Source organism: Tachypleus tridentatus, chromosome 4 (assembly GCF_004210375.1).
Source record: "Tachypleus tridentatus isolate NWPU-2018 chromosome 4, ASM421037v1, whole genome shotgun sequence".
NCBI classification, from domain to species: domain Eukaryota; kingdom Metazoa; phylum Arthropoda; class Merostomata; order Xiphosura; family Limulidae; genus Tachypleus; species Tachypleus tridentatus.
Window position 1 is genome coordinate 47,356,005 of NC_134828.1, and position 72,089 is coordinate 47,428,093.

Here is a 72,089-nt window from a genome sequence, read left to right on the forward strand (position 1 = left end):
CATTCATTTGGAACCGTTAAGTGTAACGTCAGTTTGTTGAAACGGAACGGACTTTCTTGTGCAATATTGCTTAACATTACGAAATTCCCGGAATTCTCCATATCTTTAAATACTGCGACGGTGCTAGCGGCTTCTCAAGTTAGCGTTTTTCCATTTTCAATGAAACATCATTTCTCAATACTCAGCGTATAAATAATCACACGTTAATTAATAATAATCGAACAAAACATATGGTGTGTAAATGACGAATATTTTGTGAAACTGTGTTGGCACACAGTCTTGTTGTGAATTCTATGCGTCGCAAATTCTGCATTTATCTGAGATTCACCTAAATTATAAAACATGTGGCAGTTGTTTCATGTTAAATTGGTAACAAACGCTTTTGCCTTGTTCTCCTTGTCACATCAAAATTATTCTCCTTCGAAATATTTTACCCACATTTCTTGTTCATCTGACAAGTGGCATAATAAAGAAAGAATGGCAGCGATAGGGTTCGAACCCACGCCTTTCAGACTGGTGCCTTAAACAAGCGCCTTAGTCCGGTCGACCACACTACCATTTTGGTGTATATATATATAGTTTCTACACATTTGAAAAAATGACTTCCTTTACTCCGTGTGTTGACTGTTGATCGCACCTCCGTTGTGATCAATTGATCTTTTTTTTCATGTCGCAATCTCAAAGATATGACACTGTTTTGTGTAAAGAATGATGACGAGTAAAATACGGATTGAAATATTTTTTTGTGGGAGACAACCTGAATGAATGTGTAGGATAGCCGAACACGGTCACAGAGTGGTATGAAAAGCTGTGATCGTGTCAAAGCGTTGCTGACAGAAAGGATATGAACCACAATCATAAAGAAATGATGCGAGACATCAGTGTCAATAATTTAAGAAAAGATTAATCCCTTTCAATACGTGTTTCTAATTTAACACCTAAAACCAGTGGTTTCTTTTATTCTTTATTACAAGTGTGTTTCCTAACAGAATACAGTATGTTGAATGTGGAAATTAAGTGAATATTGAGATATATATATATAAAAAGGTTTTCAACTTGCAAAGCAACTCATTACTCAAATGTGTAGAAAATGTATATACACGGTAGTGTGGCCGAACGGTCTAGGCGATGTTTTTGGCACCATCTAAAACGGCTTTTGTTTGAATCCCACCATATGAACAAGAAGAGTGGTTAATAATATTTTGAGGAGGATATTTTGGTGGACCAAGCCGAATAAGCCAAAAGCGATTTTACCATTTAAACATGAAACAACTACAACATATTTAATGGTTTATGTATATGTGAGCTAAACGCAGATAGTTGCGACACATAGAAATAACAACAAGACTGTGTGCCAACACAGTTTGACAAAATATTCGTTACTTACAACACCCTACGTTTTTTTTAATTATTATTAATTAACGTGTCATTATTTATACACTGAGTATTGAGAAATGATGTTTCATTGAGAATGGGAAAACGCTGATTGAGAAGCCTCTAATTCCATCTCAGAATTTAATGATATAGAGAATTCTGTGAATATCGTGATGTTAAGCAATATTGCACAAGAAAATCCGTTCCGTTTCAACAAAGTGCCGTTTATACTTAACGGTTCCAAATGAATGTGACGTATTTAAATAAACAACTATTTCTATTCACACCTTACACTAAGAACGTAAATTCTCCTGATAGTATTTATTTTGTGAAGTTTGAAATGTGGTTAACGCCAATCATCTTGAAGTTATTTCTTGAAGCTAAATTAGCAGTGTATTTAGCAATATAAGGTTAGAGGGAAGGCAGCTAGTCATCGCCACCCACCGCGAACTCTTTTGCTAATCCTTTACCAAAGACTGACCATCACATTATAATGCCTCCACGGTTAAAAGGCAATCCTGTTTATTGTAACGGGGATATGAACCCGCTGTACAATCGTGCTGTTGAACGGGATACTGGAAACCCATTGTACAGAGGAATTGTTGAAAACTTACTTGAAGTTTTGTTTCTTTGTTTGCTTTTGAATTTCACGCAAAGTTATACAAACTCTACCTGTGCTCACCGTCCATAATTTTGCAAGTGTAAGACTAAAGGGAAGACAGCTAGTCAGCACTACCCAACTCCAACTCTTGGACGAATAGTGGATTTATAGTAACATTATAACGCCCTCATGGTTGAAAGGGCAAACATATTGGTGCGACCACGATTCGAACCCGCGACCCAAGATTACTACTCCAGCACCTTAACCAACTGGCGATATTTGCAGGAAGTAGAGGAATATTTTGATAAGACAGCTTCACCCCAGAGTCATCTGAAGTTGAAATTTCGATACAGTGCTACATTAAGAAGTCCATGAGTGGGAATAGCAACATGGACTATGATGTGGGAGGGTCCAAAGCCGTTTTAGTATAATGTACTCAACCCTTGATTATTGCTGGTTAATCAATTTACCAATTTATAGCCTCAAGATCGTTGGAATAACTGATTCTTATTTCAAGTTATGTTCATTGTTAAATATCATCTCCTAATGATGTACACATTGTAATTCTCCTCTGTTTATTGGAAGACATTGATTTAGTTTTACATAGAATTAAGTTTTTATTTAGCCAAGCAAGTTATTTTCTATGTGAGTAGCAGGGTTTTTTCATGAAAATAGTTGATATTCAAAGACACAGTTTATTTGTCTTGAAATATCAAGTCAACATGTTGTGCAGCCTTTTAGAGCTACGACAAATTGTTTTTCGATTATTAATGACAATACCTGCCACAATATATAAATTAAACTAAAACATCTTTTTCATTAACTAATTACTTCGTCAAATCGATATTTTTTTATTTTCCCAACAATGACAAAATTTTTTCAAGATTTCTTTGAAGAGAAACCACGAACAATAACTGCTTTATGCTAACAACTGAAAGAATTTCAATGTTATTTAATTATAATTGTTAAAATGTATTGAGTGGATAAAGTGAAAATATATTTGCGTAATTTTGGTTTTCACTACGAGACGGCGCTATACTAATATATTTCCTTATGTTGATTTCTATGCTGTGTAAAATCTATACACAGTAATATCCCTTTTGACTTGCCTCTGTCTTCGAGTGACTAAGCAAACAAATGACTCACGATAAATTAAGAATAAAAATATTTTACTTTATTGGATACATAATACGCACGAATAAAATAATTTAACTTATAAAGCAGGTATAAATCGAGATAATTGGGACCTATAAGGTAACTGTTTGATCGAAACATAATATAACCAGCGAACACCTCTGACGCTATAACACTTCAACAATACAATTAACCTTCCTTTGTATAAACTAATACTTCAGTTTCCAATACGTTTATTACCTGGATAGAAGAGCAAAAATATTTGAAATTCACGGATTAATGAATATATGATTATTAAAAAGTTTAAAGCTAACCTATAAACACTTTAATTAAAATAATGTACTTTTCGTTTTAGTTTGTGAAAGCGATTCTACAAATTCCACATTTGTAAACCTTACATTCCAGTAAGCACCAAATTTATATAAACAAACGCAAAATCAAAGAAGCCTTTATACCCATACCAATTAATAACCTAACATCCACCTGCAACGCCCCCTAGAATTCCGTACTCCTTTATAATATTGTCCCTCAGACATGTGTCCGTCAACGGTCACATTTAATCTCTCTCTTTCTTAACCTGAAGATGACCTAGGAAGGTAGAAACTTATTTCTTCTTATCAATAAAAGTGTTAATACTCACACCAACCGTTCTGAGATACATTTTTTTTCAAGTGGGTTTCTCATCATCAAGAATAACGTGGTGTTAATTTTGTCGACAGTTACAGTAACAAGTTTACACTAGCCTAGTGTTCATAATGTCGACAATAACCAATCTGCACGCGGCCTGACATGGCCAGGAGGTTAAAGCGCTCGACCTCGTAATTCGAGGGTCACGGATCTCGAATTCACGTCACACTAAACATGCTAATAATGTTATAATGAAACAGTCAGCCCCACTATTCGTTGACAAAATAGTAGTCCAAGAGTTAGCGGCGAGTGGTGATGAATAGCTGCCTTCCCTCTAGTCTTACACTTCTAAACTCTGGATGGCTAGCGCAGATAACCCTCAAGTAGCTTTGCGCGAAATTGAAAAGAAACCAAACCAATCTTCACTCGCCTGGTATTTATTATTTTGACAGATAAAGTAACTAATTTGCATTAGTCTGGTCGCCAGTTAGAGTGTCCAATTTATACACAAGTCTGGTGTTAATTTTGTTGACAGCTACATTCACCAATCTAAATGAGCCTGGTGTTGATTTACACTAGCTCGTTGTTCACTATGTCGACAACTACAATAACTAGTTTGTATTATTCTAGTGTTTACTATTTCGACAAATAGAGAGTCAAATTTGTACACTAGCCTGGTGGTGATTATGTAGTCAGCTTGAGTGACCAATCTACATTAACTTGGAATTGACTATGCTAACAGTTTAAGTAGCAATCTACACTAGCTTGGTGATGATTATGTTCATAATTAGAATGACCAATTTAAACTAGTCTGGTGTTCAGTATGTTGATATATATTGTGAAAATCTGCACTAGCCTGGTGATGATTATGTTGACAGCTAGAATGATCAATCTTCATTAGTTTGATGTTGAAAATTTGGACAGCTAGAGTGACCAATCTACACTAGCCTGATGTTGACTGTGCCAACAGCTAGAATGACTAATCTACAACTAAACTGGTGTCCTTACACAGGCTGTGTATCCTTCATGAGACTCAAGGCAAGCTCAGCCCAGGTTCCCAAACCAGTTTACATAACTAAAGCTGATCGACGCAGCCCAAATCCTCGATGGCATTGACAATAAATCGAACACTAGCTGAAGATGAAATGTGAATATTTAGTGAACATGGTATATGATTTGTGAAGTATTTATGAGGTTTCATAATTGTTTCGCGAAAATTTTGAATCGGGTTTTACTCTAAATCTGTCTCTTGCATTACTCTCTTCTGGATGAAAATAGAACTACGCGAAGGCATAGCAAGATTCAAGTAATCTTTTCGTAATAACCGGATGTATCTAATCAGGTAATGCTGAGCAACTTGTAAAATGTATTATAAGTGAGAAATATTTATTTGAATTTTATAACAGTCGTTTACTCAATGTTGTCAGTACTCTGAATTATAAGTAGACTTTGGACGTGTATTGATATTTTGAATTATTGTGTTTAAAGAGAACTATTGTTTAGTTACTAGTTCTCAAGAAAAGATAAGATACCAAGATTTGTCCAACTTTAAAAACGTGATTAATCGCACTTTCACCGTTCGAGCACCCCAACCGTTTGTTTTGTTTTTGTTTTTGGAATTTCGCACAAAGATACTCGAGGGCTATCTGTGCTAGCCGTCTCTAATTTAGCAGTGTAAGACTAGAGGGAAGGCAGCTAGTCATCACCGCCCACCGCCAATTCTTGGGCTACTCTTTTACCAACGAATAGTGGGATTGACCGTAACATTATAACGCCCCCACGGCTGGGAGGTCGAGCATGTTTGGCGCGACGCGGTATGCGAACCCGCGACCCACAGATTACGAGTCGTACGCACGCCTTAACGCGCTTGGCCATGCCGGGCCGCACCCTAACCGATACAAACACAAGGTCCATTTCGTCTTTATACACTATTATTTTGGTCAAAAGTTTATTAAAGGCTTAACTAAAATACATGAGGTATCTGAAGGAAAATACGAGCAATATGGAAACCCAAGTCTCATTAAAGTGAAAAAATAATGCTATTAATTCTTTCGGTGTCACGTCAGGTAGGAAGAATGAGTGACGAGTATAATTGACTCTTATAATACATTAGAGTTTGGACTAAGATAACTCGTCGTCCAGAGCATGTTGCTGAGTTTCTGTTTTGTAAATAGAAATAATCTACATACATATATAATGTGTAATAATTGAAATGTTACTGTATTTTACCAAATATTAGTCTTATAAAGCACAGCGAAGATAGGTCACTTTATAGAGACTAAAGGTCAGTTTTATATTATTGAATAGGGTAATATTAGTGCAGTGTGTTACGTCAATGCAGGTTGTGCCATGTTAGCCAGGCACGAATGGAAGGTCAATATCATAAAAATGATGAATATATATATAACTGTATAATGTTGTAACGTCAAAGCTACTTAGATTAAACTTTTACATTTTCGTGTTAATATCTGAGTCATTCTGGAACGAAAAAGGATAATTTACATACATTTATTTACTAATTTTTGTGATGGTTATGAGGTAAGTCAAATTGACAAACCCCATATGAAAATGATAGAGAAAATAACAGACAAAATATAAAGTTGTATGAAAAGAAACATTTGAAATGCATTTTGGAGGTTTTATAGATTACACAAATAATATTTGAAATTTTTGAAGAATTGTATTTCATTCATAATATTAAAATCATTTCGCTCTGGCACTAGTAGCAAAATATCCCCGATATTTTCACCAACAAATATTTAGTAAACGTACTTCATTAAATAGTCTGATTTTTGGGTACAAAAAATAAACAAACTTGTAAGCTTTACTGAAAATTTGCCAAATATTGTGAAGGTGCACAGACTGCATCAAAAGGTATGGTATAAATATTTAACTCAGATAAAATATACCGAGCCCGTCGCGAAAGCGTTAAGAGCTGTTTACCATTACAGTTATGAAGCAAAATCAACTACTGCATTAGCGTTAAGTCTATTTCATAATTTAGGTTCTTCCTCTAGAGGAACTTATCTTATATTGCACTATTTTCTGGTTTGTTAGTCGCCATTTGTACGGAATGTTTGTACATGGTATCAATTTTGTTTTAAGTCTTTTTTAGAGTTAACATAGTTAGAAGGTGTCTGTAATGCCTCTAAAATTTAAAGCGTTAATTTTAACACTGTATTAATAAAGTGTTTCTCATCTGTTGATAATTGTTTGTTCTTAGTGCTAAGATATGTAATAACCTCCCTACACTTTGTCCACTGTAGGGAATCGAACATTCGATTTTAGCCTTTTAACCATAATTATGATTTCACTCCGAATTCTATGCAGTAGGTAAAATTAGAGGAAACCGAGCACTGTATTTATTTATAAATAGCTATTTGTGTTTTCCCTCATTGCTGGCCTCCCGCTAGTATATAATTATTCTGTGACACTAGTAGTATTATTTGTTCACGCTGCATCTTCAATGCATGTGAGGTTTCAGTTTGTAGGATAAGAAAGAACAGTTTACACTTGAAATATATTCCTTTCATTAGATTTTGAAACAACGTATGAGTAACATTAATTTTTTTTCATTTAATGTTTATATGAATTGTCAGTTACAAATCAGTGTTCTAGAATTTACTTATATAAAACTCACGCTTCATTACAGCCCAATATATTCTATGGAGATATTAATATATGTAAGGAAATTTTCAGACTTAACAAGTATCACACATACTGAAATATTTGTTAACAAAACTTCAAGACACATTAATATACTGTTTAGGAAAACATTTTAGTTTTATAAAATACTCACATTTACACACCTAGGTTAGTTTCATGATAAATTACACCTCATGAATATCAAGTCCTAACAGTTATGTCTGAATAACTAATACAAGTTTCCACTTGCATATATTATATAAAACTGTTTAATCATAGCCCAATATACTATCATTGATAGTATATTGCAAGTAAAATTACAGAGTTAATTAGTATTACATATTTTGGAAAAAATTACTTAAAACCTTCAAAGTATATAAAATATACTATTTACAAAACATCTTAGTTTATAAAATAATGACCAATACCCTTGTGTAATAACACCTAATTATATTTTTATTCTCTTTGGAACATTTCCAAAAGTCGTTTGAGCTATTATGATCGTGGACAGTTTCTTCGTTTGGAAAATATAGCCGTCTTGCTGGACACTAGACCTTTTAACCCTTATAATATTTCTTCTGTGTCGTTTAAGATTGACGTGTTTCACCTTCGCCTAATATGCTATCATCAATATATGTATGTAAAATCTAAACTTGACAAGCATCACACATACTGAAAACACTTATTACCAAAACTTAAGTTAGACTGTTTCTTTATAACAAATTCACATCAGGCTATCTGCTGAATCCAGCGAGTGGACTCTAACCCCTGATTTTAGTATTATAAACCGTAGACTTACCGCTGTACCAGCGGGTGACGACTTAAGTTAGAAAAAGTGAATTTATCCAAGATTCATCATGCATAATGTGCATACATTCTGCTTTTAAAGCTTTGATGAGCAAAACCTGTAAAAAATTCTTGACAAAATATTTCAACTTTGTTAAGCCTTACAATGAAAGATATAGCCTGCAAATAAAGACGATTTTCCCACATTTTATAAATACATAACGTATACTTTTATCACTAGAAAATAACTTTATATCCATAATAAGTTATAAATAAGTATAACTTCGAAGAATACAACCCAAATTCTAAAATGGATGGTACTGATATTTCATTTTGTGTCTAAACAATTACATTCTGAAGAAGTTAGATTATGTATAGATCTTGGCAAATTAAATTTGTAAACAACAGTAGTTTTAAAAACAAACATGTGAGTTCTAAATCGAAAACAGAAAATAAATTTCTAATATACTCTAAAATTTTGAAAATTTATGAATATACATTTCTACTTTTTTATCATTATGTAAAGTGGAAGAATAAATAAATTTATTTTAATTGACTTTAAGTTCAGTGACATAATAATGAAGAAATGATTTTGGTTGTGTTTTAAACTTATATTAACGAAAAATTGCGACGCCAACTCGATATCCTTTGATATTTTGGAATAAGAAAACTGAAATATGTATGAATTATAAAATAAGACTGCCAAGATTATCTTAACTTTCATACAAGTCGAGTGTATTTCAGTTACAATACATGACTTAATGACATGTGTTCACTAGTCATATGCCAGTCAATAACCTCAACTCGAGAATTAACCTGTTCTATTTGTCGTGCAATATTTGAACATAATGAAGACAGGTATTAATATATTTCTCTCGCATATAAGCACAAACAGCAGTTACTTTAACTGTGAGAATTGTATTCTGTTGATCAGTCAGAAAACGGTCTAAATGCTGTGATGTTACGTCACTCAATCATTGGAACATTTAGTATTTTTAATATAATAGTAGATGTTTTCAATAGAGTGATATATTTGTAAGTTCTGAGATCTTATGACTCGATTCGTAATCTGAGGGTCAAGAGTTCGAATTTCCTTCATACCAAATATGCTCGAACTTTCAGCTATGGGGCATTATAATGTCACAACTAATCCCACTATTCGTTTGTAAAAGAGTTGTCCAAGAGTTGGCGGTGGGTGGTGATGACTAGCTTATTTCCTTCTAGTTTAACGCTGTTAAATTAGAGACGGCTAGAGCAGATAGCCTTTGTGTAGCTTTGAGCAAAATTCAACGAAACAAACAAATAAATAATGATCAAATACCGAGATTATTCTGATTAAGTTATTATTATTTCTGCCATATAACATAATAATGGAATTTTAATTTTATATTTTAAAATGTAACACTCTTATAAGATTTAAGAAAATTAGTAAAGTTCATTGTAGTAAGATAAAAGCCATAACACATTATTACATAACAGTTCCGTTACTGTCATAAAAAATCATGTTCTCATATTACAGACGGAACAGTGTCTAGTAGGAATGATACGAATGTTACACATTTTTTATACTAATTTTGTGATAATCAATAAAACTTAGTAAATAGGTGTATAAAGTGGAGCTAATTGCTAATGCTTGAGACCACTGGCAGTCTTCCTTCTCCCCTATTTTGTGTGACGAAGGTGACATGTAAAATACGGCCTGAAACATTTCCTTATGGGAGACAACCTAAATGATTATGCAGGGAAGCCGAACATGGTCACACAGTGGTACGAAAAACTGTGATCGTGTCAGCAGCGTTGCAATAGAAAGGATAAGAACCATAATCATAAAGAAATGATGCGAGACATCAATATCAATAAGTTAAGAAAAGGATTAATCCCTTTCAATACGTGTTTCTAATTTAACACATAAAAGCAGTGCTTTCTTTTATACTTTATTACAAGTGAGTTTCGTAACAGAATGCAGCATGTTGAATGTGGAAATTAAGTGATTATCGAGACATATATATATATATAAAGGAACTCTTTTTTTCAAATGTGTAGAAATTAAAAATACACGACAGCATAGTCGAGCGGTCTAAGTAGCTGATTTAAAGCACCAATCCGAAAGAACGTGGGCTCGAATCCTACCGCTGCCATTCTTTCTTCATTATGCCACTTGTTAGATGAACAAGAAATGTGGGTGATAAATTTCGAAATAAGATATTTTTTGGTGAGCCCAGTGGAAAAAGACTGTAAACTTTGTCGCCAAATAAACATAAAACAATTACCACATATCTAATGGTTTAGGTAAATCTCATCTGGACGCATAACAAAGTGTTTCAATCCGTATTTTACTCGTCATCCTTCTTTACACAAAACAGTGTCATATCTTGGAGATTGCGATATGAAAAAAAAGATCAATTCATCACAACAGTGGTACTGACAGTAAATATGTGCGTTTTTCTTATAGAAAAGCCACATCAGACTGTCTGCTGACCGTACGTCTTTGTTGGAATAAATTGGCATGCAATCTTATAAATCTATCTGTATAATCGAACTTTCACGAAACCTACCTTCAAAAAATTTGTTCCATGTGTAGAAGAATCACAAGAAGGCAGTTACAGCCACATTCTGTACACCACAAGTTTATTTTCTGTGCCCAGATTTTTAATGAAAGTGTAAAGATCAGTGAGTTAGGAAGGTACTAGAAACATTATCCAGTGTTTAGCAGAATTACTGCAAGAAAATCTCGCTCTTATTCTTACTCTCAAGGTTTTCTTAATCTCAACTTTATTTGGAACCAATAAGTGTAATATCACAATATTCCCGGAATTCTCCATGTCTTTAAATACTGCGACGGTATTAGCGGCTTCTAAATCCGCGTTTTCCAATTTCCAATGAAACATTATTCTTCTATACTCAGTGTATAAATAATGACACGTTAATTAATAATAATGGAACAAAACGTAGGGTGTTGTAAATAACGAATATTTTGTCAAACTGTGTTGGCACACAGTCTGGTTGTGAATTCTACATGTTCCAGTTTTCTGCGTTTAGCTCACATTTACATAAACCTTTAGATATGTGGTAGTTGTCTCGTGTTTAATTGGCGACAATCGCTTGTAGCCTTGTTTTCCTGGCCCACCAAATATATTCTCCATCGTAATATTATAAACCACACTTCTTGTTCATCTGATTACTAGCATAATAAAGAAAAAATGGCAGCGGTGGGATTCGAACCTAGCCCTTTCGGATTGGTGCCTAAGACCAGCTTTTTTTTTTCTTTTTATTCATCTCACCTCAACGAGGGCGTATACACAGAAATACAACAAATAAAACACATGTTAATGAATTAGCATGTAATAATAACTCAAGAGATCATCATGCTGAAAATTACCAAAATTTAATAAAATTAGGTAAAAAATAAAAAAGGTAATTGTGAACAGCAGGTTATCCACCAAATAGTACGGTGAACATTAACAAAACAAGAAACCAATGGATCTGGCATTGGCGACAAAAGTATAAAGATAATGCAAATAAAAAAATAAAAACTTATCTTAAAAAATCATATAAGAAATAACCTTCTGCAACTTGGGTTACCAAGATACCAGCATAAGAATACGCAGAATAAAGAAGCATTTAATGAGTTATGTAACAAAAATCTATGATAATGGAGATAGATATGTTTATGTACACGTACTTTAAACATGGAAATTAAATGAATTTCGCGATGACTGGCCAAATGAACTGAACGAGCAGAACATATAACTTGTCGTGCCAAACTAGTAAGCAAACAGAAGATGTTCCAGCATCTCCTAGGTAACGAAGGATGAGATCCCACTAATTGGCATCTCCTCCAAACCCAGTTAGATATAGGACAACCAAAATAAAACGCCAATATTGCATATACATAGGACCACAAAGGCGTACAAAGGGACATAGGAAATACAGATGGTCAATGGTTTCCCTCGCCTGTGAACAGAAAGTGCACAACCCTGTGGGATGTCTGTCCATATGAACCAGCTTGACATTAGTGGTTATCGCCTACAACCACAGTAAATAATCCAAAACACATACATGAAAACCCACAAAAGAAGAATAAGTGATTTTCCGAATGAGTTTCTAATCTCCAGAAGGAACAATATCCCCTCAATAGAATGGAGCAGGGACATGAGTAAGAAGTAAACTCTTTAAATAACCCACCAACTGCTTCAGGGATAACCCCTAAAATGAACCCGGTTAGCAGAGTGGCCCAGAAAATACAGGTCAACTACACGTGTGGTCGGTGGTAGAGGAGCCGGCTGGGTGGACAAAAACGCCAACCAGTCCACAGGCAACGCCTCCTTAAGCATATTAAAATGTGAAAAAATTGTGCGGACATTGGCCAACGTGTCAGCGTTCGTACACATTTCAATGACCGCCTTCACTGGAAGAAAACCTGGGAGCACCTCGTACAACAAATGTCGGACCTAAACCAAGCCTGCGTTAATAATTTCAGGAAAATAAAATGTTCGGTTCCGAACATCGATTGAAAAACAGAGGTTCATCAAAACATGTGGGGAAAGAGGAGCTGGGACAAGCCCTTTATCCCCAAGAAGAACCTTCCATGCATGAAACATTTCCTGAATATACAAAGGCAACAACCTCACAAAACGTGGCAACATCCGGCACTGAAGAACCCAAAGAGATACATTGATCGCTAAATGATACATAAACATCTCGAATACCTAAATATGTTCCTTCCATACAATAGCGCTTTTGACCTCACAAGCAAAATCCTTAAGTTTATTCAGTATAATATCATCATCAATATATTCCGGGACATCCATAAATGACACAGTAATAGTTCGTTTAGTTACACCATTAGCAGAACAATGTACCCCATTGACAACAAGACCAGCATCGATACCCTGGTCCACATCAGCAGGGAGAACAAAAAGTTACCTCATAACCTTCCGGTCTTGGAACAACAGCAGTAACCGATGCAGCACCAAACGTAGTAACAACAGCATGGATCACGTCCCCATGGCTTGAATTTGACGTTTCCACAAACACCGTGCGATGCATAACTTCTATAACCTTCTGGGTGGATGAAGACATGTTCAAACAAATGGCAAAAAGCACAAAAACTAGCAAAAAAATAACAACACGCGCACTAGGCTTAGCTAAGAAACACACACTAAGTCAAACAGTAGCTCGAAAAACCACGTCTGCACTCGATAACGAGAACCAGTGCTTTCCAAAATATTTCTTCCATAAATGAAGAATAGCAGCGGTGGGATTCGAACCCACGCCCTTTTGGACTGGTGCCTAACACCAGCGCCTTAGATCGCGCGGCCACGTTACCGTGTATTTTTGGTTTCTACACTTTTTCAAAAAGAGTTCATTTACAAGTAAAAACCTTTGTATATATATCTATGTATATCAATATCCATTTAATTTCCATATTCACCATAGTATATTCTGCGATGAAACACACTTGTAATAACGTATAAAAGAAACCGCTGGTTTTATGTGTTGAAATTATTAATGGCGAGGTTCAATTTTAGAAGAAAATTTAAGTTTTTCCTATTTCTCTGATTGTTCAGACCGCAAGTTGAACCTGCAAATCGTCAAAGAAAAGTCTATTTTCCTATGATAAAAGATTTTAAAGTAAAGTAGAAAATGCCATAAAACTTTTTATGCTCTCTTTCTTGAGAGATTCAATTCTTTTTTTTCCAATGTAACATACGAGTAGGGGTTATTTTATATCATGACCTCGAATTTTAGGCGTTCCTTCTTTAGAAATGCTAATTTGAGAAAGTAAGTTCAACAAGCGTCATCTGACCTACTGCCTTTATTAAAACAAAGAAATCAACAGTTATTAGTATAAAACACTCACAGATGATAATTTAATTTTAGCCTTTACCCTAACGAAGCCCGCATGACCTGAATAATATAACTGGTCTACTGAAAAGAACTACGGACATTATTACTGAAAGCCGATGCTGTCGAAACTAAACTTGTACTTGAATAAACCTGAAAAATTAAACATTCATTTGGAACCGTTAAGTGTAACGTCAGTTTGTTGAAACGGAACGGACTTTCTTGTGCAATATGGCTTAACATTACGAAATTCCCGTAATTCTCCATATCTTTAAATACTGCGACGGTGCTAGCGGCTTCTCATTTAGCGTTTTTCCATTTTCAATGAAACATCATTTCTCAATACTCAGTGTATAAATAATCACACGTTAATTAATAATAATCGAACAAAACGTATGGTGTTGTATATAACGAATATTTTCTGAAACTGTGTTAGCACACAGTCTTGTTGTGAATTCTATGCGTCGCAAATTCTGCGTTTATCTGAGATTCACCTAAATTATAAAACATGTGGCAGTTTTTTCATGTTAAATTGGTAACAAACGCTTTTGCCTTGTTCTTCTTGTCCCACCAAAAGATTCTCCTTCGAAATATTTTACCCACATTTCTTGTTCATCTGATATGTGGCATAATAAAGAAAGAATGGCAGCGGTGGGATTCGAACCCACGCCCTTTCGGACTGGTGCCTTAAACCAGCGCCTTAGACCGCTCGGCCACATTACCTTGTATATATTTTTCTACACATTTGAAAAAAGAGTTTTTTACAAGTTGAAAACCTTTTCATATGTTTATATCTCGATATTCACTTAATTTCCACATTCAACATACTGTATTCTGTTAAGAAACACACTTGTAATAAAGTATAAAAGAAACCACTGCTTTTAGGTGTTAAATTAGAAACACGTATTGAAAGGGATTAATCCTTTTTATCTTATTGACACTGATGTCTCGCATCATTTCTTTATGATTGTGGTTCATATCCTTTCCGTCGCAACGCTGCTGACACGATCACAGCTTTTCATACCACTCTGTGACCGTGTTCGGCTATCCTACGCATTCATTTTGGTTGTCTCCCACAACAAAATCTTTTAATCCGTATTTTACTCGTCATCCTTCTTTACACAAAACACTGTCATATCTTGGAGATTGCGATATGAAAAAAATATCAATTCATCACAACAGTTGTGCTGACAGTATATATGTGTGATTTTTTATAGCAAAGCCACATCAGTCTATATGCTGACCGTACGTCTTTGTTGGAACAAATTGTTAAGCAATCTTTTAAATCTATCCCTAGAATCCAACTTTCACGAAACCTAGCTTCAAAAAATGTATTCCATGTATTGAAGAATCACGAGAAGGCAGTTACAGCCACATTCTGTACACCACAATTTCATTTTCTATGCCCATATTCTAAATGGAAGTGTAAAGATCAGTGATTTGGGAAGGTACTAGAAACATTATTCAGTGTTTAGTAGAATTACTGCAGGAAAACCTAGCTCTTATACTTACTCTAAAAAATTTCTGGAGAATCTCAACTAAAGATTGGCACGGGAAGAATATTTACAATAACATTTAATCTACTTACATCAGTATAAGAGTCGATAAGGTTTTCTTTTTTTTATTGACGGTAGACAGAAATACATCTTTAGATTTTATCGTGCTAGTTATCCGAAAGCAAAATAATGAGAACACGTCTTCATTTGCATTTCAGCGGGAGATATAAAACTTTTAAATATTATTCTAAAGAAAACAGAAACAATACGTTAACACTTCATCTTGACAAAAGAAATTTATGAATGCAGTCAATACGTGCAGTGAAAGACTTCAAGTGTCTCGAAGTAAGTTGAGGATGATAAATGCTTATTTGGGTCTGGAATTAATTTGAAAATTTTTTCATATATTTGAAAATCTACTATATTACTTCAGTTCCATGATTGCAATTAAACATTTTTATCAAATGCAAATGATGCATATACTGCAGATTTGCACCCCAACTTCTGTTTGTATTTCAGATGAATATTATAGAGAGTGTAAGCACGTGATTTGGTTTCCAGGAAAGTCGGTAATTTGTTTATCTCATATTTCAATTCGTAGTTCCAGAAACTTTTAACGAGAAATCCTCTGATAATATGTATCTAAAACAACAATGTCTAAGGCGTAACTTGTCATAAATTAGTTAGAGACTTCCATAGCGCTCGAGATCAACTGTCGCATATCGCGAATTACGATGTTTGTTCAGCATATTTAAATTTTAACGATACACCGTTTTACGTGATAGCAAATTTGCTATCGTAACCCATTTCTTAATAAACTGAGTTATGCTCACGCTAATTTCACAAATTGTTTTTTTGCTGAATTATTGTGATATAGTTTCAAGATCAATGGAGTTAACCGCATTTTATACTTCACAAACTAAATACTAACAGGAATATTTATGTTGTTTGTGTAAGGATGAATAGAAATGTTTGTTTAGTTAACACACGTAACATCTGGCATTATATAAAATAAACGCTCCTATTTCTTGAAATTATTAATGGCGAGGTTCAATTTTAGAAGAAAATTTAAGTTTTTCCTATTTCTCTGATTGTACAGACAGCAAGTTGAACCTGCAAATCGTCAAAGAAAAATCTATTTTCCTATGAAAAAGATTTTAAAGTAAAGTTGAAAATGCCATAAAACTTTTTATGATCTCTTTCTTGAGAGATTCAATTCCATTATTTCCAATGTAACATACGAGTTGGGGTTATTTTATATCATGACACCGATTTTTAGGCGTTCCTACTTTAGAAATGCTAATTTGAGAAAGTAAGTTCAACAAGCGTCATCTGACCTACTGCCTTTATTAAAACAAAGAAATCAACAGTTATTAGTATAAAACACTCACAGATGATAATTTAATTTTAGCCTTTACCCTAACGAAGCCCGCATGACCTGAATAATATAACTGGTCTACTGAAAAGGACTACGGACATTATTACTGAAAGACGATGCTGTCGAAACTAAACTTGTACTTGAATAAACCTGAAAAATTAAACATTCATTTGGAACCGTTAAGTGTAACGTCAGTTTGTTGAAACGGAACGGACTTTCTTGTGCAATATGGCTTAACATTACGAAATTCCCGGAATTCTCCATATCTTTAAATACTTTGACGGTGCTAGCGGCTTCTCATTTAGCGTTTTTCCATTTTCAATGAAACATCATTTCTCAATACTCAGTGTATAAATAATCACACGTTAATTAATAATAATCGAACAAAACGTATGGTGTTGTAAATAACGAATATTTTCTGAAACTGTGTTGGCACACAGTCTTGTTGTGAATTCTATGCGTCGCAAATTCTGCGTTTATCTGAGATTCACCTAAATTATAAAACATGTGGCAGTTTTTTCATGTTAAATTGGTAACAAACGCTTTTGCCTTGTTCTCCTTGTCCCACCAAAAAGATTCTCCTTCGAAATATTTTACCCACATTTCTTGTTCATCTGATATGTGGCATAATAAAGAAAGAATGGCAGCGGTGGGATTCGAACCCACGCCCTTTCGGACTGGTGCCTTAAACCAGCGCCTTAGACCGCTCGGCCACACTACCTTGTATATATTTTTCTACACATTTGAAAAAGAGTTTTTTTACAAGTTGAAAACCTTTTCATATGTTTATATCTCGATATTCACTTAATTTCCACATTCAACATACTGTATTCTGTTAAGAAACACACTTGTAATAAAGTATAAAAGAAACCACTGCTTTTAGGTGTTAAATTAGAAACACGTATTGAAAGGGATTAATCCTTTTTTATCTTATTGACACTGATGTCTCGCATCATTTCTTTATGATTGTGGTTCATATCCTTTCCGTCGCAACGCTGCTGACACGATCACAGCTTTTCATACCACTCTGTGACCGTGTTCGGCTATCCTACACATTCATTTAGGTTGTCTCCCACAACAAAATCTTTTAATCCGTATTTTACTCGTCATCCTTCTTTACACAAAACACTGTCATATCTTGGAGATTGCGATATGAAAAAAATATCAATTCATCACAACAGTTGTGCTGACAGTATATATGTGTGATTTTTTTATAGCAAAGCCACATCAGTCTATATGCTGACCGTACGTCTTTGTTGGAACAAATTGTTAAGCAATCTTTTAAATCTATCCCTAGAATCCAACTTTCACGAAACCTAGCTTCAAAAAATGTATTCCATGTATTGAAGAATCACGAGAAGGCAGTTACAGCCACATTCTGTACACCACAATTTCATTTTCTATGCCCATATTCTAAATGGAAGTGTAAAGATCAGTGATTTGGGAAGGTACTAGAAACATTATTCAGTGTTTAGTAGAATTACTGCAGGAAAACCTAGCTCTTATACTTACTCTAAAAAATTTCTGGAGAATCTCAACTAAAGATTGGCACGGGGAAGAATATTTACAATAACATTTAATCTACTTACATCAGTATAAGAGTCGATAAGGTTTTCTTTTTTTTATTGACGGTAGACAGAAATACATCTTTAGATTTTATCGTGCTAGTTATCCGAAAGCAAAATAATGAGAACACGTCTTCATTTGCATTTCAGCGGGAGATATAAAACTTTTAAATATTATTCTAAAGAAAACAGAAACAATACGTTAACACTTCATCTTGACAAAAGAAATTTATGAATGCAGTCAATACGTGCAGTGAAAGACTTCAAGTGTCTCGAAGTAAGTTGAGGATGATAAATGCTTATTTGGGTGTGGAATTAATTTGAAAATTTTTTCATATATTTGAAAATCTACTATATTACTTCAGTTCCATGATTGCAATTAAACATTTTTATCAAATGCAAATGATGCATATACTGCAGATTTGCACCCCAACTTCTGTTTGTATTTCAGATGAATATTATAGAGAGTGTAAGCACGTGATTTGGTTTCCCAGGAAAGTCGGTAATTTGTTTATCTCATATTTCAATTCGTAGTTCCAGAAACTTTTTTAACGAGAAATCCTCTGATAATATGTATCTAAAACAACAATGTCTAAGGCGTAACTTGTCATAAATTAGTTAGAGACTTCCATAGCGCTCGAGATCAACTGTCGCATATCGCGAATTACGATGTTTGTTCAGCATATTTAAATTTTTAACGATACACCGTTTTACGTGATAGCAAATTTGCTATCGTAACCCATTTCTTAATAAACTGAGTTATGCTCACGCTAATTTCACAAATTGTTTTTTTGCTGAATTATTGTGATATAGTTTCAAGATCAATGGAGTTAACCGCATTTTATACTTCACAAACTAAATACTAACAGGAATATTTATGTTGTTTGTGTAAGGAGTGAATAGAAATGTTTGTTTAGTTAACACACGTAACATCTGGCATTATATAAAAATAAACGCTCCTATTTCTTGAAATTATTAATGGCGAGGTTCAATTTTAGAAGAAAATTTAAGTTTTTCCTATTTCTCTGATTGTACAGACAGCAAGTTGAACCTGCAAATCGTCAAAGAAAAATCTATTTTCCTATGAAAAATATTTTAAAGTAAAGTTGAAAATGCCATAAAACTTTTATGATCTCTTTCTTGAGAGATTCAATTCCATTATTTCCAATGTAACATACGAGTTGGGGTTATTTTATATCATGACACCGATTTTAGGCGTTCCTACTTTAGAAATGCTAATTTGAGAAAGTAAGTTCAACAAGCGTCATCTGACCTACTGCCTTTATTAAAACAAAGAAATCAACAGTTATTAGTATAAAACACTCACAGATGATAATTTAATTTTAGCCTTTACCCTAACGAAGCCCGCATGACCTGAATAATATAACTGGTCTACTGAAAAGGACTACGGACATTATTACTGAAAGACGATGCTGTCGAAACTAAACTTGTACTTGAATAAACCTGAAAAATTAAACATTCATTTGGAACCGTTAAGTGTAACGTCAGTTTGTTGAAACGGAACGGACTTTCTTGTGCAATATGGCTTAACATTACGAAATTCCCGGAATTCTCCATATCTTTAAATACTTTGACGGTGCTAGCGGCTTCTCATTTAGCGTTTTCCATTTTCAATGAAACATCATTTCTCAATACTCAGTGTATAAATAATCACACGTTAATTAATAATAATCGAACAAAACGTATGGTGTTGTAAATAACGAATATTTTCTGAAACTGTGTTGGCACACAGTCTTGTTGTGAATTCTATGCGTCGCAAATTCTGCGTTTATCTGAGATTCACCTAAATTATAAAACATGTGGCAGTTTTTCATGTTAAATTGGTAACAAACGCTTTTGCCTTGTTCTCCTTGTCCCACCAAAAAGATTCTCCTTCGAAATATTTTACCCACATTTCTTGTTCATCTGATATGTGGCATAATAAAGAAAGAATGGCAGCGGTGGGATTCGAACCCACGCCCTTTCGGACTGGTGCCTTAAACCAGCGCCTTAGACCGCTCGGCCACACTACCTTGTATATATTTTTCTACACATTTGAAAAAGAGTTTTTTTACAAGTTGAAAACCTTTTCATATGTTTATATCTCGATATTCACTTAATTTCCACATTCAACATACTGTATTCTGTTAAGAAACACACTTGTAATAAAGTATAAAAGAAACCACTGCTTTTAGGTGTTAAATTAGAAACACGTATTGAAAGGGATTAATCCTTTTTATCTTATTGACACTGATGTCTCGCATCATTTCTTTATGATTGTGGTTCATATCCTTTCCGTCGCAACGCTGCTGACACGATCACAGCTTTTCATACCACTCTGTGACCGTGTTCGGCTATCCTACACATTCATTTAGGTTGTCTCCCACAACAAAATCTTTTAATCCGTATTTTACTCGTCATCCTTCTTTACACAAAACACTGTCATATCTTGGAGACTGCGATATGAAAAAAATATCAATTCATCACAACAGTTGTGCTGACAGTATATATGTGTGATTTTTTATAGCAAAGCCACATCAGTCTATATGCTGACCGTACGTCTTTGTTGGAACAAATTGTTAAGCAATCTTTTAAATCTATCCCTAGAATCCAACTTTCACGAAACCTAGCTTCAAAAAATGTATTCCATGTATTGAAGAATCACGAGAAGGCAGTTACAGCCACATTCTGTACACCACAATTTCATTTTCTATGCCCATATTCTAAATGGAAGTGTAAAGATCAGTGATTTGGGAAGGTACTAGAAACATTATTCAGTGTTTAGTAGAATTACTGCAGGAAAACCTAGCTCTTATACTTACTCTAAAAAATTTCTGGAGAATCTCAACTAAAGATTGGCACGGGGAAGAATATTTACAATAACATTTAATCTACTTACATCAGTATAAGAGTCGATAAGGTTTTCTTTTTTTTATTGACGGTAGACAGAAATACATCTTTAGATTTTATCGTGCTAGTTATCCGAAAGCAAAATAATGAGAACACGTCTTCATTTGCATTTCAGCGGGAGATATAAAACTTTTAAATATTATTCTAAAGAAAACAGAAACAATACGTTAACACTTCATCTTGACAAAAGAAATTTATGAATGCAGTCAATACGTGCAGTGAAAGACTTCAAGTGTCTCGAAGTAAGTTGAGGATGATAAATGCTTATTTGGGTGTGGAATTAATTTGAAAATTTTTTCATATATTTGAAAATCTACTATATTACTTCAGTTCCATGATTGCAATTAAACATTTTTATCAAATGCAAATGATGCATATACTGCAGATTTGCACCCCAACTTCTGTTTGTATTTCAGATGAATATTATAGAGAGTGTAAGCACGTGATTTGGTTTCCCAGGAAAGTCGGTAATTTGTTTATCTCATATTTCAATTCGTAGTTCCAGAAACTTTTTTAACGAGAAATCCTCTGATAATATGTATCTAAAACAACAATGTCTAAGGCGTAACTTGTCATAAATTAGTTAGAGACTTCCATAGCGCTCGAGATCAACTGTCGCATATCGCGAATTACGATGTTTGTTCAGCATATTTAAATTTTAACGATACACCGTTTTACGTGATAGCAAATTTGCTATCGTAACCCATTTCTTAATAAACTGAGTTATGCTCACGCTAATTTCACAAATTGTTTTTTTGCTGAATTATTGTGATATAGTTTCAAGATCAATGGAGTTAACCGCATTTTATACTTCACAAACTAAATACTAACAGGAATATTTATGTTGTTTGTGTAAGGAGTGAATAGAAATGTTTGTTTAGTTAACACACGTAACATCTGGCATTATATAAAAATAAACGCTCCTATTTCTTGAAATTATTAATGGCGAGGTTCAATTTTAGAAGAAAATTTAAGTTTTTCCTATTTCTCTGATTGTACAGACAGCAAGTTGAACCTGCAAATCGTCAAAGAAAAATCTATTTTCCTATGAAAAAAGATTTTAAAGTAAAGTTGAAAATGCCATAAAACTTTTTATGATCTCTTTCTTGAGAGATTCAATTCCATTATTTCCAATGTAACATACGAGTTGGGGTTATTTTATATCATGACACCGATTTTAGGCGTTCCTACTTTAGAAATGCTAATTTGAGAAAGTAAGTTCAACAAGCGTCATCTGACCTACTGCCTTTATTAAAACAAAGAAATCAACAGTTATTAGTATAAAACACTCACAGATGATAATTTAATTTTAGCCTTTACCCTAACGAAGCCCGCATGACCTGAATAATATAACTGGTCTACTGAAAAGGACTACGGACATTATTACTGAAAGACGATGCTGTCGAAACTAAACTTGTACTTGAATAAACCTGAAAAATTAAACATTCATTTGGAACCGTTAAGTGTAACGTCAGTTTGTTGAAACGGAACGGACTTTCTTGTGCAATATGGCTTAACATTACGAAATTCCCGGAATTCTCCATATCTTTAAATACTTTGACGGTGCTAGCGGCTTCTCATTTAGCGTTTTTCCATTTTCAATGAAACATCATTTCTCAATACTCAGTGTATAAATAATCACACGTTAATTAATAATAATCGAACAAAACGTATGGTGTTGTAAATAACGAATATTTTCTGAAACTGTGTTGGCACACAGTCTTGTTGTGAATTCTATGCGTCGCAAATTCTGCGTTTATCTGAGATTCACCTAAATTATAAAACATGTGGCAGTTTTTCATGTTAAATTGGTAACAAACGCTTTTGCCTTGTTCTCCTTGTCCCACCAAAAAGATTCTCCTTCGAAATATTTTACCCACATTTCTTGTTCATCTGATATGTGGCATAATAAAGAAAGAATGGCAGCGGTGGGATTCGAACCCACGCCCTTTCGGACTGGTGCCTTAAACCAGCGCCTTAGACCGCTCGGCCACACTACCTTGTATATATTTTTCTACACATTTGAAAAAAGAGTTTTTTACAAGTTGAAAACCTTTTCATATGTTTATATCTCGATATTCACTTAATTTCCACATTCAACATACTGTATTCTGTTAAGAAACACACTTGTAATAAAGTATAAAAGAAACCACTGCTTTTAGGTGTTAAATTAGAAACACGTATTGAAAGGGATTAATCCTTTTTTATCTTATTGACACTGATGTCTCGCATCATTTCTTTATGATTGTGGTTCATATCCTTTCCGTCGCAACGCTGCTGACACGATCACAGCTTTTCATACCACTCTGTGACCGTGTTCGGCTATCCTACACATTCATTTAGGTTGTCTCCCACAACAAAATCTTTTAATCCGTATTTTACTCGTCATCCTTCTTTACACAAAACACTGTCATATCTTGAGATTGCGATAAGAAAAAAAATATCAATTCATCACAACAGTTGTGCTGACAGTATATATGTGTGATTTTTTTATAGCAAAGCCACATCAGTCTATATGCTGACCGTACGTCTTTGTTGGAACAAATTGTTAAGCAATCTTTTAAATCTATCCCTAGAATCCAACTTTCACGAAACCTAGCTTCAAAAAATGTATTCCATGTATTGAAGAATCACGAGAAGGCAGTTACAGCCACATTCTGTACACCACAATTTCATTTTCTATGCCCATATTCTAAATGGAAGTGTAAAGATCAGTGATTTGGGAAGGTACTAGAAACATTATTCAGTGTTTAGTAGAATTACTGCAGGAAAACCTAGCTCTTATACTTACTCTAAAAAATTTCTGGAGAATCTCAACTAAAGATTGGCACGGGAAGAATATTTACAATAACATTTAATCTACTTACATCAGTATAAGAGTCGATAAGGTTTTCTTTTTTTTATTGACGGTAGACAGAAATACATCTTTAGATTTTATCGTGCTAGTTATCCGAAAGCAAAATAATGAGAACACGTCTTCATTTGCATTTCAGCGGGAGATATAAAACTTTTAAATATTATTCTAAAGAAAACAGAAACAATACGTTAACACTTCATCTTGACAAAAGAAATTTATGAATGCAGTCAATACGTGCAGTGAAAGACTTCAAGTGTCTCGAAGTAAGTTGAGGATGATAAATGCTTATTTGGGTCTGGAATTAATTTGAAAATTTTTTCATATATTTGAAAATCTACTATATTACTTCAGTTCCATGATTGCAATTAAACATTTTATCAAATGCAAATGATGCATATACTGCAGATTTGCACCCCAACTTCTGTTTGTATTTCAGATGAATATTATAGAGAGTGTAAGCACGTGATTTGGTTTCCCAGGAAAGTCGGTAATTTGTTTATCTCATATTTCAATTCGTAGTTCCAGAAACTTTTTAACGAGAAATCCTCTGATAATATGTATCTAAAACAACAATGTCTAAGGCGTAACTTGTCATAAATTAGTTAGAGACTTCCATAGCGCTCGAGATCAACTGTCGCATATCGCGAATTACGATGTTTGTTCAGCATATTTAAATTTTAACGATACACCGTTTTACGTGATAGCAAATTTGCTATCGTAACCCATTTCTTAATAAACTGAGTTATGCTCACGCTAATTTCACAAATTGTTTTTTTGCTGAATTATTGTGATATAGTTTCAAGATCAATGGAGTTAACCGCATTTTATACTTCACAAACTAAATACTAACAGGAATATTTATGTTGTTTGTGTAAGGAGTGAATAGAAATGTTTGTTTAGTTAACACACGTAACATCTGGCATTATATAAAAATAAACGCTCCTATTTCTTGAAATTATTAATGGCGAGGTTCAATTTTAGAAGAAAATTTAAGTTTTTCCTATTTCTCTGATTGTACAGACAGCAAGTTGAACCTGCAAATCGTCAAAGAAAAATCTATTTTCCTATGAAAAAAGATTTTAAAGTAAAGTTGAAAATGCCATAAAACTTTTTATGATCTCTTTCTTGAGAGATTCAATTCCATTATTTCCAATGTAACATACGAGTTGGGGTTATTTTATATCATGACACCGATTTTAGGCGTTCCTACTTTAGAAATGCTAATTTGAGAAAGTAAGTTCAACAAGCGTCATCTGACCTACTGCCTTTATTAAAACAAAGAAATCAACAGTTATTAGTATAAAACACTCACAGATGATAATTTAATTTTAGCCTTTACCCTAACGAAGCCCGCATGACCTGAATAATATAACTGGTCTACTGAAAAGGACTACGGACATTATTACTGAAAGACGATGCTGTCGAAACTAAACTTGTACTTGAATAAACCTGAAAAATTAAACATTCATTTGGAACCGTTAAGTGTAACGTCAGTTTGTTGAAACGGAACGGACTTTCTTGTGCAATATGGCTTAACATTACGAAATTCCCGGAATTCTCCATATCTTTAAATACTTTGACGGTGCTAGCGGCTTCTCATTTAGCGTTTTTCCATTTTCAATGAAACATCATTTCTCAATACTCAGTGTATAAATAATCACACGTTAATTAATAATAATCGAACAAAACGTATGGTGTTGTAAATAACGAATATTTTCTGAAACTGTGTTGGCACACAGTCTTGTTGTGAATTCTATGCGTCGCAAATTCTGCGTTTATCTGAGATTCACCTAAATTATAAAACATGTGGCAGTTTTTTCATGTTAAATTGGTAACAAACGCTTTTGCCTTGTTCTCCTTGTCCCACCAAAAAGATTCTCCTTCGAAATATTTTACCCACATTTCTTGTTCATCTGATATGTGGCATAATAAAGAAAGAATGGCAGCGGTGGGATTCGAACCCACGCCCTTTCGGACTGGTGCCTTAAACCAGCGCCTTAGACCGCTCGGCCACACTACCTTGTATATATTTTTTCTACACATTTGAAAAAAGAGTTTTTTACAAGTTGAAAACCTTTTCATATGTTTATATCTCGATATTCACTTAATTTCCACATTCAACATACTGTATTCTGTTAAGAAACACACTTGTAATAAAGTATAAAAGAAACCACTGCTTTTAGGTGTTAAATTAGAAACACGTATTGAAAGGGATTAATCCTTTTTATCTTATTGACACTGATGTCTCGCATCATTTCTTTATGATTGTGGTTCATATCCTTTCCGTCGCAACGCTGCTGACACGATCACAGCTTTTCATACCACTCTGTGACCGTGTTCGGCTATCCTACACATTCATTTAGGTTGTCTCCCACAACAAAATCTTTTAATCCGTATTTTACTCGTCATCCTTCTTTACACAAAACACTGTCATATCTTGGAGATTGCGATATGAAAAAAATATCAATTCATCACAACAGTTGTGCTGACAGTATATATGTGTGATTTTTTTATAGCAAAGCCACATCAGTCTATATGCTGACCGTACGTCTTTGTTGGAACAAATTGTTAAGCAATCTTTTAAATCTATCCCTAGAATCCAACTTTCACGAAACCTAGCTTCAAAAAATGTATTCCATGTATTGAAGAATCACGAGAAGGCAGTTACAGCCACATTCTGTACACCACAATTTCATTTTCTATGCCCATATTCTAAATGGAAGTGTAAAGATCAGTGATTTGGGAAGGTACTAGAAACATTATTCAGTGTTTAGTAGAATTACTGCAGGAAAACCTAGCTCTTATACTTACTCTAAAAAATTTCTGGAGAATCTCAACTAAAGATTGGCACGGGGAAGAATATTTACAATAACATTTAATCTACTTACATCAGTATAAGAGTCGATAAGGTTTTCTTTTTTTTATTGACGGTAGACAGAAATACATCTTTAGATTTTATCGTGCTAGTTATCCGAAAGCAAAATAATGAGAACACGTCTTCATTTGCATTTCAGCGGGAGATATAAAACTTTTAAATATTATTCTAAAGAAAACAGAAACAATACGTTAACACTTCATCTTGACAAAAGAAATTTATGAATGCAGTCAATACGTGCAGTGAAAGACTTCAAGTGTCTCGAAGTAAGTTGAGGATGATAAATGCTTATTTGGGTCTGGAATTAATTTGAAAATTTTTTCATATATTTGAAAATCTACTATATTACTTCAGTTCCATGATTGCAATTAAACATTTTATCAAATGCAAATGATGCATATACTGCAGATTTGCACCCCAACTTCTGTTTGTATTTCAGATGAATATTATAGAGAGTGTAAGCACGTGATTTGGTTTCCAGGAAAGTCGGTAATTTGTTTATCTCATATTTCAATTCGTAGTTCCAGAAACTTTTTAACGAGAAATCCTCTGATAATATGTATCTAAAACAACAATGTCTAAGGCGTAACTTGTCATAAATTAGTTAGAGACTTCCATAGCGCTCGAGATCAACTGTCGCATATCGCGAATTACGATGTTTGTTCAGCATATTTAAATTTTTAACGATACACCGTTTTACGTGATAGCAAATTTGCTATCGTAACCCATTTCTTAATAAACTGAGTTATGCTCACGCTAATTTCACAAATTGTTTTTTTGCTGAATTATTGTGATATAGTTTCAAGATCAATGGAGTTAACCGCATTTTATACTTCACAAACTAAATACTAACAGGAATATTTATGTTGTTTGTGTAAGGAGTGAATAGAAATGTTTGTTTAGTTAACACACGTAACATCTGGCATTATATAAAAATAAACGCTCCTATTTCTTGAAATTATTAATGGCGAGGTTCAATTTTAGAAGAAAATTTAAGTTTTTCCTATTTCTCTGATTGTACAGACAGCAAGTTGAACCTGCAAATCGTCAAAGAAAATCTATTTTCCTATGAAAAAAGATTTTAAAGTAAAGTTGAAAATGCCATAAAACTTTTTATGATCTCTTTCTTGAGAGATTCAATTCCATTATTTCCAATGTAACATACGAGTTGGGGTTATTTTATATCATGACACCGATTTTAGGCGTTCCTACTTTAGAAATGCTAATTTGAGAAAGTAAGTTCAACAAGCGTCATCTGACCTACTGCCTTTATTAAAACAAAGAAATCAACAGTTATTAGTATAAAACACTCACAGATGATAATTTAATTTTAGCCTTTACCCTAACGAAGCCCGCATGACCTGAATAATATAACTGGTCTACTGAAAAGGACTACGGACATTATTACTGAAAGACGATGCTGTCGAAACTAAACTTGTACTTGAATAAACCTGAAAAATTAAACATTCATTTGGAACCGTTAAGTGTAACGTCAGTTTGTTGAAACGGAACGGACTTTCTTGTGCAATATGGCTTAACATTACGAAATTCCCGGAATTCTCCATATCTTTAAATACTGCGACGGTGCTAGCGGCTTCTCATTTAGCGTTTTTCCATTTTCAATGAAACATCATTTCTCAATACTCAGTGTATAAATAATCACACGTTAATTAATAATAATCGAACAAAACGTATGGTGTTGTAAATAACGAATATTTTCTGAAACTGTGTTGGCACACAGTCTTGTTGTGAATTCTATGCGTCGCAAATTCTGCGTTTATCTGAGATTCACCTAAATTATAAAACATGTGGCAGTTGTTTCATGTTAAATTGGTAACAAACGCTTTTGCCTTGTTCTCCTTGTCCCACCAAAAAGATTCTCCTTCGAAATATTTTACCCACATTTCTTGTTCATCTGATATGTGGCATAATAAAGAAAGAATGGCAGCGGTGGGATTCGAACCCACGCCCTTTCGGACTGGTGCCTTAAACCAGCGCCTTAGACCGCTCGGCCACACTACCTTGTATATATTTTTCTACACATTTGAAAAATGAGTTTTTTTACAAGTTGAAAACCTTTTCATATGTTTATATCTCGATATTCACTTAATTTCCACATTCAACATACTGTATTCTGTTAAGAAACACACTTGTAATAAAGTATAAAAGAAACCACTGCTTTTAGGTGTTAAATTAGAAACACGTATTGAAAGGGATTAATCCTTTTTATCTTATTGACACTGATGTCTCGCATCATTTCTTTATGATTGTGGTTCATATCCTTTCCGTCGCAACGCTGCTGACACGATCACAGCTTTTCATACCACTCTGTGACCGTGTTCGGCTATCCTACACATTCATTTAGGTTGTCTCCCACAACAAAATCTTTTAATCCGTATTTTACTCGTCATCCTTCTTTACACAAAACACTGTCATATCTTGGAGATTGCGATATGAAAAAAATATCAATTCATCACAACAGTTGTGCTGACAGTATATATGTGTGATTTTTTTATAGCAAAGCCACATCAGTCTATATGCTGACCGTACGTCTTTGTTGGAACAAATTGTTAAGCAATCTTTTAAATCTATCCCTAGAATCCAACTTTCACGAAACCTAGCTTCAAAAAATGTATTCCATGTATTGAAGAATCACGAGAAGGCAGTTACAGCCACATTCTGTACACCACAATTTCATTTTCTATGCCCATATTCTAAATGGAAGTGTAAAGATCAGTGATTTGGGAAGGTACTAGAAACATTATTCAGTGTTTAGTAGAATTACTGCAGGAAAACCTAGCTCTTATACTTACTCTAAAAAATTTCTGGAGAATCTCAACTAAAGATTGGCACGGGGAAGAATATTTACAATAACATTTAATCTACTTACATCAGTATAAGAGTCGATAAGGTTTTCTTTTTTTTATTGACGGTAGACAGAAATACATCTTTAGATTTTATCGTGCTAGTTATCCGAAAGCAAAATAATGAGAACACGTCTTCATTTGCATTTCAGCGGGAGATATAAAACTTTTAAATATTATTCTAAAGAAAACAGAAACAATACGTTAACACTTCATCTTGACAAAAGAAATTTATGAATGCAGTCAATACGTGCAGTGAAAGACTTCAAGTGTCTCGAAGTAAGTTGAGGATGATAAATGCTTATTTGGGTCTGGAATTAATTTGAAAATTTTTTCATATATTTGAAAATCTACTATATTACTTCAGTTCCATGATTGCAATTAAACATTTTATCAAATGCAAATGATGCATATACTGCAGATTTGCACCCCAACTTCTGTTTGTATTTCAGATGAATATTATAGAGAGTGTAAGCACGTGATTTGGTTTCCCAGGAAAGTCGGTAATTTGTTTATCTCATATTTCAATTCGTAGTTCCAGAAACTTTTTAACGAGAAATCCTCTGATAATATGTATCTAAAACAACAATGTCTAAGGCGTAACTTGTCATAAATTAGTTAGAGACTTCCATAGCGCTCGAGATCAACTGTCGCATATCGCGAATTACGATGTTTGTTCAGCATATTTAAATTTTAACGATACACCGTTTTACGTGATAGCAAATTTGCTATCGTAACCCATTTCTTAATAAACTGAGTTATGCTCACGCTAATTTCACAAATTGTTTTTTTGCTGAATTATTGTGATATAGTTTCAAGATCAATGGAGTTAACCGCATTTTATACTTCACAAACTAAATACTAACAGGAATATTTATGTTGTTTGTGTAAGGAGTGAATAGAAATGTTTGTTTAGTTAACACACGTAACATCTGGCATTATATAAAAATAAACGCTCCTATTTCTTGAAATTATTAATGGCGAGGTTCAATTTTAGAAGAAAATTTAAGTTTTTCCTATTTCTCTGATTGTACAGACAGCAAGTTGAACCTGCAAATCGTCAAAGAAAAATCTATTTTCCTATGAAAAAGATTTTAAAGTAAAGTTGAAAATGCCATAAAACTTTTATGATCTCTTTCTTGAGAGATTCAATTCCATTATTTCCAATGTAACATACGAGTTGGGGTTATTTTATATCATGACACCGATTTTAGGCGTTCCTACTTTAGAAATGCTAATTTGAGAAAGTAAGTTCAACAAGCGTCATCTGACCTACTGCCTTTATTAAAACAAAGAAATCAACAGTTATTAGTATAAAACACTCACAGATGATAATTTAATTTTAGCCTTTACCCTAACGAAGCCCGCATGACCTGAATAATATAACTGGTCTACTGAAAAGGACTACGGACATTATTACTGAAAGACGATGCTGTCGAAACTAAACTTGTACTTGAATAAACCTGAAAAATTAAACATTCATTTGGAACCGTTAAGTGTAACGTCAGTTTGTTGAAACGGAACGGACTTTCTTGTGCAATATGGCTTAACATTACGAAATTCCCGGAATTCTCCATATCTTTAAATACTTTGACGGTGCTAGCGGCTTCTCATTTAGCGTTTTTCCATTTTCAATGAAACATCATTTCTCAATACTCAGTGTATAAATAATCACACGTTAATTAATAATAATCGAACAAAACGTATGGTGTTGTAAATAACGAATATTTTCTGAAACTGTGTTGGCACACAGTCTTGTTGTGAATTCTATGCGTCGCAAATTCTGCGTTTATCTGAGATTCACCTAAATTATAAAACATGTGGCAGTTTTTTCATGTTAAATTGGTAACAAACGCTTTTGCCTTGTTCTCCTTGTCCCACCAAAAAGATTCTCCTTCGAAATATTTTACCCACATTTCTTGTTCATCTGATATGTGGCATAATAAAGAAAGAATGGCAGCGGTGGGATTCGAACCCACGCCCTTTCGGACTGGTGCCTTAAACCAGCGCCTTAGACCGCTCGGCCACACTACCTTGTATATATTTTTCTACACATTTGAAAAAAGAGTTTTTTACAAGTTGAAAACCTTTTCATATGTTTATATCTCGATATTCACTTAATTTCCACATTCAACATACTGTATTCTGTTAAGAAACACACTTGTAATAAAGTATAAAAGAAACCACTGCTTTTAGGTGTTAAATTAGAAACACGTATTGAAAGGGATTAATCCTTTTTATCTTATTGACACTGATGTCTCGCATCATTTCTTTATGATTGTGGTTCATATCCTTTCCGTCGCAACGCTGCTGACACGATCACAGCTTTTCATACCACTCTGTGACCGTGTTCGGCTATCCTACACATTCATTTAGGTTGTCTCCCACAACAAAATCTTTAATCCGTATTTTACTCGTCATCCTTCTTTACACAAAACACTGTCATATCTTGGAGATTGCGATATGAAAAAAAATATCAATTCATCACAACAGTTGTGCTGACAGTATATATGTGTGATTTTTTTATAGCAAAGCCACATCAGTCTATATGCTGACCGTACGTCTTTGTTGGAACAAATTGTTAAGCAATCTTTAAATCTATCCCTAGAATCCAACTTTCACGAAACCTAGCTTCAAAAAATGTATTCCATGTATTGAAGAATCACGAGAAGGCAGTTACAGCCACATTCTGTACACCACAATTTCATTTTCTATGCCCATATTCTAAATGGAAGTGTAAAGATCAGTGATTTGGGAAGGTACTAGAAACATTATTCAGTGTTTAGTAGAATTACTGCAGGAAAACCTAGCTCTTATACTTACTCTAAAAAATTTCTGGAGAATCTCAACTAAAGATTGGCACGGGGAAGAATATTTACAATAACATTTAATCTACTTACATCAGTATAAGAGTCGATAAGGTTTTCTTTTTTTTATTGACGGTAGACAGAAATACATCTTTAGATTTTATCGTGCTAGTTATCCGAAAGCAAAATAATGAGAACACGTCTTCATTTGCATTTCAGCGGGAGATATAAAACTTTTAAATATTATTCTAAAGAAAACAGAAACAATACGTTAACACTTCATCTTGACAAAAGAAATTTATGAATGCAGTCAATACGTGCAGTGAAAGACTTCAAGTGTCTCGAAGTAAGTTGAGGATGATAAATGCTTATTTGGGTCTGGAATTAATTTGAAAATTTTTTCATATATTTGAAAATCTACTATATTACTTCAGTTCCATGATTGCAATTAAACATTTTATCAAATGCAAATGATGCATATACTGCAGATTTGCACCCCAACTTCTGTTTGTATTTCAGATGAATATTATAGAGAGTGTAAGCACGTGATTTGGTTTCCCAGGAAAGTCGGTAATTTGTTTATCTCATATTTCAATTCGTAGTTCCAGAAACTTTTTAACGAGAAATCCTCTGATAATATGTATCTAAAACAACAATGTCTAAGGCGTAACTTGTCATAAATTAGTTAGAGACTTCCATAGCGCTCGAGATCAACTGTCGCATATCGCGAATTACGATGTTTGTTCAGCATATTTAAATTTTAACGATACACCGTTTTACGTGATAGCAAATTTGCTATCGTAACCCATTTCTTAATAAACTGAGTTATGCTCACGCTAATTTCACAAATTGTTTTTTTGCTGAATTATTGTGATATAGTTTCAAGATCAATGGAGTTAACCGCATTTTATACTTCACAAACTAAATACTAACAGGAATATTTATGTTGTTTGTGTAAGGAGTGAATAGAAATGTTTGTTTAGTTAACACACGTAACATCTGGCATTATATAAAAATAAACGCTCCTATTTCTTGAAATTATTAATGGCGAGGTTCAATTTTAGAAGAAAATTTAAGTTTTTCCTATTTCTCTGATTGTACAGACAGCAAGTTGAACCTGCAAATCGTCAAAGAAAAATCTATTTTCCTATGAAAAAGATTTTAAAGTAAAGTTGAAAATGCCATAAAACTTTTATGATCTCTTTCTTGAGAGATTCAATTCCATTATTTCCAATGTAACATACGAGTTGGGGTTATTTTATATCATGACACCGATTTTAGGCGTTCCTACTTTAGAAATGCTAATTTGAGAAAGTAAGTTCAACAAGCGTCATCTGACCTACTGCCTTTATTAAAACAAAGAAATCAACAGTTATTAGTATAAAACACTCACAGATGATAATTTAATTTTAGCCTTTACCCTAACGAAGCCCGCATGACCTGAATAATATAACTGGTCTACTGAAAAGGACTACGGACATTATTACTGAAAGACGATGCTGTCGAAACTAAACTTGTACTTGAATAAACCTGAAAAATTAAACATTCATTTGGAACCGTTAAGTGTAACGTCAGTTTGTTGAAACGGAACGGACTTTCTTGTGCAATATGGCTTAACATTACGAAATTCCCGGAATTCTCCATATCTTTAAATACTTTGACGGTGCTAGCGGCTTCTCATTTAGCGTTTTTCCATTTTCAATGAAACATCATTTCTCAATACTCAGTGTATAAATAATCACACGTTAATTAATAATAATCGAACAAAACGTATGGTGTTGTAAATAACGAATATTTTCTGAAACTGTGTTGGCACACAGTCTTGTTGTGAATTCTATGCGTCGCAAATTCTGCGTTTATCTGAGATTCACCTAAATTATAAAACATGTGGCAGTTTTTTCATGTTAAATTGGTAACAAACGCTTTTGCCTTGTTCTCCTTGTCCCACCAAAAAGATTCTCCTTCGAAATATTTTACCCACATTTCTTGTTCATCTGATATGTGGCATAATAAAGAAAGAATGGCAGCGGTGGGATTCGAACCCACGCCCTTTCGGACTGGTGCCTTAAACCAGCGCCTTAGACCGCTCGGCCACACTACCTTGTATATATTTTTCTACACATTTGAAAAAAGAGTTTTTTACAAGTTGAAAACCTTTTCATATGTTTATATCTCGATATTCACTTAATTTCCACATTCAACATACTGTATTCTGTTAAGAAACACACTTGTAATAAAGTATAAAAGAAACCACTGCTTTTAGGTGTTAAATTAGAAACACGTATTGAAAGGGATTAATCCTTTTTATCTTATTGACACTGATGTCTCGCATCATTTCTTTATGATTGTGGTTCATATCCTTTCCGTCGCAACGCTGCTGCTGACACGATCACAGCTTTTCATACCACTCTGTGACCGTGTTCGGCTATCCTACACATTCATTTAGGTTGTCTCCCACAACAAAATCTTTTAATCCGTATTTTACTCGTCATCCTTCTTTACACAAAACACTGTCATATCTTGGAGATTGCGATATGAAAAAAATATCAATTCATCACAACAGTTGTGCTGACAGTATATATGTGTGATTTTTTTATAGCAAAGCCACATCAGTCTATATGCTGACCGTACGTCTTTGTTGGAACAAATTGTTAAGCAATCTTTTAAATCTATCCCTAGAATCCAACTTTCACGAAACCTAGCTTCAAAAAATGTATTCCATGTATTGAAGAATCACGAGAAGGCAGTTACAGCCACATTCTGTACACCACAATTTCATTTTCTATGCCCATATTCTAAATGGAAGTGTAAAGATCAGTGATTTGGGAAGGTACTAGAAACATTATTCAGTGTTTAGTAGAATTACTGCAGGAAAACCTAGCTCTTATACTTACTCTAAAAAATTTCTGGAGAATCTCAACTAAAGATTGGCACGGGGAAGAATATTTACAATAACATTTAATCTACTTACATCAGTATAAGAGTCGATAAGGTTTTCTTTTTTTTTATTGACGGTAGACAGAAATACATCTTTAGATTTTATCGTGCTAGTTATCCGAAAGCAAAATAATGAGAACACGTCTTCATTTGCATTTCAGCGGGAGATATAAAACTTTTAAATATTATTCTAAAGAAAACAGAAACAATACGTTAACACTTCATCTTGACAAAAGAAATTTATGAATGCAGTCAATACGTGCAGTGAAAGACTTCAAGTGTCTCGAAGTAAGTTGAGGATGATAAATGCTTATTTGGGTCTGGAATTAATTTGAAAATTTTTTCATATATTTGAAAATCTACTATATTACTTCAGTTCCATGATTGCAATTAAACATTTTATCAAATGCAAATGATGCATATACTGCAGATTTGCACCCCAACTTCTGTTTGTATTTCAGATGAATATTATAGAGAGTGTAAGCACGTGATTTGGTTTCCAGGAAAGTCGGTAATTTGTTTATCTCATATTTCAATTCGTAGTTCCAGAAACTTTTTAACGAGAAATCCTCTGATAATATGTATCTAAAACAACAATGTCTAAGGCGTAACTTGTCATAAATTAGTTAGAGACTTCCATAGCGCTCGAGATCAACTGTCGCATATCGCGAATTACGATGTTTGTTCAGCATATTTAAATTTTTAACGATACACCGTTTTACGTGATAGCAAATTTGCTATCGTAACCCATTTCTTAATAAACTGAGTTATGCTCACGCTAATTTCACAAATTGTTTTTTTGCTGAATTATTGTGATATAGTTTCAAGATCAATGGAGTTAACCGCATTTTATACTTCACAAACTAAATACTAACAGGAATATTTATGTTGTTTGTGTAAGGAGTGAATAGAAATGTTTGTTTAGTTAACACACGTAACATCTGGCATTATATAAAAATAAACGCTCCTATTTCTTGAAATTATTAATGGCGAGGTTCAATTTTAGAAGAAAATTTAAGTTTTTCCTATTTCTCTGATTGTACAGACAGCAAGTTGAACCTGCAAATCGTCAAAGAAAAATCTATTTTCCTATGAAAAAAGATTTTAAAGTAAAGTTGAAAATGCCATAAAACTTTTTATGATCTCTTTCTTGAGAGATTCAATTCCATTATTTCCAATGTAACATACGAGTTGGGGTTATTTTATATCATGACACCGATTTTAGGCGTTCCTACTTTAGAAATGCTAATTTGAGAAAGTAAGTTCAACAAGCGTCATCTGACCTACTGCCTTTATTAAAACAAAGAAATCAACAGTTATTAGTATAAAACACTCACAGATGATAATTTAATTTTAGCCTTTACCCTAACGAAGCCCGCATGACCTGAATAATATAACTGGTCTACTGAAAAGGACTACGGACATTATTACTGAAAGACGATGCTGTCGAAACTAAACTTGTACTTGAATAAACCTGAAAAATTAAACATTCATTTGGAACCGTTAAGTGTAACGTCAGTTTGTTGAAACGGAACGGACTTTCTTGTGCAATATGGCTTAACATTACGAAATTCCCGGAATTCTCCATATCTTTAAATACTTTGACGGTGCTAGCGGCTTCTCATTTAGCGTTTTTCCATTTTCAATGAAACATCATTTCTCAATACTCAGTGTATAAATAATCACACGTTAATTAATAATAATCGAACAAAACGTATGGTGTTGTAAATAACGAATATTTTCTGAAACTGTGTTGGCACACAGTCTTGTTGTGAATTCTATGCGTCGCAAATTCTGCGTTTATCTGAGATTCACCTAAATTATAAAACATGTGGCAGTTTTTTCATGTTAAATTGGTAACAAACGCTTTTGCCTTGTTCTCCTTGTCCCACCAAAAAGATTCTCCTTCGAAATATTTTACCCACATTTCTTGTTCATCTGATATGTGGCATAATAAAGAAAGAATGGCAGCGGTGGGATTCGAACCCACGCCCTTTCGGACTGGTGCCTTAAACCAGCGCCTTAGACCGCTCGGCCACACTACCTTGTATATATTTTTCTACACATTTGAAAAAAGTTTTTTTACAAGTTGAAAACCTTTTCATATGTTTATATCTCGATATTCACTTAATTTCCACATTCAACATACTGTATTCTGTTAAGAAACACACTTGTAATAAAGTATAAAAGAAACCACTGCTTTTAGGTGTTAAATTAGAAACACGTATTGAAAGGGATTAATCCTTTTTTATCTTATTGACACTGATGTCTCGCATCATTTCTTTATGATTGTGGTTCATATCCTTTCCGTCGCAACGCTGCTGACACGATCACAGCTTTTCATACCACTCTGTGACCGTGTTCGGCTATCCTACACATTCATTTAGGTTGTCTCCCACAACAAAATCTTTTAATCCGTATTTTACTCGTCATCCTTCTTTACACAAAACACTGTCATATCTTGGAGATTGCGATATGAAAAAAATATCAATTCATCACAACAGTTGTGCTGACAGTATATATGTGTGATTTTTTTATAGCAAAGCCACATCAGTCTATATGCTGACCGTACGTCTTTGTTGGAACAAATTGTTAAGCAATCTTTTAAATCTATCCCTAGAATCCAACTTTCACGAAACCTAGCTTCAAAAAATGTATTCCATGTATTGAAGAATCACGAGAAGGCAGTTACAGCCACATTCTGTACACCACAATTTCATTTTCTATGCCCATATTCTAAATGGAAGTGTAAAGATCAGTGATTTGGGAAGGTACTAGAAACATTATTCAGTGTTTAGTAGAATTACTGCAGGAAAACCTAGCTCTTATACTTACTCTAAAAAATTTCTGGAGAATCTCAACTAAAGATTGGCACGGGGAAGAATATTTACAATAACATTTAATCTACTTACATCAGTATAAGAGTCGATAAGGTTTTCTTTTTTTTATTGACGGTAGACAGAAATACATCTTTAGATTTTATCGTGCTAGTTATCCGAAAGCAAAATAATGAGAACACGTCTTCATTTGCATTTCAGCGGGAGATATAAAACTTTTAAATATTATTCTAAAGAAAACAGAAACAATACGTTAACACTTCATCTTGACAAAAGAAATTTATGAATGCAGTCAATACGTGCAGTGAAAGACTTCAAGTGTCTCGAAGTAAGTTGAGGATGATAAATGCTTATTTGGGTCTGGAATTAATTTGAAAATTTTTTCATATATTTGAAAATCTACTATATTACTTCAGTTCCATGATTGCAATTAAACATTTTATCAAATGCAAATGATGCATATACTGCAGATTTGCACCCCAACTTCTGTTTGTATTTCAGATGAATATTATAGAGAGTGTAAGCACGTGATTTGGTTTCCAGGAAAGTCGGTAATTTGTTTATCTCATATTTCAATTCGTAGTTCCAGAAACTTTTTAACGAGAAATCCTCTGATAATATGTATCTAAAACAACAATGTCTAAGGCGTAACTTGTCATAAATTAGTTAGAGACTTCCATAGCGCTCGAGATCAACTGTCGCATATCGCGAATTACGATGTTTGTTCAGCATATTTAAATTTTAACGATACACCGTTTTACGTGATAGCAAATTTGCTATCGTAACCCATTTCTTAATAAACTGAGTTATGCTCACGCTAATTTCACAAATTGTTTTTTTGCTGAATTATTGTGATATAGTTTCAAGATCAATGGAGTTAACCGCATTTTATACTTCACAAACTAAATACTAACAGGAATATTTATGTTGTTTGTGTAAGGAGTGAATAGAAATGTTTGTTTAGTTAACACACGTAACATCTGGCATTATATAAAAATAAACGCTCCTATTTCTTGAAATTATTAATGGCGAGGTTCAATTTTAGAAGAAAATTTAAGTTTTTCCTATTTCTCTGATTGTACAGACAGCAAGTTGAACCTGCAAATCGTCAAAGAAAAATCTATTTTCCTATGAAAAAGATTTTAAAGTAAAGTTGAAAATGCCATAAAACTTTTATGATCTCTTTCTTGAGAGATTCAATTCCATTATTTCCAATGTAACATACGAGTTGGGGTTATTTTATATCATGACACCGATTTTAGGCGTTCCTACTTTAGAAATGCTAATTTGAGAAAGTAAGTTCAACAAGCGTCATCTGACCTACTGCCTTTATTAAAACAAAGAAATCAACAGTTATTAGTATAAAACACTCACAGATGATAATTTAATTTTAGCCTTTACCCTAACGAAGCCCGCATGACCTGAATAATATAACTGGTCTACTGAAAAGGACTACGGACATTATTACTGAAAGACGATGCTGTCGAAACTAAACTTGTACTTGAATAAACCTGAAAAATTAAACATTCATTTGGAACCGTTAAGTGTAACGTCAGTTTGTTGAAACGGAACGGACTTTCTTGTGCAATATGGCTTAACATTACGAAATTCCCGGAATTCTCCATATCTTTAAATACTTTGACGGTGCTAGCGGCTTCTCATTTAGCGTTTTTCCATTTTCAATGAAACATCATTTCTCAATACTCAGTGTATAAATAATCACACGTTAATTAATAATAATCGAACAAAACGTATGGTGTTGTAAATAACGAATATTTTCTGAAACTGTGTTGGCACACAGTCTTGTTGTGAATTCTATGCGTCGCAAATTCTGCGTTTATCTGAGATTCACCTAAATTATAAAACATGTGGCAGTTTTTTCATGTTAAATTGGTAACAAACGCTTTTGCCTTGTTCTCCTTGTCCCACCAAAAAGATTCTCCTTCGAAATATTTTACCCACATTTCTTGTTCATCTGATATGTGGCATAATAAAGAAAGAATGGCAGCGGTGGGATTCGAACCCACGCCCTTTCGGACTGGTGCCTTAAACCAGCGCCTTAGACCGCTCGGCCACACTACCTTGTATATATTTTTCTACACATTTGAAAAAGAGTTTTTTACAAGTTGAAAACCTTTTCATATGTTTATATCTCGATATTCACTTAATTTCCACATTCAACATACTGTATTCTGTTAAGAAACACACTTGTAATAAAGTATAAAAGAAACCACTGCTTTTAGGTGTTAAATTAGAAACACGTATTGAAAGGGATTAATCCTTTTTATCTTATTGACACTGATGTCTCGCATCATTTCTTTATGATTGTGGTTCATATCCTTTCCGTCGCAACGCTGCTGACACGATCACAGCTTTTCATACCACTCTGTGACCGTGTTCGGCTATCCTACACATTCATTTAGGTTGTCTCCCACAACAAAATCTTTTAATCCGTATTTTACTCGTCATCCTTCTTTACACAAAACACTGTCATATCTTGGAGATTGCGATATGAAAAAAATATCAATTCATCACAACAGTTGTGCTGACAGTATATATGTGTGATTTTTTTATAGCAAAGCCACATCAGTCTATATGCTGACCGTACGTCTTTGTTGGAACAAATTGTTAAGCAATCTTTTAAATCTATCCCTAGAATCCAACTTTCACGAAACCTAGCTTCAAAAAATGTATTCCATGTATTGAAGAATCACGAGAAGGCAGTTACAGCCACATTCTGTACACCACAATTTCATTTTCTATGCCCATATTCTAAATGGAAGTGTAAAGATCAGTGATTTGGGAAGGTACTAGAAACATTATTCAGTGTTTAGTAGAATTACTGCAGGAAAACCTAGCTCTTATACTTACTCTAAAAAATTTCTGGAGAATCTCAACTAAAGATTGGCACGGGGAAGAATATTTACAATAACATTTAATCTACTTACATCAGTATAAGAGTCGATAAGGTTTTCTTTTTTTTATTGACGGTAGACAGAAATACATCTTTAGATTTTATCGTGCTAGTTATCCGAAAGCAAAATAATGAGAACACGTCTTCATTTGCATTTCAGCGGGAGATATAAAACTTTTAAATATTATTCTAAAGAAAACAGAAACAATACGTTAACACTTCATCTTGACAAAAGAAATTTATGAATGCAGTCAATACGTGCAGTGAAAGACTTCAAGTGTCTCGAAGTAAGTTGAGGATGATAAATGCTTATTTGGGTCTGGAATTAATTTGAAAATTTTTTCATATATTTGAAAATCTACTATATTACTTCAGTTCCATGATTGCAATTAAACATTTTATCAAATGCAAATGATGCATATACTGCAGATTTGCACCCCAACTTCTGTTTGTATTTCAGATGAATATTATAGAGAGTGTAAGCACGTGATTTGGTTTCCCAGGAAAGTCGGTAATTTGTTTATCTCATATTTCAATTCGTAGTTCCAGAAACTTTTTAACGAGAAATCCTCTGATAATATGTATCTAAAACAACAATGTCTAAGGCGTAACTTGTCATAAATTAGTTAGAGACTTCCATAGCGCTCGAGATCAACTGTCGCATATCGCGAATTACGATGTTTGTTCAGCATATTTAAATTTTTAACGATACACCGTTTTACGTGATAGCAAATTTGCTATCGTAACCCATTTCTTAATAAACTGAGTTATGCTCACGCTAATTTCACAAATTGTTTTTTGCTGAATTATTGTGATATAGTTTCAAGATTAATGGAGTTAACCGCATTTTATACTTCACAAACTAAATACTAACAGGAATATTTATGTTGTTTGTGTAAGGAGTGAACAGAAATGTTTGTTTAGTTAACACACGTAACATCTGGCATTATATAAAAATAAACGCTCCTATTTCTTGAAATTATTAATGGCGAGGTTCAATTTTAGAAGAAAATTTAAGTTTTTCCTATTTCTCTGATTGTACAGACAGCAAGTTGAACCTGCAAATCGTCAAAGAAAAATCTATTTTCCTATGAAAAAAGATTTTAAAGTAAAGTTGAAAATGCCATAAAACTTTTTATGATCTCTTTCTTGAGAGAGAGATTCAATTCCATTATTTCCAATGTAACATACGAGTTGGGGTTATTTTATATCATGACACCGAATTTTAGGCGTTCCTACTTTAGAAATGCTAATTTGAGAAAGTAAGTTCAACAAGCGTCATCTGACCTACTGCCTTTATTAAAACAAAGAAATCAACAGTTATTAGTATAAAACACTCACAGATGATAATTTAATTTTAGCCTTTACCCTAACGAAGCCCGCATGACCTGAATAATATAACTGGTCTACTGAAAAGGACTACGGACATTATTACTGAAAGACGATGCTGTCGAAACTAAACTTGTACTTGAATAAACCTGAAAAATTAAACATTCATTTGGAACCGTTAAGTGTAACGTCAGTTTGTTGAAACGGAACGGACTTTCTTGTGCAATATGGCTTAACATTACGAAATTCCCGGAATTCTCCATATCTTTAAATACTTTGACGGTGCTAGCGGCTTCTCATTTAGCGTTTTTCCATTTTCAATGAAACATCATTTCTCAATACTCAGTGTATAAATAATCACACGTTAATTAATAATAATCGAACAAAACGTATGGTGTTGTAAATAACGAATATTTTCTGAAACTGTGTTGGCACACAGTCTTGTTGTGAATTCTATGCGTCGCAAATTCTGCGTTTATCTGAGATTCACCTAAATTATAAAACATGTGGCAGTTTTTTCATGTTAAATTGGTAACAAACGCTTTTGCCTTGTTCTCCTTGTCCCACCAAAAAGATTCTCCTTCGAAATATTTTACCCACATTTCTTGTTCATCTGATATGTGGCATAATAAAGAAAGAATGGCAGCGGTGGGATTCGAACCCACGCCCTTTCGGACTGGTGCCTTAAACCAGCGCCTTAGACCGCTCGGCCACACTACCTTGTATATATTTTTCTACACATTTGAAAAAAGAGTTTTTTACAAGTTGAAAACCTTTTCATATGTTTATATCTCGATATTCACTTAATTTCCACATTCAACATACTGTATTCTGTTAAGAAACACACTTGTAATAAAGTATAAAAGAAACCACTGCTTTTAGGTGTTAAATTAGAAACACGTATTGAAAGGGATTAATCCTTTTTTATCTTATTGACACTGATGTCTCGCATCATTTCTTTATGATTGTGGTTCATATCCTTTCCGTCGCAACGCTGCTGACACGATCACAGCTTTTCATACCACTCTGTGACCGTGTTCGGCTATCCTACACATTCATTTAGGTTGTCTCCCACAACAAAATCTTTTAATCCGTATTTTACTCGTCATCCTTCTTTACACAAAACACTGTCATATCTTGGAGATTGCGATATGAAAAAAATATCAATTCATCACAACAGTTGTGCTGACAGTATATATGTGTGATTTTTTTATAGCAAAGCCACATCAGTCTATATGCTGACCGTACGTCTTTGTTGGAACAAATTGTTAAGCAATCTTTTAAATCTATCCCTAGAATCCAACTTTCACGAAACCTAGCTTCAAAAAATGTATTCCATGTATTGAAGAATCACGAGAAGGCAGTTACAGCCACATTCTGTACACCACAATTTCATTTTCTATGCCCATATTCTAAATGGAAGTGTAAAGATCAGTGATTTGGGAAGGTACTAGAAACATTATTCAGTGTTTAGTAGAATTACTGCAGGAAAACCTAGCTCTTATACTTACTCTAAAAAATTTCTGGAGAATCTCAACTAAAGATTGGCACGGGGAAGAATATTTACAATAACATTTAATCTACTTACATCAGTATAAGAGTCGATAAGGTTTTCTTTTTTTTTATTGACGGTAGACAGAAATACATCTTTAGATTTTATCGTGCTAGTTATCCGAAAGCAAAATAATGAGAACACGTCTTCATTTGCATTTCAGCGGGAGATATAAAACTTTTAAATATTATTCTAAAGAAAACAGAAACAATACGTTAACACTTCATCTTGACAAAAGAAATTTATGAATGCAGTCAATACGTGCAGTGAAAGACTTCAAGTGTCTCGAAGTAAGTTGAGGATGATAAATGCTTATTTGGGTCTGGAATTAATTTGAAAATTTTTTCATATATTTGAAAATCTACTATATTACTTCAGTTCCATGATTGCAATTAAACATTTTTATCAAATGCAAATGATGCATATACTGCAGATTTGCACCCCAACTTCTGTTTGTATTTCAGATGAATATTATAGAGAGTGTAAGCACGTGATTTGGTTTCCCAGGAAAGTCGGTAATTTGTTTATCTCATATTTCAATTCGTAGTTCCAGAAACTTTTTAACGAGAAATCCTCTGATAATATGTATCTAAAACAACAATGTCTAAGGCGTAACTTGTCATAAATTAGTTAGAGACTTCCATAGCGCTCGAGATCAACTGTCGCATATCGCGAATTACGATGTTTGTTCAGCATATTTAAATTTTTAACGATACACCGTTTTACGTGATAGCAAATTTGCTATCGTAACCCATTTCTTAATAAACTGAGTTATGCTCACGCTAATTTCACAAATTGTTTTTTTGCTGAATTATTGTGATATAGTTTCAAGATCAATGGAGTTAACCGCATTTTATACTTCACAAACTAAATACTAACAGGAATATTTATGTTGTTTGTGTAAGGAGTGAATAGAAATGTTTGTTTAGTTAACACACGTAACATCTGGCATTATATAAAAATAAACGCTCCTATTTCTTGAAATTATTAATGGCGAGGTTCAATTTTAGAAGAAAATTTAAGTTTTTCCTATTTCTCTGATTGTACAGACAGCAAGTTGAACCTGCAAATCGTCAAAGAAAAATCTATTTTCCTATGAAAAAAGATTTTAAAGTAAAGTTGAAAATGCCATAAAACTTTTTATGATCTCTTTCTTGAGAGATTCAATTCCATTATTTCCAATGTAACATACGAGTTGGGGTTATTTTATATCATGACACCGATTTTAGGCGTTCCTACTTTAGAAATGCTAATTTGAGAAAGTAAGTTCAACAAGCGTCATCTGACCTACTGCCTTTATTAAAACAAAGAAATCAACAGTTATTAGTATAAAACACTCACAGATGATAATTTAATTTTAGCCTTTACCCTAACGAAGCCCGCATGACCTGAATAATATAACTGGTCTACTGAAAAGGACTACGGACATTATTACTGAAAGACGATGCTGTCGAAACTAAACTTGTACTTGAATAAACCTGAAAAATTAAACATTCATTTGGAACCGTTAAGTGTAACGTCAGTTTGTTGAAACGGAACGGACTTTCTTGTGCAATATGGCTTAACATTACGAAATTCCCGGAATTCTCCATATCTTTAAATACTTTGACGGTGCTAGCGGCTTCTCATTTAGCGTTTTTCCATTTTCAATGAAACATCATTTCTCAATACTCAGTGTATAAATAATCACACGTTAATTAATAATAATCGAACAAAACGTATGGTGTTGTAAATAACGAATATTTTCTGAAACTGTGTTGGCACACAGTCTTGTTGTGAATTCTATGCGTCGCAAATTCTGCGTTTATCTGAGATTCACCTAAATTATAAAACATGTGGCAGTTTTTTCATGTTAAATTGGTAACAAACGCTTTTGCCTTGTTCTCCTTGTCCCACCAAAAAGATTCTCCTTCGAAATATTTTACCCACATTTCTTGTTCATCTGATATGTGGCATAATAAAGAAAGAATGGCAGCGGTGGGATTCGAACCCACGCCCTTTCGGACTGGTGCCTTAAACCAGCGCCTTAGACCGCTCGGCCACACTACCTTGTATATATTTTTCTACACATTTGAAAAAGAGTTTTTTTACAAGTTGAAAACCTTTTCATATGTTTATATCTCGATATTCACTTAATTTCCACATTCAACATACTGTATTCTGTTAAGAAACACACTTGTAATAAAGTATAAAAGAAACCACTGCTTTTAGGTGTTAAATTAGAAACACGTATTGAAAGGGATTAATCCTTTTTTATCTTATTGACACTGATGTCTCGCATCATTTCTTTATGATTGTGGTTCATATCCTTTCCGTCGCAACGCTGCTGACACGATCACAGCTTTTCATACCACTCTGTGACCGTGTTCGGCTATCCTACACATTCATTTAGGTTGTCTCCCACAACAAAATCTTTTAATCCGTATTTTACTCGTCATCCTTCTTTACACAAAACACTGTCATATCTTGAGATTGCGATATGAAAAAAATATCAATTCATCACAACAGTTGTGCTGACAGTATATATGTGTGATTTTTTTATAGCAAAGCCACATCAGTCTATATGCTGACCGTACGTCTTTGTTGGAACAAATTGTTAAGCAATCTTTTAAATCTATCCCTAGAATCCAACTTTCACGAAACCTAGCTTCAAAAAATGTATTCCATGTATTGAAGAATCACGAGAAGGCAGTTACAGCCACATTCTGTACACCACAATTTCATTTTCTATGCCCATATTCTAAATGGAAGTGTAAAGATCAGTGATTTGGGAAGGTACTAGAAACATTATTCAGTGTTTAGTAGAATTACTGCAGGAAAACCTAGCTCTTATACTTACTCTAAAAAATTTCTGGAGAATCTCAACTAAAGATTGGCACGGGGAAGAATATTTACAATAACATTTAATCTACTTACATCAGTATAAGAGTCGATAAGGTTTTCTTTTTTTTATTGACGGTAGACAGAAATACATCTTTAGATTTTATCGTGCTAGTTATCCGAAAGCAAAATAATGAGAACACGTCTTCATTTGCATTTCAGCGGGAGATATAAAACTTTTAAATATTATTCTAAAGAAAACAGAAACAATACGTTAACACTTCATCTTGACAAAAGAAATTTATGAATGCAGTCAATACGTGCAGTGAAAGACTTCAAGTGTCTCGAAGTAAGTTGAGGATGATAAATGCTTATTTGGGTCTGGAATTAATTTGAAAATTTTTTCATATATTTGAAAATCTACTATATTACTTCAGTTCCATGATTGCAATTAAACATTTTATCAAATGCAAATGATGCATATACTGCAGATTTGCACCCCAACTTCTGTTTGTATTTCAGATGAATATTATAGAGAGTGTAAGCACGTGATTTGGTTTCCCAGGAAAGTCGGTAATTTGTTTATCTCATATTTCAATTCGTAGTTCCAGAAACTTTTTAACGAGAAATCCTCTGATAATATGTATCTAAAACAACAATGTCTAAGGCGTAACTTGTCATAAATTAGTTAGAGACTTCCATAGCGCTCGAGATCAACTGTCGCATATCGCGAATTACGATGTTTGTTCAGCATATTTAAATTTTAACGATACACCGTTTTACGTGATAGCAAATTTGCTATCGTAACCCATTTCTTAATAAACTGAGTTATGCTCACGCTAATTTCACAAATTGTTTTTTTGCTGAATTATTGTGATATAGTTTCAAGATCAATGGAGTTAACCGCATTTTATACTTCACAAACTAAATACTAACAGGAATATTTATGTTGTTTGTGTAAGGAGTGAATAGAAATGTTTGTTTAGTTAACACACGTAACATCTGGCATTATATAAAAATAAACGCTCCTATTTCTTGAAATTATTAATGGCGAGGTTCAATTTTAGAAGAAAATTTAAGTTTTTCCTATTTCTCTGATTGTACAGACAGCAAGTTGAACCTGCAAATCGTCAAAGAAAAATCTATTTTCCTATGAAAAAGATTTTAAAGTAAAGTTGAAAATGCCATAAAACTTTTTATGATCTCTTTCTTGAGAGATTCAATTCCATTATTTCCAATGTAACATACGAGTTGGGGTTATTTTATATCATGACACCGATTTTTAGGCGTTCCTACTTTAGAAATGCTAATTTGAGAAAGTAAGTTCAACAAGCGTCATCTGACCTACTGCCTTTATTAAAACAAAGAAATCAACAGTTATTAGTATAAAACACTCACAGATGATAATTTAATTTTAGCCTTTACCCTAACGAAGCCCGCATGACCTGAATAATATAACTGGTCTACTGAAAAGGACTACGGACATTATTACTGAAAGACGATGCTGTCGAAACTAAACTTGTACTTGAATAAACCTGAAAAATTAAACATTCATTTGGAACCGTTAAGTGTAACGTCAGTTTGTTGAAACGGAACGGACTTTCTTGTGCAATATGGCTTAACATTACGAAATTCCCGGAATTCTCCATATCTTTAAATACTTTGACGGTGCTAGCGGCTTCTCATTTAGCGTTTTTCCATTTTCAATGAAACATCATTTCTCAATACTCAGTGTATAAATAATCACACGTTAATTAATAATAATCGAACAAAACGTATGGTGTTGTAAATAACGAATATTTTCTGAAACTGTGTTGGCACACAGTCTTGTTGTGAATTCTATGCGTCGCAAATTCTGCGTTTATCTGAGATTCACCTAAATTATAAAACATGTGGCAGTTTTTTCATGTTAAATTGGTAACAAACGCTTTTGCCTTGTTCTCCTTGTCCCACCAAAAAGATTCTCCTTCGAAATATTTTACCCACATTTCTTGTTCATCTGATATGTGGCATAATAAAGAAAGAATGGCAGCGGTGGGATTCGAACCCACGCCCTTTCGGACTGGTGCCTTAAACCAGCGCCTTAGACCGCTCGGCCACACTACCTTGTATATATTTTTCTACACATTTGAAAAAAGAGTTTTTTTACAAGTTGAAAACCTTTTCATATGTTTATATCTCGATATTCACTTAATTTCCACATTCAACATACTGTATTCTGTTAAGAAACACACTTGTAATAAAGTATAAAAGAAACCACTGCTTTTAGGTGTTAAATTAGAAACACGTATTGAAAGGGATTAATCCTTTTTTATCTTATTGACACTGATGTCTCGCATCATTTCTTTATGATTGTGGTTCATATCCTTTCCGTCGCAACGCTGCTGACACGATCACAGCTTTTCATACCACTCTGTGACCGTGTTCGGCTATCCTACACATTCATTTAGGTTGTCTCCCACAACAAAATCTTTTAATCCGTATTTTACTCGTCATCCTTCTTTACACAAAACACTGTCATATCTTGGAGATTGCGATATGAAAAAAAATATCAATTCATCACAACAGTTGTGCTGACAGTATATATGTGTGATTTTTTTATAGCAAAGCCACATCAGTCTATATGCTGACCGTACGTCTTTGTTGGAACAAATTGTTAAGCAATCTTTTAAATCTATCCCTAGAATCCAACTTTCACGAAACCTAGCTTCAAAAAATGTATTCCATGTATTGAAGAATCACGAGAAGGCAGTTACAGCCACATTCTGTACACCACAATTTCATTTTCTATGCCCATATTCTAAATGGAAGTGTAAAGATCAGTGATTTGGGAAGGTACTAGAAACATTATTCAGTGTTTAGTAGAATTACTGCAGGAAAACCTAGCTCTTATACTTACTCTAAAAAATTTCTGGAGAATCTCAACTAAAGATTGGCACGGGGAAGAATATTTACAATAACATTTAATCTACTTACATCAGTATAAGAGTCGATAAGGTTTTCTTTTTTTTTATTGACGGTAGACAGAAATACATCTTTAGATTTTATCGTGCTAGTTATCCGAAAGCAAAATAATGAGAACACGTCTTCATTTGCATTTCAGCGGGAGATATAAAACTTTTAAATATTATTCTAAAGAAAACAGAAACAATACGTTAACACTTCATCTTGACAAAAGAAATTTATGAATGCAGTCAATACGTGCAGTGAAAGACTTCAAGTGTCTCGAAGTAAGTTGAGGATGATAAATGCTTATTTGGGTCTGGAATTAATTTGAAAATTTTTTCATATATTTGAAAATCTACTATATTACTTCAGTTCCATGATTGCAATTAAACATTTTATCAAATGCAAATGATGCATATACTGCAGATTTGCACCCCAACTTCTGTTTGTATTTCAGATGAATATTATAGAGAGTGTAAGCACGTGATTTGGTTTCCCAGGAAAGTCGGTAATTTGTTTATCTCATATTTCAATTCGTAGTTCCAGAAACTTTTTAACGAGAAATCCTCTGATAATATGTATCTAAAACAACAATGTCTAAGGCGTAACTTGTCATAAATTAGTTAGAGACTTCCATAGCGCTCGAGATCAACTGTCGCATATCGCGAATTACGATGTTTGTTCAGCATATTTAAATTTTTAACGATACACCGTTTTACGTGATAGCAAATTTGCTATCGTAACCCATTTCTTAATAAACTGAGTTATGCTCACGCTAATTTCACAAATTGTTTTTTTGCTGAATTATTGTGATATAGTTTCAAGATCAATGGAGTTAACCGCATTTTATACTTCACAAACTAAATACTAACAGGAATATTTATGTTGTTTGTGTAAGGAGTGAATAGAAATGTTTGTTTAGTTAACACACGTAACATCTGGCATTATATAAAATAAACGCTCCTATTTCTTGAAATTATTAATGGCGAGGTTCAATTTTAGAAGAAAATTTAAGTTTTTCCTATTTCTCTGATTGTACAGACAGCAAGTTGAACCTGCAAATCGTCAAAGAAAAATCTATTTTCCTATGAAAAAAGATTTTAAAGTAAAGTTGAAAATGCCATAAAACTTTTTATGATCTCTTTCTTGAGAGATTCAATTCCATTATTTCCAATGTAACATACGAGTTGGGGTTATTTTATATCATGACACCGATTTTTAGGCGTTCCTACTTTAGAAATGCTAATTTGAGAAAGTAAGTTCAACAAGCGTCATCTGACCTACTGCCTTTATTAAAACAAAGAAATCAACAGTTATTAGTATAAAACACTCACAGATGATAATTTAATTTTAGCCTTTACCCTAACGAAGCCCGCATGACCTGAATAATATAACTGGTCTACTGAAAAGGACTACGGACATTATTACTGAAAGACGATGCTGTCGAAACTAAACTTGTACTTGAATAAACCTGAAAAATTAAACATTCATTTGGAACCGTTAAGTGTAACGTCAGTTTGTTGAAACGGAACGGACTTTCTTGTGCAATATTGCTTAACATTACGAAATTCCCGGAATTCTCCATATCTTTAAATACTGCGACGGTGCTAGCGGCTTCTCATTTAGCGTTTTTCCATTTTCAATGAAACATCATTTCTCAATACTCAGTGTATAAATAATCACACGTTAATTAATAATAATCGAACAAAACGTATGGTGTTGTAAATAACGAATATTTTCTGAAACTGTGTTGGCACACAGTCTTGTTGTGAATTCTATGCGTCGCAAATTCTGCGTTTATCTGAGATTCACCTAAATTATAAAACATGTGGCAGTTGTTTCATGTTAAATTGGTAACAAACGCTTTTGCCTTGTTCTCCTTGTCCCACCAAAAAGATTCTCCTTCGAAATATTTTACCCACATTTCTTGTTCATCTGATATGTGGCATAATAAAGAAAGAATGGCAGCGGTGGGATTCGAACCCACGCCCTTTCGGACTGGTGCCTTAAACCAGCGCCTTAGACCGCTCGGCCACACTACCTTGTATATATTTTTCTACACATTTGAAAAAAGAGCTTTTTTACAAGTTGAAAACCTTTTCATATGTTTATATCTCGATATTCACTTAATTTCCACATTCAACATACTGTATTCTGTTAAGAAACACACTTGTAATAAAGTATAAAAGAAACCACTGCTTTTAGGTGTTAAATTAGAAACACGTATTGAAAGGGATTAATCCTTTTTTATCTTATTGACACTGATGTCTCGCATCATTTCTTTATGATTGTGGTTCATATCCTTTCCGTCGCAACGCTGCTGACACGATCACAGCTTTTCATACCACTCTGTGACCGTGTTCGGCTATCCTACACATTCATTTAGGTTGTCTCCCACAACAAAATCTTTCAATCCGTATTTTACTCGTCATCCTTCTTTACACAAAACACTGTCATATCTTGGAGATTGCGATATGAAAAAAAATATCAATTCATCACAACAGTGGTGCTGACAGTATATATGTGTGATTTTCTTATAGGAAAGCCACATCAGTCTATATGCTGACCGTACGTCTTTGTTGGAACAAATTGTTAAGCAATCTTTTAAATCTATCCCTAGAATCCAACTTTCACGAAACCTAGCTTCAAAAAATGTATTCCATGTATTGAAGAATCACGAGAAGGCAGTTACAGCCACATTCTGTACACCACAATTTCATTTTCTATGCCCATATTCTAAATGAAAGTGTAAAGATCAGTGATTTGGGAAGGTACTAGAAACATTATTCAGTGTTTAGCAGAATTACTGCAGGAAAACCTCGCTCTTATACTTACTCTAAAAAATTTTCTGGAGAATCTCAACTAAAGATTGGCACGGGGAAGAATATTTACAATAACATTTAATCTACTTACATCAGTATAAGAGTCGATAAGGTTTTCTTTTTTTTTATTGACGGTAGACAGAAATACATCTTTAGATTTTATCGTGCTAGTTATCCGAAAGCAAAATAATGAGAACACGTCTTCATTTGCATTTCAGCGGGAGATATAAAACTTTTAAATATTATTCTAAAGAAAACAGAAACAATACGTTAACACTTCATCTTGACAAAAGAAATTTATGAATGCAGTCAATACGTTCAGTGAAAGACTTCAAGTGACTCGAAGGAAGTTGAGGATGATAAATGCTTATTTGGGTCTGGAATTAATTTGAAATTTTTTTCATATATTTGAAAATCTACTATATTACTTCAGTTCCATGATTGCAATTAAACATTTTATCAAATGCAAATGATGCATATACTGCAGATTTGCACCCCAACTTCTGTTTGTATTTCAGATGAATATTATAGAGAGTGTAAGCACGTGATTTGGTTTCCCAGGAAAGTCGGTAATTTGTTTATCTCATATTTCAATTCGTAGTTCCAGAAACTTTTTAACGAGAAATCCTCTGATAATATGTATCTAAAACAACAATGTCTAAGGCGTAACTTGTCATAAATTAGTTAGAGACTTCCATAGCGCTCGAGATCAACTGTCGCATATCGCGAATTACAATGTTTGTTCAGCATATTTAAATTTTTAACGATACACCGTTTTACGTGATAGCAAATTTGCTATCGTAACCCATTTCTTAATAAACTGAGTTATGCTCACGCTAATTTCACAAATTGTTTTTTGCTGAATTATTGTGATATAGTTTCAAGATCAATGGAGTTAACCGCATTTTATACTTCACAAACTAAATACTAACAGGAATATTTATGTTGTTTGTGTAAGGATTGAATAGAAATGTTTGTTTATTTAACATACGTCACATCTGGCATTATATAAAATAAACGCTCCTATTTCTTGAAATTATTGATGGCGAGGTTCAATTTTAGAAGAAAATTTAAGTTTTTCCTATTTCTCTGATTGTTCAGACCGCAAGTTGAACCTGCATATGGTCAAAAAAAATCTATTTTCCTATGATAAAAGATTTTAAAGTAAAGTAGAAAATGCCATAAAACTTTTATGATCTCTTTCTTGAGAGATTCAATTCCATTTTTCCAATGTAACATACGAGTTGGGGTTATTTTATATCATGACACCGATTTTAGGCGTTCCTACTTTAGAAATGCTAATTTGAGAAAGTAAGTTCAACAAGCGTCATCTGACCTACTGCCTTTATTAAAACAAAGAAATCAACAGTTATTAGTATAAAACACTCACAGATGATAATTTAATTTTAGCCTTTACCCTAACGAAGCCCGCATGACCTGAATAATATAACTGGTCTACTGAAAAGGACTACGGACATTATTACTGAAAGACGATGCTGTCGAAACTAAACTTGTACTTGAATAAACCTGAAAAATTAAACATTCATTTGGAACCGTTAAGTGTAACGTCAGTTTGTTGAAACGGAACGGACTTTCTTGTGCAATATGGCTTAACATTACGAAATTCCCGGAATTCTCCATATCTTTAAATACTGCGACGGTGCTAGCGGCTTCTCATTTAGCGTTTTTCCATTTTCAATGAAACATCATTTCTCAATACTCAGTGTATAAATAATCACACGTTAATTAATAATAATCGAACAAAACGTATGGTGTTGTAAATAACGAATATTTTCTGAAACTGTGTTGGCACACAGTCTTGTTGTGAATTCTATGCGTCGCAAATTCTGCGTTTATCTGAGATTCACCTAAATTATAAAACATGTGGCAGTTGTTTCATGTTAAATTGGTAACAAACGCTTTTGCCTTGTTCTCCTTGTCCCACCAAAAAGATTCTCCTTAAAAATATTTTACCCACATTTCTTGTTCATCTGATATGTGGCATAATAAAGAAAGAATGGCAGCGGTGGGATTCGAACCCACGCCCTTTCGGACTGGTGCCTTAAACCAGCGCCTTAGACCGCTCGGCCACACTACCTTTTATATATTTTTCTACACATTTGAAAAATGAGTTCTTTAACAAGTTGAAAACCTTTTCATATGTATATATCTCAATATTCACTTAATTTCCACATTCAACATACTGTATTCTGTTAAGATACACACTTGTAATAAAGTATAAAAGAAACCACTGCTTTTAGGTGTTAAATTAGAAACACGTATTGAAAGGGATTAATCCTTTTTTAACTTATTGACACTGATGTCTCGCATCATTTCTTTATGATTGTGGTTCCTATCCTTTCCGTCGCAACGCTGCTGACACGATCACAGCTTTTCATACCACTCTGTGACCGTGTTCGGCTATCCTACACATTCATTTAGGTTGTCTCCCACAACAAAATCTTTCAATCCGTATTTTACTCGTCATCCTTCTTTACACAAAACACTGTCATATCTTGAAGATTGCGATATGAAAAAAATATCAATTCATCACAACAGTGGTGCTGACAGTAAATATGTTCGATTTTCTTATAGCAAAGCCACATCAGACAATATGCTGACCCTACATCTTTGTTGGAACAAATTGTTAAGCAATCTTTTAAATCTATCCCTAGAATCCAACTTTCACGAAACCTAGCTTCAAAAAATGTATTCCATGTATTGAAGAATCACGAGAAGGCAGTTACAGCCACATTCTGTACACCACAATTTCATTTTCTATGCCCATATTCTAAATGAAAGTGTAAAGATCAGTGATTTGGGAAGGTACTAGAAACATTATTCAGTGTTTAGCAGAATTACTGCAGGAAAACCTAGCTCTTATACTTACTCTAAAAAATTTCTGGACAATCTCAACTAAAGATTGGCACGGGGAAGAATATTTACAATAACATTTAATCTACTTACATCGGTATAAGAGTCGATAAGGTTTTCTTTTTTTTTATTGACGGTAGACAGAAATACATCTTTAGATTTTATCGTGCTAGTTATCCGAAAGCAAAATAATGAGAACACGTCTTCATTTGCATTTCAGCGGGAGATATAAAACTTTTAAATATTATTCTAAAGAAAACAGAAACAATACGTTAACACTTCATCTTGACAAAAGAAATTTATGAATGCAGTCAATACGTGCAGTGAAAGACTTCAAGTGTCTCGAAGGAAGTTGAGGATGATAAATGCTTATTTGGGTCTGGAATTAATTTGAAAATTTTTTCATATATTTGAAAATCTACTATATTACTTCAGTTCCATGATTGCAATTAAACATTTTTATCAAATGCAAATGATGCATATACTGCAGATTTGCACCCCAACTTCTGTTTGTATTTCAGATGAATATTATAGAGAGTGTAAGCACGTGATTTGGTTTCCCAGGAAAGTCGGTAATTTGTTTATCTCATATTTCAATTCGTAGTTCCAGAAACTTTTTAACGAGAAATCCTCTGATAATATGTATCTAAAACAACAATGTCTAAGGCGTAACTTGTCATAAATTAGTTAGAGACTTCCATAGCGCTCGAGATCAACTGTCGCATATCGCGAATTACAATGTTTGTTCAGCATATTTAAATTTTTAACGATACACCGTTTTACGTGATAGCAAATTTGCTATCGTAACCCATTTCTTAATAAACTGAGTTATGCTCACGCTAATTTCACAAATTGTTTTTTTGCTGATTCATTGTGATATAGTTTCAAGATCAATGGAGTTAACCGCATTTTATACTTCACAAACTAAATACTAACAGGAATATTTATGTTTTTTGTGTAAGGATTGAATAGAAATGTTTGTTTATTTAACATACGTCACATCTGGCCTTATATAAAATTAAACGCTCCTATTTCTTGAAATTATTAATGGCGAGGTTCAATTTTAGAAGAAAATTTAAGTTTTTCCTATTTCTCTGATTGTTCAGACCGCAAGTTGAACCTGCATATCGTCAAAAAAAAGTCTATTTTCCTATGATAAAAGATTTTAAAGTAAAGTAGAAAATGCCATAAAACTTTTTATGATCTCTTTCTTGAGAGATTCAATTCTTTTTTTTCCAATGTAACATACGAGTAGGGGTTATTTTATATCATGACACCGAATTTTAGGCGTTCCTACTTTAGAAATGCTAATTTGAGAAAGTAAGTTCAACAAGCGTCATCTGACCTACTGCCTTTATTAAAACAAAGAAATCAACAGTTATTAGTATAAAACACTCACAGATGATAATTTAATTTTAGCCTTTACCCTAACGAAGCCCGCATGACCTGAATAATATAACTGGTCTACTGAAAAGGACTACGGACATTATTACTGAAAGACGATGCTGTCGAAACTAAACTTGTACTTGAATAAACCTGAAAAATTAAACATTCATTTGGAACCGTTAAGTGTAACGTCAGTTTGTTGAAACGGAACGGACTTTCTTGTGCAATATTGCTTAACATTACGAAATTCCCGGAATTCTCCATATCTTTAAATACTGCGACGGTGCTAGCGGCTTCTCATTTAGCGTTTTTCCATTTTCAATGAAACATCATTTCTCAATACTCAGTGTATAAATAATCACACGTTAATTAATAATAATCGAACAAAACGTATGGTGTTGTAAATAACGAATATTTTCTGAAACTGTGTTGGCACACAGTCTTGTTGTGAATTCTATGCGTCGCAAATTCTGCGTTTATCTGAGATTCACCTAAATTATAAAACATGTGGCAGTTTTTTCATGTTAAATTGGTAACAAACGCTTTTGCCTTGTTCTCCTTGTCCCACCAAAAAGATTCTCCTTCGAAATATTTTACCCACATTTCTTGTTCATCTGATATGTGGCATAATAAAGAAAGAATTGCAGCGGTGAGATTCGAACCCATGCCCTTTCTGACTAGTGCCTTAAACCAGCGCCTTAGACCGCTCGGCCACACTACCTTGTATTTATTTTTCTACACATTTGATCCGCCCCAAAACATAAATTGCACACTTTTGACTGGCGATCATGCTTCACCTTTAACATTACCGCCTTGCCCAAAGGATCAAAAACTTTCACAACGTACGGCAAAGAGATACACTTCTCACTAAAAGACACACGAACATGGCGTATACCTAAATATATGCCCTGGTCCCTCTTCCACACAATGGGGCTTTTCACCTCACAATCAAAATCTTTAAGTTTATTGAGTATAACACAGTAATAGTGCGTTTAGTGACACCATTAGTCGAACAAAGTACACCATTGACAACTAGACCAGCATCTATAGTCAGGTCCACATCGGCGGGAAGAACAAAAGTTACCTCATAACCACCCGGGGAGGAACAACAGCAGTGACCGAAGCAGCACCAAACGTAGAAATAACAGAATGGATAACGTCCCCATGGCTTGAAGTTGTCGTTTCCACAAAAACAGTACGACGCATTACTTCCATGACCTGCTTGGTTGATGAAGACATCGTCAAACAACTTGAAAAAATACAAAATCTAGCAAAAAAAAAAAACTACACGCTCACTATGCTTAGCTGTTAAAGTTACACTAAGGCAATCAGGAAATAGAAAAACACGTCTGCACTCGATGACGAGAACCGGCGCTTTCCAAAATATTTCTTCCATAAAGAAAGAATGGCAGCGGTGGGATTCGAACCCACGCCCTTTCGGACTGGTGCCTAAAACCAGCGCCTTAGATCGCTCGGCCACGCTACCGTGTGTTTTGCTTTCTCCACATTTGAAAAAAAGAGTTCTTCTCAAACTCACATTAACGTGATGGGGGTTTAGTTTAGAGAGAGAGAAATCAGAAGAATTGTGCTTCCTCTTCATCCTTTTTCGTGGAAGTTTATTGAATTTAGCTGGGTTTGTTTTAACTCTATTTTGGGTGAAAGAGTGAAGTTGGTCATAATTAATATTATTCATGAACGAGACAAAGGTAGCACCGGAGAAAACAGCCAGATCACGTCCCGAAAGTTAGATGTCATAGTAAATTTGAACATAAACGACCCAATTCAGGGCATGGCAATAAAGTTGCCTAGGCTGGGATCTGAAGATCCAATGCCTGAGTTTTTGCTGTGGGGGGAAACGGGAGTGCCCCCAAAAAAAACCCACTTTCACAGGACAGGCGCTGAAAGTTTTACCTATCCTGTGCCCGAGACCTGAAAAAAGAAAATACATAATGTTTTCGTGAGTTTTGCCCTTTAAGGACTTCGTTGTGTTGTTTGTGACTCCCGAAATATGTTGCATGGTGAAATAAATTTGGTTGGTGCACTAGTTAATTTATAGAATTTGTTTGTTTCTGTGTTCTGCTTTTAAATAGTATTTGTGTGCTATTTCTATTAGTCTCTATTATTTCTATTACAACATATTAGTGTTGGTAAGTTGCTGATTTGATGTATATAATTTACTGGAGTGTATGATGGTAGACTGAATGCAGATCTTAGTACAGTATTTTGTTTTGTTGAGCTTGGATTTTCTGGAGTGTGTTATTTGACATATTATATGTGGCTTGACATCCATACTCTATTAGTGGACGGATGTAAGCCTTGTATATTTTGGATAATGGTTTTTGGTGAGCATTTTCAGTGTTTGCTGGTTAGAGTCATTAAGTGTGAAATGCGTTTTCTAATTGATGAGTGTATGTTTTTAACATGTTTTTTCCATGTTAGTTTGTGTGAAAAGTGATGCCAAGGAATGTGATGTTTTAGCTCATGTTAATGGGCGTATTTCCGAGTGATAATTTTACTTTTTCTAGATTTTTTTCTTTGTTTTTTTCAGTTTCCTGTAGAAGGTGATTGCTTGTGTTTTGGTTGGATTTAAAACTACTCTCCATTTGTTACTCCAGATCGAGACGTTGTTCAGTGATTCTTGAACGCGAGACATGGCCATTACTGGGTTTCTGGAGGTGCTCCAGATAGCGATGTCGTTTGCGTATTGTGAATTATGTGTGTATGTTAAATTGGGGAAAGGTATGTCGCTGACGAAAATAATATATAGTAGTGGAGAAAGGACTGTTCCTTGGGGCACTCCTGCAGTTATGTTCAATGATTTAGATATAGTTTTATTGACTTTTACTTGTGCTGTTCTATCTCTCAGGAAGTTTGATATCCATTTAACTATAGTGGGGTTTATTTTTAGATGACTTAGTTTGTATTTGATGGCATTGTGTCATACGCTGTCAAATGCTTTTTTGACGTCTAGGAATACACCAACGGTTACTTGTTTGTTGTTAAAAGTTTTGTAGACTGATTCGTTGAGTCGTGTGAGGTGATCTGTTGTTTGCCTGTTTTTTCTGGAGGCATTTTGGGATTCTGGAAGGATATTATTTCTTTCACAAAAGTGAAGAAGACGGTTAGAGATAACCCTCTCCATCAGTTTGCCAAGGCAGCTTAACAGACTGATAAGACGGAAATTATCTGAATTTGTCCTGTTGGTTTGTTTCTTTGGAATCGTGGTTATGATGGCTATTTTCCAAGTGTCGGGGTAATATCCTGTTGTTAGTGAAATATTCATGATGTTTGTGAGGTGTTGTAATAGGAGAGTAGAGCTTTTTTTCAGAATAATGTTTGGTATTTGGTCATATCCAGGGGAAGTGTTTTTCAAGTTTTTAATATTAATTTTTAGTTCAGTGATGGTAATTTTCCTGTTGATTGATTTTGAGTATGTCTCCAATGTCTCGCCAGGGAATTGTGGTGAGAATGAAGCTTAATTTCTATTTATGAAGTTGTTGACATGATGTTGGTGTTGTGTGTCAAAGTCGACTGAATTTAGGTTGCAAAAGGAGGATTCGTAGTAGTCGTCTAATAGGTCGGCTTTCTCTACGTCCGACCTTGCGATTATATTGTTGTGTGTGATATGTTGTTTGTGTTTTTGTCTAAAGAAATACTGTTGAATTTTTTTGGATTGTTTTTAATTTTTTTCTAAGTTTTTACAAAAGTTTTGCCAATTAGTGTCTTTTCCTATTTTAATTTATTGTTTAATTTTTGCATTTGTTATGTCCATCTGTGTTTTGATAGATGGATCACGTGTTATAAAGTGTATTCGTCTTAATTTCCTGCGTTTGATTATAAGTACGTGAATTTCCGGTGTTAAAGTCCATTGATTATGTGAATGCTTTCTCCTTGTTTTAGGGATTGTGTTTTTTATGGCGTTATGTATGGCTTCTGTAACTTCGTGATTTCGTCATGCACTCTGAAGTTAGAGATTCTATTTACTGTGTCCTTGGAGGCTATGATGTAATCAAGTACGTCATATGAGCCGTTGGCGGTTGAAAAGTGTGTAGGTGTGTGGTCGCTTATCAGGTGCCTTTTCTTAATAGAAAGAAAATTTTTTTATACACAACCCTCTGCGTGTGTTTCAATTTCCCCATAGTTCTGTGTGTGGAGAATTGAAATCCCCAATGATGATTGGTTTAGGTTTACGGTTAACACTTTTCTGTAGGAAGTTAATGTCGATATCTTTAGTGGGTGAACAATATATGGCTAGAATTGGAATGGTTAGCCGGTTGATAAAGTGTATATTACAAAAAATGGTTTCATTTATGTTTGATCTAAATGAATCTTCTATTGAGAGTTGTATACATTTAAAAATCTTTATATGTATATTTATTTATATCTCAATGTTCACTTAATTTCCACATTCGAGATACTGTATTCTGTGGCAAAACTCACTAGTAATAACGTATAAAAGAAAGCACTGATTTTATGTGTTAAATGACAAAGACGTATTGAAAGGGATTAATTCCTTTTATGGATACTGATGTCTAGAATCATTTCTTTATGATTATGGTTCTTACCCTTTCTGTCGTAACGCTGCTGACACGATCACAGTTTTTCGTACCACTATGTTCGGACACCCTACACAATCATTCAGGTTGTCTCCCACAACAAAATGTTTCAAGCCGTATTTTACACGTCATCCTTCTTTACACAAAACAGTGTTACATCTTGGAGATTGCGACATGAAAACAAAAAAGATCAATTCATCACAACACTGGTGCTGACAGTTCGTACGTCTTCACATGTGTGTTTCTCTTATAGCAAAGCCACATCAGACTACCTGATGACCGTACGTCTTTAAGAGAACAAATTGGCATTGCAAACTTCTTAATCTATCCGTAGAATCGACCTTTCACGAAACATAGCTTCAGAAAGTGTGTTCCAGGTGTAGAAGAAATACGAGAAGGCAGTTAGAGCCACATTCTGCACACCACAAGTTTATTTTTTGTGTCCAGATTCTAAATGGAAGTATAACGATCAGTGATAAACATTATCCAGTGTTTACCAGATTTACTGCAGGGGAAACCACGTTCTTTTTCATACTCTCAAGGTTTTCTATAGAATCTCAACTAAAGATTTACGGAGAAAAGTGTATTTGACTACAACATTTAATCTACTTACATCAATATAGCAGTCGATAAGGTTTGTATTTTTTAATTGATGGAACAGATGTATATATCTTTAGATTTTATCGTGCTAGTTATACGAAAGCAGAATAAAAAGAACACGTCTTGATTGGCAGTTAAGCGGGAGATAAAAAACACTTAAATATTATTAAAATAAAACAGAAACAATACGGTAATACTTCATCTTAACTAAAAAAATATATGAAGGCAGTCAACACATGCAGTGATAGACTGCAAGTGTCTCGAAGAAAGTTGAGGATGATAAATGCTTATTTGGGTCTGGAATTAATTTGAAATTTTTTTCATATATTTGAAAATCTACTATATTACTTCAGTTCCATGATTGCAATTAAATATTTTTTGAAATGCAAATGATGCATATACCGCAGATTTGCACCCCAACTTCTGTTTGTATTTCAGATGAATATTACAGAGAGTGTAAGCACGTGATTTGGGATCCCAGGAAAGTCGGTAATTTGTTTATCTCATATTTCAATTCGCAGTTTCAGAAACTTTTTTAACGAGAAATTCTCTGATAATATGTATCTAAAACAACAATGTCTAAGGCGTAACTTGTCATAAATTCGTTACAGACTTCCATAGCGCTCGAAATCAACTGTCGCATATCGCGAATTACAATGTTCGTTCAGGATATTTTAATTTTTAACTATACACCGTTTGACGTGATAGCAAATTTATTATCGTAACCCATTTCTTAATAAACTGAGTTATGCTCACGCTAATTTCACAAATTGTTTTTTTGCTGATTCATTGTGATGTAGTTTCAAAATCAATGGAGTTAACCGCATTTTATACTTCACAAACTAAATACTAACAGGAATATTTATGTTTTTTGTGTAAGGATTGAATAGAAATGTTTTTTTTTATTTAACATACGTCACAATTGGCATTATATAAAAATAAACGCTCATATTTCTTGAAATTATTAACGGCGGGGTTCAATTTTATAAGAAAATTTAAGTTTTTCCTATTTCTCTGATTGTTCAGACCGCAAGTTGAACCTGCAAATCGTCAAAGAAGGTTCTATTTTCGTATGATAAAAGATTTTAAAGTATAGTAGAAAATGCCATGAAACATTTTCTGCTCACTTTATTCAGAGGTTCAATTTTTTTCCAATGTAACATACGAGTAGGGGTTATTTTATATCATGACACTGAATTTTAGGCGTTCCTACTTTAGAAATGCTAATTTGAGAAAGTATGTTCAACAAGCGTCATCTGACCTACTGCCTTTAATAAAACAACAAAATCAACAGTTATTAGTATAAAACACTCACAGATGATAATTTAATTTCAGCCTTTACCCTAACGAAGCCCGCATGACGTGAATAATATAACTGGTCTACTGAAAAGGACTCCGGACATTATTACTGAAAGACGATGCTGTCGAAACTAAACTTCTTCTTGAATAAACCTGAAAAATTAAACATTCATTTGGAACCGTTAAGTGTAACGTCAGTTTGTTGAAACGGAACAGAGTTTCTTGGGCAATATTTCTTAACATCACGATATTCCCGGAATTCTCCATATCTTTAAATACTGCAATGTTGCTAGCGGCTTCTCAGTTAGCGTTTTTCCATTTTCAATGAAACATTATTCCTCTATACTCAGTGTATAAATAATGACACGTTAATTAATAGTAATGGAACAAAACGTAGGGTGTTGTAAATAACGAATATTTAGTCAAACTGTGTTGGCACACAGTCTGGTTGTGAATTCTACATGTTCCAGTTTTTTGCGTTTAGCTCACATTTACATAAACCTTTAGATATGTGGAAGTTGTCTCGTGTTTAATTGGCGACAATCGCTTGTACGTTTGTTTTACTGGCCCACCAAATATATTCTCCATCGTAATATTATAAACCACACTTCTTGTTCATCTGATTACTAGCATAATAAAGAAAGAATGGCAGCGGTGGGATTCGAACCCACGCCCTTTTGGATTGGTGCCTAAGACCAGCTTTTTTTTTCTCTTTATTCATCTCACCTCAACTAGGGGGTATACACAGAAATACAACAAATAAAACACATGTTAATGAATTAGCATGTAATAATAACTCAAGAGATCATCATGCTGAAAATTACCACAAAGTTTATAAAATTAGGTAAAAAATAAAAGAGGTAATTGTGAACCAGGTTATCCACCAAATAGTACGGTGAACATTAAAAAAAACAAGAATCCAATGGATCTGGCAATGGCGACAAAAATATAAAGACAATGCAAATAAAGAAATAAAAACTTATCTTAACAAATCATACAAGAAATAACCTTCTGCACCTTGGGTTACCAAGATACCAGCATAAGAATACGCAGTATAAAGAAGCATTTAATGAGTTATGTAACAAACATCTATGATAATGGAGATAGATATGTTTATGTACACGTACTTTAAACATGGAAATTAAATGAATTTCGCGATGACTGGCCAAATGAACTGAACGAGCAGAACATATAACTTGTCGTGCCAAACTAGTAAGCAAACAGAAGATGTTCCAGCATCTCCTAGGTAACGAAGGATGAGATCCCACTAATTGGCATCTCTTCCAAACCCAGTTAGATATAGGACAACCAAAATAAAACGCCAATAATGCATATACATAGGACCACAAAGGCTGTACAAAGGGACATAGGAAAAACAGATGGTCAATGGTTTCCCTCGTCTGTGAACAGAAAGTGCACAAACCTGTGGGATGTCTGTCCATATGAACCAGCTTGACATTAGTGGTTATCGCCCACATCCACAGTAAATATACCACAACACAAACATGAAAACCCACAAAAAAAGAATAAGTGATTTTGCGAATGAGTTTCTAATCTCCAGAAGGAACAATATCCCATCAATAGAATGGAGGAGGGACATGAGTAGCAAGTAAACCCTTTAAATAACCCACCAACTGCTTCAGGGATAACCCCTAAGAATGAACCCGGTTATCAGAGTGGTCCAGAAAATACAGGTCAACTCCCACCTTTGCCAGTACGTGCTAAAGATTGCAATAATAAAACGAGAGTTAACGGGGTATCAACAACGTCCCGTCCAGGTATACACCCGGATTAGTCAGCTGAAACTAAACTAGATATCATATTCGAAAGGCGTCGAGCCAGTACTTTGGCCAATAGCTTATAGTCAGTACAAAGCAACGTCAAAGGCCGGCTGTTAGCCGCCAACCGTCGATACCCCTTTCGGGATAGGAACACAATTACCCTGAACACATAGAATGGAGCAACTGTTGAGAGTGGAAAAGGTCAGACAAGACAGCAACAAAATCTTCAACAAAAGAGGTAGAAAACATTTGTAAAATTCCGACGTAAAACCATCCACACCAGGAGATTTGCAATCGGTAAACTTTCAAGAGCAGCGAGGACTTCCGAAACCGTGAATGAAGCATCAAAATATATGAGCTTGTTCATGGGTGAGAGTTTTTTCAACAAAGGTGAGAACGAAATCGATATCGTCCTGCAGAACAATATCTTTAGGGTACAATGCAGAATAATATTGATGCAGAACAGAAGCGATATCATCCACATCGGACACCTCCTCACCCCCAACAGTGAGCATGGATCGACACTCAATTCTGCTCTGACGGACCTTTTCCATACGAAGAAAGTAAGAGGTAGACCTCCCACCCTCCTTAAAAACAACGAATTCTCGCCCCTTCTATCGTGTCGTGATCCAAAGTCTCCAATTCAACTTCAAATTCATATAATTTTTTCTCAGACCTACCAGGGTAACGTGGCAACTTACGAAGCTCACGAGTAGTTGATCACGCAAGCTAACGTTTGCGAGATCGGGATGTCCGCTCTCTCAGAAGCGAATATCGCTGTGTAAGGGCACGGATCGCGCATTTCAATGTTTCAAACCGAGAAAGTTTATTAGTCCCATACACTGACCAACTACGAGTTCCGGCTATTAACAGCGTAATGGCTTTCACATATTCGGCATCCCTCAACAGCTGATTATTAAAGTGCCAAAAAGTAGGACCTCTGACAATAGGCAACATAGTAAGTAGGTTCGAAGTTTAATAAAGCATGATCAGTAGCAGGAAACCACAATGCATGTAAACGTTGGATATTCCCCTGCAAGGTAGCTGAAAGCAAAACCTTATCAAGACGAGACGACATCAACTCACCATCAACAAAACGCTTCCACGTGACACCAGGGTTTGTTCGCGATAAGAGTGAATGCGCATCATGTAAATCAAACTCAGTGAGGAACTGAACAAAAGCCGAACGACTAACATCACGGAAGAATCGAACAGGAAATCGATCTCGTGCCACATCCACCACACAATTAAAATCCCCTACAACCGCAATCCCGTGCAATCATCTAAAGTATAGGTTAAGGTTTGGAAAAAATCTCGTCGCTCGTAAATATCGCGAAGAGCATATACAGATGATAACTGGAAAGACAAAGTCTCGAAAGTTAATTTTAAAGTCAGCACCCGACCCACCCCATCAGAATTAACGAAAGTAACATTATCCCTCAAAAACCGCTGCAACAAGATGGCAACCCCTTGTCGTCCAGTCTGAGAATTATTAACAAAAACAAGACCTTGCCAAAATATCAATACTACATCAAGAAAATCGTTAGTAAAAAACGTTTCCTGTAAACAAACAATATCAAAATGAGTAACAAAGTAATCCAGATAATAAGCTAGTTTGCCAACATTACGCAAACCATTACAATTCAATACTCCCACCCTGAGTAAATGTACCATGCAAAATACGAAAAGAGGGACAAGAAGGCAAATTAAACTGACTCAAACACAGGAGTGAAAATAACAAAAGTAAAGAATTAAGTAAATATGCACAAAGTACAATAAAAAATGAAAGACCATACATACACTAAACTGAATCAACAAACTGGCACATAAAACTCATTTATGGCTGATCACCGCCTTCGCCTTTGCTCGAGATAACCGAAGTACTGGCATGTCCGACACTCGTTTTCGTCCACTGTCTTTCTTTGAGGATTCTCCCGTATCCAACGCCACCACACTGGCATACTTCCAACGACGACGAAGAGGTACCTCCACATCGCCGGCGGTAAACTCACCACTAACCGTAAGCGGTGGAAGTGACCATCGAACTTCCGTTCTCCAGCAGGGGGATGACTACTAGCCCGTTCCCTGGCCCCACCAGAAACCGTCGGTCGCCGAGAAGAAACATCCTCCACCACACTTTGAATAGCTGCAGCTTCCACTGAGTGGAGAACCTTCAAATCAACGCGTGGACGAACAGATAGTCTGTCAGCGTCATCTGGCACAGCACTAGAGTGAGCAGCCGTAACCTCTTCAGCGTCGTCACGAGAAGAAGGCCGAGGAACAACAAGCTTGTTACAACGTTGCCGGACGTGTCCTTGCGCATGACAATGACGGCAAATGAACTGGGTACAATCGCGATATAAATGATCCGCCCCAAACATAAATTACACACTTTAGATTGGCGATCATGCTTCACCTCTAACAAAACAGCCTTGCCCAAAGGATCGAAAAACTTCACAACATAAGACAAAGAGATGCATTGCTCGCTAAATGATACATAAACATGGCGAATACCTAAATATGTTCCTTCCATACAATAGGGCTTTTGACCTCACAAGCAAAATCCTTAAGTTTATTCAGTATAATATCATCATCAATATATTCCGGAACATCCATAAATGACACAGTAATAGTTCGTTTAGTTACACCATTAGCAGAACAATGTACCCCATTGACAACAAGACCAGCATCGATACCCAGGTCCACATCAGCAGGGAGAACAAAAGTTACCTCATAACCTTCCGGTCTTGGAACAACAGCAGAACCGATGCAGCACCAAACGTAGTAACAACAGCATGGATCACGTCCCCATGTCTTGAATTTGACGTTTCCACAAACACCGTGCGACGCATAACTTCTATAACCTTCTGGGTGGATGAAGACATATTCAAACAAATGGCAAAAAGCACAAAAACTAGCAAAAAAATAACAACATGCGCACTAGACTTAGCTAAGAAACACACACTAAGTCAAACAGGAGCTCAAAACCACGTCTGCACTCGATAACGAGAACCGGTGCTTTCCAAAATATTTCTTCCATAAAGAAGGAATGATAGCGGTGGGATTCGGACCAACGCCTTTTTGGACTGGTGCCTAAAACCAGCGCCTTAGATCGCGCGGCCACGCTATCGTGTATTTTTGGTTTCTACACTTTTGCAAAAAGAGTTCATTTACAAGTAAAAACCTTTGTATATATATCTATGTGTATCAATATCTATTTAATTTCCATATTCACCATAGTATATTCTGCGATGAAACACACTTGTAATAACGTATAAAAGAAACCGCTGGTTTTATGTGTCACTTTAGAAAGGCGTAATGAAAGGGATTAATCCTTTTCTTAACTTATTGATACTGATCGCTCGAATCATTTCTTTATGATTATGATTCTTATCCTTTCCATCGCAACGCTGCTGACACGATCACAGCTTTTCATACCTCTCTGTGACCGTGTTCGGCTATCCTACACATTCATTTAGGTTGTCTCCCACAACAAAATGTTTCAATCCGTATTTTACTCGTCATCCTTCTTCACACAAAACAATGTCACATCTTGGAGATTGCGATATGAAAAAAAAAGATCAATTCATCATAACAGTGTTGCTTAGAGTAAATATGTGTTTTTTTCTTATAGCGAAGCCACATCACACTATATCCTAAACATACGTCTTTAAGAAAACAAACTGGCATTGCAAACTTCTTAGTTTATCCGTAGAATCAAACTTTCACGAAACCTAGCTTCAGAAAATGTGTTCCCTTGTGAAGAAGAATCACGAAAAGGCAGTTACAGCCACATTCTGTACACCACAGGTTTATTTTCTGTGTCCAGGTTCTTAATGGAAGTGTAAAGATCAGTGAGTTAGGAAGGTACCAGAAACATTTTCCAATGTTTAGCAGAATTACTGCAGTAAAACCTCGCTCTTATTTTTTACTCTCAAGGTTTTCTATAGAATCTCAACTAAAGATTTCCGGAGAGAAGGGTATTTACTGCATCATTTAATCTACTTACATCAGTATAGCAGTCGACAGCGTTTGTTTTGTTTTTTCTTGACGGTAGAGATAAATATATATTTAGATTTTATCGTGCTAGTTATCCGAAAGCAGAATTATGACAACAATTATGCAAATGATTCATTTGCATTTCAGCGGGAGATATAAAACTTTTAAATATTATTCCATAAAACTGAAACAATACGTTAACACTTCATCTTGACAAAACAAATATATGAAGGCAGTCAACACATGCAGTGAAGGACCTAAAGAAGTGTCCCTAAAGAAGTTGAGGATGATAAATGCTTATTTGGGTCTGGAATTAATTTGAAAAAAAAATTCATACATTCCAAACTCTCCTATATTACTTCTGTTCCCTGATTGCAATTAAATATTTTTCAAACCTACATGATGCAAATACCGCAGATTTGCACCCCAACTTCTGTTAGTATTTCAGATGAATATTATAGAGAGTGTGAGCACGTGATTTGATTTCCCACGAAAGTCGGTAATTTGTTTATCTCATATTTGAATTCGCAGTTTCATAAACTATTTAACGAGAAATCATATCGCGAATTACAATGTTCGTACAGCATATTTTAATTTTTAACGATACACCGTTTGACGTGATAGCAAATTTGCTATCTTAACCCATTCTTAATAAAATGAGTTTACTTAGTATATTAGTATAGTGCCTTCAAACAAAAGTACGCAAATATATTTTCACTTTGTCTATTCAATACATTTTAACAATTATAATTAAATAACATCGAAACGCTTCAGTCGTTAGCATGAAGCAGTTATTGTCCGTAGTTTCTCTTTAAAAAATCTTGAAACATTTTTTATTATTGTTAGGAATATGAAAAAAATATCTATTTGACGAAAGAAGTAATTAATGAAAGAGATGTTTTAGTTCAATTTATCTATTCTGACATGTACTGTCATTAATAATCGGGAAGTAATGTATCGTAGCGATAAAAGGCTGTACAACAGTTAGCGTTGATAGTTCAAGACAGATAAACTGTGTCTTTGTCATCAACTATTTTCCTGATATAAAACCCTGCTACTCACATAGAAAATAACTTGCTTGGCTAAATAAAAAACTTACTTCTATGTAAAACTAAATCAATGTCTTCAATTTGTACATCATTAGGAGATGATATATAAGAATGAACTAACTTGAAATAACAATCAGTTATTCCAACGATGTTGAGACTACAAAATGGTAAATTGATTAATCAAGCATTACACAAGGGTTGAGTATATTATATTCAAACGGCTTTGGAGCCTCTCCACATTATAGTTTATATTGATACACCCATTCTTGGATTTCTTTATGTTGCACTGTATCGTAATTTCCACTGTAAATGACTCTGGGGTGAAGCTGTCTTAACAAAAATATACCACTACTTCCTGCAGGTATGTCCAGGTGGTTAGGGTGCTCGAGTCGTAATATTGGGGTCACTGGTTCGAATCCTGGTCGCACCGAACATGCTCGCCCTTTCAACTATGGTGCCATTTTAATGTTACTGTCAATCTCACTATTCATCCAAAAGTTGGCGGTGGATGGTGATGATGTCTAGCTGCATTTCCTCTAGTCTTACACTGCTAAATTAGGGACGTTTAGTGCAGATAACCCTCGTGTAGCTTTGCGCGATATTAAAAAAAATAAACAAAAGATCGTACCGAACTCCACGTTCTGTTTTCGTATAAAGTACATGTAACATGAATACTCGTTTTCTTCTCCAGTTTCTTGAGGTACGACTGAAAACCTTACATATTGGTGAACCCCTACCCAAATAAAGACGTGAATTTCTCTTATGCTTTGCATTGTCGTTTGAAACCATGAATAACTTTTTGTGACGATTCTCATCTGTTAGAAAACGTCGTACTTTGCTTAATGTGTGCTATTCTGTGTGTGAAAATAAGCACAAAGTTACTCAATGGGCTGTGTGTGCTCTGTTAACCAAGGTATCGAAGACCGGTTTCTGGCGTAGTAAGTCCGTAAACATACCGTTGTTCCATTGAGGGGTTAAAGGGTTTGTTAAACGGCACCCAAGTCCTAGATTTTATATATGTTTACAACCCTCCCTTACTAAAAACAAATACGCTCCCAGTGTCACAGAGTGGTGTCTATAGATTTAAACCTATATAAATCGTGTTTTGAACCGTGGTGGGCAGAGCACAGATGGCCCTTTGTGTAGCTTTGTGCTTAATTCCACTCAAACAAAACAAAAAATCCTAATAGTAGGTTGTCTGAGTTTCAATCAAGAACTAATCGATTACCTTCTTATTAAATTGTAAAAATGAAGGTTATAGCATGAAATGAGTTATACATTTTACACAGAAGCCTTTGAAGCAATTCTTTGGGTTAATATCAAATATTTAGAATATTATATAAAACTCAATGACGAATGAAACAAATTTTGTTGACGAAGGTTAAGTTTGAAGTTAAGGCCAAAGCCACACAACGGGTACCGAAATCTGCCCACCACGGGTATCGAAATCTGGTTTTTTGCGTTGTAAGTCCGCAGACATCCAGCCGTGCCTCTGGGGGTATAAAAATTGTTTATTTCCAAAGAAACACAACAATTTTTTTAATTAGCTGTATATTTCAATAATGGTAAAAACATGAATTTATTTGACTGTTTTTGAGCACGATGAATCGAACCTTGGACTT

The 72,089-nt window shown here is 34.3% G+C and overlaps 15 non-coding genes across 15 annotated transcripts; all 15 read right to left on the bottom strand.

Annotated features, from left to right (window-relative positions):
- Positions 1-17,529: 17,529 nt before the first annotated feature.
- Positions 17,530-17,609, bottom strand: TRNAL-AAG (transfer RNA leucine (anticodon AAG)). The gene has a single exon. It is a non-coding gene; the product is annotated as a tRNA-Leu (tRNA).
- Positions 17,610-20,406: 2,797 nt separating this feature from the next.
- Positions 20,407-20,486, bottom strand: TRNAL-AAG (transfer RNA leucine (anticodon AAG)). The gene has a single exon. It is a non-coding gene; the product is annotated as a tRNA-Leu (tRNA).
- A 2,797-nt stretch (positions 20,487-23,283) lies between these two features.
- TRNAL-AAG (transfer RNA leucine (anticodon AAG)) lies at positions 23,284-23,363 on the bottom strand. Its single transcript has one exon. It is a non-coding gene; the product is annotated as a tRNA-Leu (tRNA).
- Positions 23,364-26,160: 2,797 nt separating this feature from the next.
- TRNAL-AAG (transfer RNA leucine (anticodon AAG)) lies at positions 26,161-26,240 on the bottom strand. The gene has a single exon. It is a non-coding gene; the product is annotated as a tRNA-Leu (tRNA).
- Positions 26,241-29,037: 2,797 nt separating this feature from the next.
- Positions 29,038-29,117, bottom strand: TRNAL-AAG (transfer RNA leucine (anticodon AAG)). The gene has a single exon. It is a non-coding gene; the product is annotated as a tRNA-Leu (tRNA).
- A 2,796-nt stretch (positions 29,118-31,913) lies between these two features.
- On the bottom strand, positions 31,914-31,993 carry TRNAL-AAG (transfer RNA leucine (anticodon AAG)). Its single transcript has one exon. It is a non-coding gene; the product is annotated as a tRNA-Leu (tRNA).
- Positions 31,994-34,787: 2,794 nt separating this feature from the next.
- TRNAL-AAG (transfer RNA leucine (anticodon AAG)) lies at positions 34,788-34,867 on the bottom strand. The gene has a single exon. It is a non-coding gene; the product is annotated as a tRNA-Leu (tRNA).
- A 2,801-nt stretch (positions 34,868-37,668) lies between these two features.
- On the bottom strand, positions 37,669-37,748 carry TRNAL-AAG (transfer RNA leucine (anticodon AAG)). Its single transcript has one exon. It is a non-coding gene; the product is annotated as a tRNA-Leu (tRNA).
- Positions 37,749-40,542: 2,794 nt separating this feature from the next.
- Positions 40,543-40,622, bottom strand: TRNAL-AAG (transfer RNA leucine (anticodon AAG)). Its single transcript has one exon. It is a non-coding gene; the product is annotated as a tRNA-Leu (tRNA).
- Positions 40,623-43,423: 2,801 nt separating this feature from the next.
- TRNAL-AAG (transfer RNA leucine (anticodon AAG)) lies at positions 43,424-43,503 on the bottom strand. The gene has a single exon. It is a non-coding gene; the product is annotated as a tRNA-Leu (tRNA).
- A 2,801-nt stretch (positions 43,504-46,304) lies between these two features.
- Positions 46,305-46,384, bottom strand: TRNAL-AAG (transfer RNA leucine (anticodon AAG)). The gene has a single exon. It is a non-coding gene; the product is annotated as a tRNA-Leu (tRNA).
- A 2,797-nt stretch (positions 46,385-49,181) lies between these two features.
- Positions 49,182-49,261, bottom strand: TRNAL-AAG (transfer RNA leucine (anticodon AAG)). Its single transcript has one exon. It is a non-coding gene; the product is annotated as a tRNA-Leu (tRNA).
- Positions 49,262-52,063: 2,802 nt separating this feature from the next.
- On the bottom strand, positions 52,064-52,143 carry TRNAL-AAG (transfer RNA leucine (anticodon AAG)). Its single transcript has one exon. It is a non-coding gene; the product is annotated as a tRNA-Leu (tRNA).
- Positions 52,144-54,941: 2,798 nt separating this feature from the next.
- Positions 54,942-55,021, bottom strand: TRNAL-AAG (transfer RNA leucine (anticodon AAG)). The gene has a single exon. It is a non-coding gene; the product is annotated as a tRNA-Leu (tRNA).
- Positions 55,022-58,589: 3,568 nt separating this feature from the next.
- Positions 58,590-58,669, bottom strand: TRNAL-UAG (transfer RNA leucine (anticodon UAG)). Its single transcript has one exon. It is a non-coding gene; the product is annotated as a tRNA-Leu (tRNA).
- Positions 58,670-72,089: the final 13,420 nt, after the last annotated feature.